At 37.5% G+C, this 72,089-nt stretch overlaps 1 protein-coding gene and 3 long non-coding RNA genes across 4 annotated transcripts; all 4 read left to right on the top strand.

Moving 5' to 3' along the window:
• The first annotated feature begins 14,462 nt into the window (after positions 1 to 14,462).
• On the top strand, positions 14,463 to 27,305 carry LOC142179558 (uncharacterized). The gene is made up of 2 exons (XR_012708059.1): positions 14,463 to 15,170; positions 18,580 to 27,305. It is a non-coding gene; the product is annotated as an uncharacterized LOC142179558 (long non-coding RNA).
• Positions 27,306 to 36,232: 8,927 nt separating this feature from the next.
• LOC107789401 (uncharacterized) lies at positions 36,233 to 54,387 on the top strand. Its single transcript, XR_001648835.2, has 4 exons — positions 36,233 to 36,740; positions 51,229 to 52,517; positions 52,644 to 53,562; positions 53,728 to 54,387. It is a non-coding gene; the product is annotated as an uncharacterized LOC107789401 (long non-coding RNA).
• Positions 54,388 to 57,888: 3,501 nt separating this feature from the next.
• LOC107789400 (MACPF domain-containing protein NSL1) lies at positions 57,889 to 64,730 on the top strand. The gene is made up of 7 exons (XM_016611196.2): positions 57,889 to 58,385; positions 59,759 to 59,997; positions 60,771 to 60,975; positions 61,975 to 62,058; positions 62,177 to 62,360; positions 63,433 to 63,599; positions 63,851 to 64,730. Exons 1-7 carry the CDS (start codon positions 58,113 to 58,115, stop codon positions 64,538 to 64,540), a joined length of 1,842 nt encoding a protein of 613 aa, XP_016466682.1. The 5' UTR covers positions 57,889 to 58,112; the 3' UTR covers positions 64,541 to 64,730.
• A 1,245-nt stretch (positions 64,731 to 65,975) lies between these two features.
• LOC142175351 (uncharacterized) lies at positions 65,976 to 68,622 on the top strand. Its single transcript, XR_012704359.1, has 2 exons — positions 65,976 to 66,115; positions 66,819 to 68,622. It is a non-coding gene; the product is annotated as an uncharacterized LOC142175351 (long non-coding RNA).
• The last annotated feature ends 3,467 nt before the right edge of the window (positions 68,623 to 72,089 follow it).

The raw sequence follows: 72,089 nt of genomic DNA, 5'->3' as shown, positions 1-72,089 counted from the left end.
AATTGTCGATGATGGGATTGTGAAAGTGGGAGAGTTCCATTTGCCCGCCGATTTCATAATCCTTGATTGTGCAGTTGACAAAGAGATCCCTATCATCTTGGCAAGACCATTTTTTGCTACAGGAAGAGCACTGATGGATTCAGAACGAAATGAGATCAAGTTCTGTGTGAATGATGAAGAGGTCACGTTCCAAGCAAGCAAGGGTATGAAACTTCCGCATGAATATGAAAGAATCTTGGTGATTGATGTTGTCGCTGAGGTGGAAGATGTAGTTGAAATGAAAATGGAAGAACAATGCCTTGGTGAGGTGTTGGCGGATATTTTGGTAAATTTCGATGGTAAAGATATGAAGGGGTACATGGAATCAGTAAATGCATTGGAAGGGCTTGGGTCCTACACTTATGCTCCAAAGAAACTCTCTCTCGACTTAGAGAATAGAGTCACTCCTCCCGCAAAGCCTTCAATTATTGAGCCGCTACAACTAGAGCTCAAACCACTTCCACCGCACTTGAGGTATAAATTTCGTGGCTCTAATGACACTCTACCGGTAATCATTTCTTCTTTGTTGAATGATGTGGAGGTAGAACAACAGTTGAATGTCTTGAGGGAGCATAGGCAAGCTATTGGGTGGACAATAGCGGACATCCGGGAGATTCCCGCCGGAATTTGCAAACACAAGATACAATTGGAGAATGAGAGTAAACCAAGTGTAGAGCATCAACGAAGGCAAAACCCTTCCATGCAGGAGGTTGTAAAGAAAGAAATCATCAAGTTGTTGGATGTCGGGGTAGTCTACCCCATTGACGATAGTTCTTGGGTGAGTCCGATGCAATGTGTGCCTAAAAAGGGAGGCATGACTGTGATTGAAAAAGACAAAAATGAGCCCATCCCAACAAGAACAGTGACTGGATGGAGGGTTTGTATGGATTACTGGAAGCTAAACAATGCTACGTGCAAGGACCATTTCCCTATGCCTTTTATTGATCAAATGCTTGATCTGCTAGCGAGAAGATCATTCTACTGCTTCTTGGATGGATATTCCAGCTACAACCAAATCAATATTGCATTGGAAGATTAGGAAAAGACAACATTCACTTGTCTATATAGGATTTTTGCATTTAGCCGGATGCCATTTGGGCTATGCAACGCTCCGGCTACTTTCCAAAGGTGCATGATGTCAGTCTTCTCAGACATGGTGGAAGATTTCTTAGAGGTATTCATGGACGATTTCTCTGTCGTGGGTGATTACTTTGAGCATTATTTTGACAACCTTAGACAAGTGCTCAAAAGATGTGAAGAAACTAACCTTGTGCTAAATTGGGAGGAATGCTACTTCATGGTGGACGAGGGCATTTTTTTAGGCCACAAAATTTCCAAACAAGGAATAGAGGTTGACCGAGCAAAGATCGAAATCATTTCCAAGCTTCCTCCACCTACTTGTGTTAAAGGTGTCCAAAGTTTTTTGGGGCATGCCGGTTTCTATAGGTGTTTCATCAATGACTTCTCCAAAATTGCAAATCCCATGTGCAAACTCCTTGAGAAAGATACAAAGTTCATATTTGATGAGAAGTGCCTAAAAGCCTTTGAGGAATTGAAAGAAAAGCTTACCACGGCACCTATTATTGTCACACCCAATTGGTCTATTCCATTCGAACTCATATGTGACACTAGTGGTGTAGTTATTGAGGCGGTGCTTGGCCAACGTCATAACAAAATTCTTCACCCTGTCTATTATGCAAGCAAGACACTCAATGGTGCTCAAATGAATTATACTGTGACTGAGCAAGAACTTCTTGCCATTGTCTATGCTTTTGAAAAATTTTGGGCTTATTTGTTGGGGTCCAAAGTGATAGTATACACCAACCATGTTGATCTTCGCTATCTTATGGCGAAGAAGGATGCCAAACCAAGATTGATTCAGTGGGTCCTTTTGTTGCAGGAGTTTGACTTTGAAGTCAAGGATCAGAAAGGGACGGAAAATTAAGTTGCGAATCACCTATCTAGGCTTGAAGAGGCAGGGAGACCAAAAGAAGACCTTGAAATCAATGATGTTTTTCCAGATGAACACATATTGGCATTGTCTAACACATTTGCTCCTTGGTATGCTGACATCGCTAACTTTTTGGTTAGTGACCTTGTTCCCGATGGATTGGAAGCTTATCAAAAGAAAAGTTCTTGCGGGAGTGGAGACATTACTATTGGGAGGAACCCTTTTTGTTACGTAATTGTGCTGACAACATTATCCGGTGGTCTATTACGAAAGACGAGGTAATATAAATCCTCAAGGCATGCCATGATTCGCCGGTTGGGGGTCATCATGGAGGAAATCAGACGGCGGCAAAAGTGCTTGAATGTGGCTACTATTGGCCAACGATCTACCAAGATGCAAATCAAATGGTCAAGGCATGTAACCAATGTCAAAGACAAGGGTCAATATCTAAAATACATGAGATGCCAATGAATTTTGTATTAGAAGTTGAGATCTCTGATGTGTGGGGGATAGACTTTATGGGCCCCTTCGTGAGCTTGTATCGCATGACCTACATCTTGGTGGCTGTGGACTATGTCTCTAAATGGGTCGAGGCAATCTCCTTACCGAACAATGATGCAAGGAGTGTGACCACATTTTTGAAGAAGAACATATTAACACAGTTTGGTACTCCAAGGGCCATCTTGAGTGATAGTGGGTCTTATTTCTACAACAAGGCCTTCGCCGGGCTGCTTGAAAATATGGTGTAAAGCACAAGGTGGCCACACCCTATCATCCTCAGTTGAGTGGTCAGGTTGAAGTTTCAAACAGAGAAATCAAAAACATCCTAGCGAAAACTGTCAATGCAAACAGGACCGACTGGTCAAGGAAGCTAGATGATGCGTTGTGGGCATATCGCACAACATTTAAGACCCCCCATAGGAACTTCACCGTACAAGTTGGTTTTTGGAAAATCTTGTCACTTGCCAGTGGAACTTGAACACAAAGCCATGTGGGCTTTGAATAAGCTAAATCTTGACTGGGCCGAGGTTGCTAACCTGAGGATGACATAACTCAATGAGATGGAAGAATTTTGTCTCCATGCCTATGAGAGTGCAGCCATGTACAAAGAGAGGATGAAGTTTGTCCATGATAAAAAGATCTTGAAGTGGGAGTTCAATTCTGGTGACTTGGTCTTACTCTTCAATTCAAGACTCAAGTTATTTCCGGGTAAACTCAAGTCCAAATGGTCTAGCCCATTCAAAGTTGTGATTGTGTCTCTCTATGATTCTACTGAATTAGAGTCTGAGGATGAGACTCGAACTTTCAAGGTGAATGGACAACGAGTCAAGCATTACCTTGGTACTGCAGGAGAAAGGCATTTGATAGAACAATTTGCTCTAAGGGATAGTCCAACAGCAGCTCCCACCAAGGAATAATCCAAAACGAGTCAACTGCGTCATGCCGCAATGTTAAATCAAGCGCTTCTTGGGAGGCAGCCCATGTGTGGTAAAATATTATGAAGAGGGTCCTAGTGCTAAAAACATTGAAGGAAAGAGAGGTCCAGATTGAGCGACAACTATGCGGTCGCACAATGATTATGCGAACCGCAAAGTCATCGCAGACTCAGGCAGAAAATTTGGCTAATTTAGTTGTCAACTATGCGGTAGGTTTGTCATTTATGCAGCCCGCATATCTACTTTGCAATCGCATTTTGCATCGCAAAGTGTATCTAGGCTGCCCAATCATAAGTCCACCGCATAACACTTATGCGATCGCATATTGTGTTATGCAATGAACTTAAGCGCTGCATATCTCCCAAGTATAAACCCTAACCCACTCTCTGCACACACTCACGTTTGAATAAAAACAAGAAAAACAAAGAAAAGAAAAGAAAAGAAAAAGAGAAGAAGAGAACGCTAAAATCTGTTAAGGGGAAAGGATCAAAACAAACTCACAATCTTTCTCATTTCAATTTTCGAATCCTCGAGTTTCAGGTATGGCTTCTGGTTTCTCTTCTCTTCTCTTTACTCTCATTCTTCCTTCTTGTTCTCCCTCTTGTGAATCTAACCTAACTCGAAAGCCATGAATATCTGAAGTTGTTTGCTTGTAAATGATTAAATTGGGCTAAATTTGTGACTATCATGATAGTATAGTATGTGCATTTGATCTTCTTTGGTGAGGAGTGAATTAAGGAATTTTGTGTGTTAGTGTTGATGAACCAAAGAGGGGGAAGTTTGAGTACCCCTCTCTCTCTCTTGTGAAATTAAAACAATGGGCTTTAGATTTCTAAATGGGTGGCAATAGGAAACCCACGTGATTTGGGGAAGGCATAATTTTTGTGAGGAATATGACTTTTGCGGTCTGCACAATCATCGCATATGACCACTAACTTGCCCTAAGGAAGCACAGTTTATGCGATTGCTTTTGCGATCGCAAACACTCTATATGGTTCGCATATGTGTCGCAGAGTGAGGCAGAACATCAGGCTTTATAGCCTTCCAATATGCGGTCATTTTGTGATTGTATAACCACTTATGCAGTTGGTTTTGCGATCGCATAGCTGCTAATGCATTTCTGTTTCTGCACATATGCGATGGGTATGCGGCCCGCATACTTGATATGCGATCGCATAACCCATCGCATAGTGGGCTCATCTTTTTTGTTCTTTTTCTTTTGTCTTTGATGAATTTCCCTGAGCTATTTCACTCACTCCTACAATGTTTCATCAATAGGAATGGCACCAAAGAAGTCCAATCCAACGCAATCAACGCCCAATCGAAGAAAAAAAAAGGCTACAAATTCTAGCCAACAAGCAACACAAGACAAATGTCAGCGGGCTCATGCACTCCGCATTACTATGGAGCACTCCTCCCAGTCTAAAGAGGAGCAGTCACAGAGTGACCTCGGACCTACTGTTGATCTACAGGCTGAGGCACGAAGGAATCTAGGGGAGGATCTTAACCTCCGGTTTGAGGTCAAGGGCTCTCTAGATCTATACAAAGTCGGGCTTTCAAAGAGGAAAATTCTCGAGAAAAAGCAATTGAGTTTAAATGGACTATCGGAGCATTGCCCTCACATACTCAAGAACATCAAGCAGAGGAAGTAGGAGTTCTTCACTGAGGTCCCGGATGAATACAATGAGACAATTGTGACGGAGTTTTATGCTTCATATGGTGCCTCAAGGAGTGCTTCACAGAATCGCAACAAGATCTTTGCAAAGTCTATCCTAGTGTGAGGGGTTCAAGTTAGTAGTGGTGTTGAGACAATCAATGAACAGTATTTCGAGAATTGGCGGTCAGGCACAACTGAATATGATGCTAAGGTCTCCAACAAACACAATGAGCATGCATGGGTTGCCTCCATCATAGCAAAGGGAACACCGACCTGGATTGACCCTAAACACAAGATTTACAAGGAGGATCTCACAAGGGAGGGTCGATACTGGCTTAGCTTTGTTACATCCCGTCTGATGTCGTCCAGAAATGAAACTGATATCAACATTGAGAAATCACTCCTCATTGCATGTATCATGACAGGCATCAAGATTGATGTGGGGGAGATCATATTCCAAGAGCTAGGAAACAGAGCCGACCAGAAACAAACCTCACTTACTTTCCCCTACTTGATCACTGCTCTCTGCCAAGCTGAAAGTCTACCTCATCTGCTTAGGCATGACAAAATGGAGAAGTCTCTTAAAGACATCGACATCATGAGAATTAGTGACACAGTAGCAAAGGAAACTGCAACTCAGTCAGAGACTCACATTCCTCCTCCAGCAAATATAGCAACATCAGAGGTCCCAGCACTGCTGGACACCTTTCAGGCCCTAACTACCTCCACAGCCCTTTACTACACAGGCCCAGGTCCCTTTACCAACTCTGTCCAAGCTGGGTCTACTTGCTCAGCATGCTAATGCTAAGGTAGACCGGCTAATCAAGGAAATTCCCAACCTCATCCGGCAAGCATTGACCCCTATCCAATCCTCAGTGACTGTTCTTCAACAGCAATATCAAACTTATGAGGATCGCCTCAAGCACGTTGAAGCGCATCTTGAGAAGATTGAGCGGGGTGATGTTGGAGGTATGCTTCAGCTCTGGAAAGATGTGAATGATTTGAAAGCTGAGCTGCAGAAGATGCAGAGTCTAGAGTTTGACGTGACACCCTTCCTCCCGAAGGAAGGCGAGCAGGGCGCTGACACTTCTGTCTCAGGAACGGATATTGATTTCACGACCCTGATGACAGCCCCAGAGGCACAGCATGTTGAAACCTCAAAGGCTCAAGCTCCTCATGCTCACATTGATGTTCCTTCAAATGAGGAATCTGGAGATACTGAGGAGTCTGATGAGGGGGAGCCAAGAGATGAGGAGATGGATGAAGAGGCACTGGGTGAGGATACTGAGGGTCATCAAGACAAGGGTAAATAGGTTGATGTCTTTACAAGGGTAGAGGATGAAGAGAAAGCAGCTGTGCAGATAGCAATTGTACATTCTCTAGCAGATATGGTCGCCAAGGCACATCCCTCGACCATTCAACCATCACCAGGCAATGCTAGCAGCTCCCAGGCTCCAGATCCAGCCTCACAACAGGTGGAGCTTCCTGCTATACTCTCACAACAGTTGGATCCTCTTGCTCCAGCCATGGAGGAGACCACTTAGTCCGAGGTTCCACAAGATGTAGTTTCACTACTAGCAGTCGATCCCATAGCTGCCTCAGATCCTTCAGTTTCCCCGAGCGCCTAGCACGCCCCAGGGAGTCCCTGAGCTTTCTTTTTCTTTACATATGCATTGGGGACAATGCATGATCTTTGGTTGGGGGTGGGGTAGTTATGATTATAATCTTGTATCCATGTTTTGTGGAAATATTTTGTTGTACCCCATATTTGTATATAAAACTCTTGTAGTTTAGCAATGAATTCCCTTTGGTTTTTCTTCACCGGGTTCTTTTCCAAGGGTGTAATAGTAGAACCACAGCAGTAGCATAAAATATTTTGACTTATTTGGTGTTGACTGTGTAGCTTCAAGCATGTGCTAAATATTGTAAATATATGATACCCTTCATTCTTTTGAATCTAAAAACAAAACAAAAAATAATATGTTGGTTAGTCATTCTTGTGAATTTGAGGCTCGCTCTTTGACTTTGTGCTTATTCAGAATCTTACATATTTTGAGATGAAAGTGTTGAGTTGTCTTGTGTCACTTGAGGGCTGAAACTATATTGAGTTGAACAATTCATGTGTTGTGAGTGAGTGAGTATTTGTATGAATAATGCACATGTCTAACTTGTGATGTCTAGAACTTTCCCGATTTGTTTCTTAGTGTGACTCTCAGGTTAATGATTGGATGTTGAAATTATCTTAGGCTCTCTTTGTGACTACTAGCCAGTTTTGCCTAAATTGACCTCCCTGGTACATTAATTACCCTCGTTACCCCCCTTTGAGCCTTTAACCTTTCATTGGATACCACATTACAAACCTTTATCCCTTTTGTGAAGTAATTCCTTCTTTTGAACTCATCCCTCCTTGAACGTGTGAGATTGAGGCTAAAAGCCTAAGTTGGGGGTGCCGTTATAAAGTGGAAATTGGCAAGGTTTGCTAATATGTGTATAAAAAAAAAGCAATAACCTCAAAGTTGCGTATATAACAAAATACAAGCTCCAAAAAGAAAAGAAAAAAAAAAGAGAAAAAAAGTGGAGTCTTGTAGAACTTGAAGGAATACTTTGAGGTGGTTCTAGGTCGGTAACCCGAGGTAAATAGGGGCTATGTAGTAAAAGAGCATAATGTATGTAGAGTTCAAGGAGGTTATAGCCACTACATTCCTAAATATTCATCTAACCCGTCCCGAAGCCTACATTATAACCCGTAAAAAGTCCTTAGTGATTTATGGTCAATCATTCTTGAGATAGCGGCAAAGTTAAAATAAGGTGAAGCATATGGACTGATACTTGTAGCACGTAGCTTTCGTTCTGAGTGTTAGAGTGTTTTGATTGCATCCTCTCTCTTTCTCTCTATCTCTATATCTCTATATCTATATCTATATATATATATGAGTGGGGATTTTATTTGTTGTGAGTGCTCATGAATTGTAAGACTTAGCAGAAGATAGGTTCTTGAAGTAGAACACAAGTGCACTTAACTGTGAATAGCATTTTATCATTTTTGTCGAGGCTCTAAGTTCACGAATTGATTAGACGAATGGTTGAATGATAAGTTGTCTTCCAGGAAGGGTAAATAAATGGGGTTACATACTTGTTAGTTGTTAGTCAAAACCATCTATAATCATTACTGTTTTGTGGAATGTCGGAAATAAAAGTAGTATAGAATAGGATAACTTTGTTTTAGTTGCTTGAGGACAAACAAGAGTTTAAGTTGGGGGGTGCTGATGTGCCGTAGAATTTTGGCACAATTGATACCAATTGCTTAGATTTTAACTCGTCTTTTAATGCATTTTTAGTTAATTCTGATCAAGTTTGGTTGTTTTGTAGTGCATGAGCTTGAAGACCCAAAAATATGGAAAAGAAGTCAAAAGGTCGCAAAAGAATGGATATGTTGCATGTATGCGGTCGCATAATTCACATGCGGACTGCATAATTCAAATGGTGATCGCAAACAGGGACAGACTTATTGGCCAAATGAAGAAGAAAATATGTGGTCCATTATGCGGTTGCATAACACATATGCGAGCCGTATAATGGTCGCATAACTCCAGTAGAAGAAAGTTTTCACCAGTATATGCGATGGCATATGCAGTCGCAAAACACACATGCAGACCTTATAATTGGTATGCGACCGAAGCAAGAACTGGGAGCTTAGCAAGTATGCGATGAAATGAAGAATATGCAGACCTCATAATTGGTCTGCGGCCATTGTGCGATCGCATAAGCTACCTGAAGAGGTATTTTTGTCCCATTTTGGCCACGACTTTTGGTCTACTATAAAGAGAATAACTAGGTTTTTTGTAGGTCATTCAAGTCTGAAACAAGGTCCTACTTAGAGAGCATTGAATACTCCATTTATTTGGAAGGTTGTGAAGAAGGAATCTTGCACTTTTGTAAGCTTAATGGCTTTATTAAATATTTTGTTCTTGTATTTTAGTATGAGTAGCTAGTTTTAAATACTAAGGTTATGGACCCTAGATGGGTGTAATGTTAATGGGTATTTAACATTGAATATATATATATATATATAATGGTTGGTTGATATTTATTCAATTCTTGTTCTTTATTTATGGTTGGTGGTTGCAAATATTAATCTATTCTATTTTACTCTTTCTTTACTAGGAAAAGTGAGTTAGGGTTTGTTAGAATTGAATATCAAGAACTCAAGAATTTAAATCTTGTTTAATAGAATCGCTTAGGAATAAGTGGGTTCTACTTGGCATAAAGTGGTTGTTCTTAAATTGCAACTCTTTTATATTTGGAAAAATCATAAAGAGAAAATACTACCTAACCATTGGAAAATATTGGGTAGTCATTTAGAAATCATTTACATATCAAAGGACCTTCCATTAGAAATATATCATATTAACACTGATAGCATTCCATTGACAGGGACACAACCTTGGTTTCCTTAATCAAATCATTTACATTCTCATATCAAAATTAGTTACCTCTTTAATTCACAATCATATCATTCTCTTGTTACGTTAACGGAATAGAATTACGACCTAAGTCAAGTTCCACACTACTAAAGTAACCTCTTCACACCATATTCCCTGTGGGATTCGACCCCAACTGTCACGACCCTAAACCCGAACCCGATCGTGATGGCGCCTCTCGTGAAGACAAGGCCAGACAATTAAACCCAATTCACTTTTTAAATAGTTAAATATCACAAAATTAGTCTAAAACATGATATAGCAATACTAAGTAGTGGATAATGTCACTAAAGTACGGAAGTACAACCCAACACAGCCCTAACCGGGGTGTCACTAGTCATAAGTATCTATAATTCATAATACAAGTCTGCTAACTCTATAAGCTAGTACAGATGTTTGAAAAGAGATAGAGATGATAAGGGAATAGAGACACGGGGCTGCGAACGTCAACAACTACTTCGTAATCTCCGGAAGCCCGCTTGAAGCTGGAGGTATCAGCACTCAAGAGTGGTACCAACAATGCCTGAATCTGCACACAAGGGTACAGGGAGTAAAGTGAGTACTCCAACTCAGTGAGTAACAAATGTAAATAAAGACTGAAGGCAAGAAATCACGTAAAGCATATCAAGATGTTGTATGGAAGCAGTTCAAAAACCAGTAAGAAAGCAGTGAAGCTGTAAAATCTCTTTAAACATCTTAGCTCAGTTTAAACTTCTTTGAAAATGGCTTTTTCAACAGTACGCAAATGAATGCTAAATAGTTAGTGCAGATAAGCACAGAAATCCGCCACTCGGGCACAAATATCATAGTTTAACAGGTAAATGACATGTAAATATGAAAGATAAACACATAAAGGTTCGCCCCTCGAGCTCAATATCAACAACTCTGCCCCTCGGGCAAATATCTCAGAATAATATCTGCCCCTCAGACAATCACATAGAACAGTACCAGCCCCTCGGTCAATCACATAGAACAATAACATCCCCTTGGGCTATCACATAGAACAATATCAGCCCCTCGGGCTATATTTCACATCACAATAGGTAGTCGCGCTCAATGAGGGTGTACAGACTCCGGGAGGGGCCCCTTACGGCCCAAGCGCAATATTAAGTCATCTTGTGGCATCAAATCTAGGCCCTCGGCCTCATATCAGTTAATCCACCTCATGGCGTATATATCTCAGGCCCTCGGCCTCATAAACAATATCAACAAGCCACCTATATCTCAGGCCCTCGGTCGTAAATCAGTATCAGTGTTTCCTCACAACTAGTCCCTCAGCCTTACAGTCAAAAATACTCACAAGCCCCTCGGGCATTAGTAAAACAGTATTACTCAGCCCAAAACATCATTTAAAATATCATTTAAGTCTAAAAACGGAGTAAAAATGGCTGAGTAGTAAAATAGTGGAAAATAACATGACTGAGTTCAATTAGTAAGTCAAAACATTGAGGAAATAGTAATAAAATCCCCGAAGGGTTCAAATAGTTGGCACGAAGCCCAAATATGACAATCAGCCCAAATTATGATGATAACATATAAGTTTCAGTCAAATGCGAGGTAAAATCATCAATCGGGACGGACCAAGTCACAATCCCCAATAGTACACGACCCCACGCTCGTCATCAAGCGTGTGCCTCACCTCAATATAGCACGATGATGTGCAATCCAGGGTTTTAAACCCTCAGAGCATCATTTACAATCATTACTCACCTCAAACCGGCTAAATCTCTAACTCGCGATGCCTTTGCCCATCAAATCGGCCACCACGCGCGTCGAATCTATCCAAAATCAGAACGAATACGTCACAATATGCTAAGGTAACAAAGCCCAAGGGAAAACAATCGAATTACCACAAAATTTCAGAAATTGGTCAAACCCGACTCCCGGGCTCACATCTCAAAATCGGGTAAAATTTACATTTTCAGAATCCTCATACCCTCACGAGTCTAACCATACCAAAATTATTCAATTCAGGTACCATTTGGTCCTTCAAATCATCATTTCATATATTTGGAGGATTCCACAATTTTTCTTCCAAAATACCATCCCAAATCACGAATTAAATGATGAATTCAATGATAGATTCATGTATTCTAGCCAAATCTGAGTTAGAATCACTTACCCCGATGAATTTCTTAAAAAACCTTCGAAAAATCGCCAAAATCCAAACTCTCTAGGTCAAAATATCAAATTAAACCCAAAACCTCATATTTATAGAGTACCCCACAGATTTCCACCTCCACGGACCGCACAAAATCGACCGCGGTCTGCACAAAACCAGTGCGATCCGCACAAAAACGACCGCGGTCGTACAGGCTTTCCTTTGCAGTGATAAGCTTTAGTATTTTGGCCATAACTTTCGCTACAAATGTCCAAATTATAATATCTTTACTTTTCTGGACACTAGACACGAAGGGCTATAACTTTTGTTTTTGAATCATCTCAAAATTATTTGTAGATCAAAAGATATGAGCTTCTGAAGTAGGACCAGTGAAACATTCCCCACCGCAGCCGCACAGCATTTTGTGCGGTCCGCGCAGCACCTACCGCGGCCGCACTTCATTTTGTGCGGTCCGTACAGCACATACCGCGGCCACACTTCTTTCTGTGCGGACCGCGCGGGTGGGTTTCGAGGCCTGCAACCCTTCTGGACCTGCTACAACTATGATTTTTGGCCTAAAACATCCCGGAACCTACCTGCAACTCCCGAAACTTCAAATCAATTGTACCAACACATCCCATGACACCGTTCAAACTTGTTCAAAACTTTGGAACGCTCACAACAACATCAAATCACCAATTTAACACATGATTCAAGTCTGAGAACTCCAAGAACTCTTAAATTATGCTTTCGATCAAAAAGTCTATCAAATCTCCTCCGAATGACCTGAAATTTTGCACACACATCCCAAATGATACAACGAAGCTACTGCAACTCTCAGAATTCCATTCCGACCTCTATATCAAAATGTCACCTATCAACCGGGAAAATGCCGAAATCTCAATTTCTCCAATTCAAGCCTAAATCTTCTCTACAACTCCAAAACTCATTCCGATCGCGCTCCTAAGTCACAAATCACCTAACGGAGCTAACCAAATCATAAAAATCCGATCCTTGGTTATATACAAACAAGTCAAATACTGGTCAAACCTTTCAAATTTCAAGCTTCCGAACTGGGAACTGTTCTTCCAAGTTTATTCCGATTATCCTGAAAACCAAAACCAACAATTTACATAAGTCATATTGCATCACATGGGGCAAGTCATGTCCGAGAACTGGCAAGCGAAATGCAGAAGCTCAAAACAACCGGTCGGGTCGTTACATCCTCCCCCACATAAACATACGTTCGTCCTCGAACGTGCCCAGAGTTGTTCCAAATGCTAACCAATCATTGAATAACCTTACCATGCATATACTCGGGGGTGATCCCATGTCACCCTATCTCATATAGGTCTGATAACACAATGCAACTAAAATTTCACAATCCAACCTAGCCCATAAACCTTAGAACCACATTTCCACTCCTGAAATCATTCACATCAGAATCTCACATCTATTTTCAGAATAAGCCCGAACAAGTTGTAATCACCCACCGGCTTACTACCAAGTTGTCTCATATATCTGAGTTTTCTTCTGATTTATCTTCAACTTGGCAATTCCTCTTGCTTTAGCACTACAACTCCTCAACCCAGACTTACCATACGAGACCCAAGCATAAAACTACGCTGTCTAAGGCTCATAAGCCGCTGAATACTCCCTTAACTACTCCCAAAAGCACCACATTCAAATACTTTACTCCGAAGAACTTCCTACGAATATAAATCCGTTAACTTTACCTTCCTGATACTAATACATAGAACTCCATAATTAATATAGAACACCACAAATATTGACATCCCCCAAATGAAAACTCAGTCTCTAACCACATATACAACTTTAAAATACCTCATTGTTACATGTAAAATCCTGAACACATTAGAACCATTTCCACGAGTCATTCACTCTATTCAAACTGCAATTAGTCTGATCAAATGAACCGAACAACCCGTGCCTCATTGGCACTCTGACACCGTAGAATGTAACCTCATCCCAATACAACCAAGCAACTTCCTGCTCTATGCACCGAGCATTCTTGCCAACAACAACTCAAGGCATCTCGTAATTCTCACACACCTATGAAGCATAATATAACCTTCGTCAAAATTTTCCTTTACTCGAGCCATCCTGGGTCTTAACCTCCGTAGGCCACAACTGATTCACCCGAACGTCTCAAACCGGAACCAACATAGCACATAACCGTGCAATCGCTTAATCAATAACCTGTAGACATGTGATTTTTGACCCTCCCCATTATTTTATATTTTAGCATGTAAATATTTAATTTAGGCATAATATAGCTATTTCAACTCATTTTGACTCTTTTACTTTATTTTCTCTTAGAAATAATAATTAAAAAAATACTTTCCATTATTAGTTAATTTTAGTTTATCTTAACTTTGATAAAATTGAAAAAAAAATTAGACAAAAGAAAATGTCACATGGGTTTAAATTAAGATATACGTAGTATAAGTGGTTAATACGTAGTATTTTTGCTTTTCTCAAAAACTTTTTGTTACTGTGCAAAGTTTATGTGTTATTTTCTTTTAATTTAATTAACTAGTTATATTTTGATATTTCAAAATTTTCTCCTACCAAGTTCAAGAAACAAAGGTCCCGTTAGTTTTTTTTTATTTATTTATGTTCTTTTTCTTTAACAAACTTTTGGAACCTCACGTTATTTATTTATTTTTAAGAAAAAGCATACACAGTACACATTCTTGTAAATTCACTCTAATATTTGACCACCCCCATTCATTATCTCACCACTTGCACACTCCATTCAATTCAATGACTTCACACTCGCACCCCATTCAATTCAATGCCCTCAAACTCACACTCCATTCTTTCACATTATAGTGCACATTCACGATTTAAAAATGACACCCACCAATTTTTGTTTGACACTTTTTCAACGCATGAGCCCACACAAATCATCTTTTCCAACATAATCAAAATCCATCTGATATATATATAATCTACTTACATTTGGAAAGAGGGGAGGATATCATATTTGAGACTCATTCCCTTCCAAAAAAAAGAGCAACGACGCTCTCTAAAGAATGACAAAAAATAGTGTATATCCCCTTCCATCATCTTCTTTCGGCTCTTCTTCAATCTTGATTAGATAGCACTTTTTTTATTTCATTTACACCTAGACTCACTCATACAAAACTTCACAAACACACAACAAATACATTTAAAAAAATCTGGGTGCCATTACCATCACAAGGGGACCTTTTCCTCACATCTCTGTTTGAATCTGTAAGACTAAAGCAGCTACTCCTTCTTCAGCCGTTGTTTCCCCTCCCAAATGCCACCATGAAATCCTCCTATCTTCCACCATATCCAGCTAAAAATAAATAGCAAAAACGCAGCAGCTCCAAGAGCTGAGTTCGGGGTCGGCGTCGAGCTTCTCTGTTTGGGTCTCGGTCGTGATCTGTTTGTGCGAGAGCTTACCAGTTCGTTACCCCTTATGTATTGAAGATTATATTTCAACTATTAAAAGGTCTGTTTCAATCACTTTCTTCCCTTCTCATGTTTTCATGTTCGTGACTAGTTCGGCATATTTGCAAGCGAATTGATTTAACAAGTTATATCATGCTTCATTAGTCATTTATTTTGTTGGATGCTATAAGCTGTTGGCTCTAATATAAGTTCATGTAGGCTTAATTTGTTGAGTTTGAATTACTGTTAATTAGCGTTATATCCTGTTAGTTTATCTTATTTGGAGAATTTTTTTTTAATTATTTTTATATAGTTTGTGTGTTGTTTATGTGAGCAGTGAAAACTTCATTGTTAAAAGGCAAGAACTCATCGAACAGTTAGACCATTAGTTATTCTAGCTTCATATTCTGAGGGCATGACATTCGGTGCATAATCATGGGAGACATTCTGTGTAAAGTTTGTTATTGCTAAATGGTTGTTAAGTAATATTTTTCAGTTGGTCTTTTGTTATGATAGTATACATTGGAAACGAACTAAAAGTAGGCAAAAAATGGATATTGTCTTACAACAATTTATAAAATTGGATTTGCATGGAAAGTGTTTTCGTTACTGGTTTTGGTTTTTGCTTTATGAAAGCATAAATATTGAATGATGATTGGATAATAATAATACTAATGATTATTAGCTTTACAAGTATATATATGAGAAAATTTTGGAAAATATATACTACTTTTGGATGGAACGTTTAAGAAGCTACAGTCATAGTTTTTTTTTATTATTTAGTACATAGAATATAATTTTCAATCATAATCGGTGGCCCTCGCTTAATTAATATTTTTATCCTTAGAAATTGAGGTGCGTCATTTAGCGAATTTTTCATGGCCCTCGCAAAGTTGAAAGTGCATAGCGGCTTTAGGCGCGTTATTTTAATAATTTACCTTCCTAAACTCGGGTGCGCATTTATGTGACCCAAATCCAAATCTCAACAACGTTAGATAAAATGTGTTGCGAACTGCGGGTGCATTTATGTAGCGTGGCTTACGATGTATTTTAAATAATTTTGAATTTTTCCCGAAATATTAAAAGCGGCTAAAACAATAGCACCTTTTGCTTTTGCTTTTGCTTTTGACTATTATACTCCATGTCAGGTGTTGTTGTGGTCCTATACACATAATGCTTTCATTTCACCTTGTAATATTTGTAATATGATTTGCAGATCAGTACAAAGTATTTTTTTATTTATTTTTATTCATTGATTGCTCCTACTTTTGAAAGTGGGTCTCTGTTTTTAGTTTTGATTTTTTTTTTAGAATAAAAAAGAAGAAAGCAAATTTATAGTACTAACATTTATATCGTTTCATTGTGTTAATTAAAACACCGAATAATGCCTTATTTTCTTAGTGCCTAACTATTTTAAGATATGGTACAATTGTTGAATCATATTAGAGCCGTGTTTCTTTTTTGTTTGTTTGTTACATGTCCTTTTCGTGGTATAATATAACATACTTCATTCCGTGTGCACAACTTTTGATTACCCGAAAATTTAGGCAATTCTTTCCTTATTTTAGAATAATATTTTGTATTAGGATTGAATTGGTCCTAACGACAACAATGAAAAGGCGATTTAATATATTATTTTGATTATGTATACGTTCGCGTAACATAATTACGAATTCCGTTCTAAAAAAATTAAATCGAGGTATGCGTTCGCGCAACTTCGATCAAAATTTTCTTTAATAATTAATAAAGCGTTAATTAGTTGTGGACACGTTCACGTGACATGATTTTTAACGCGCCAAAATAAAAGAGTATACGTACGCGTAACTCAATTCTTTGATTACGAATAACTCAAGTAATTTAAAAGCGGTAAAAAGATAATCGCACATAGTTCTTAAAAATGAGTAGTTAAATAATTTAAGCCAAGTATAAATTGCTAAGCGACCGTGCTAGAACCACGTAATCCGGGAGTGCCTAACACCTTCCCTCGGGTTAGCAGAATTCCTTATTCAGAATATCTGGTTCGCAGACTTCAAAAGAAAAGTAAAACTTCCTCGACTAGGGATTTTAAACCGATGACTTGGGACACCATAAAATTATCCCAAGTGGCAACTCTGAAAATAAATAAAATAATCTCATTTCGAATAATGTCACTTAGATTGGAAAAACTCCTCATATACCCCTCGGGTATGTACAAAGGAGGTGTGACATCCCCCACTTGGCTCGAAGCCATAGATCAACACACACTCAATAACTCATAACGATTATACTCTATTGATGACATGATACCGTAGTGAGATTAAACTCAAATCTTTTATAAGCTTGTGAAAACACATATCATCTAGAATTTTAAATCTTCTGCAAATCTTGCATTCCACTCTCGCAACAGTTACACCCACTCTCTAAGTGACCCAATTTAAATTGCAACACATATCCTTCACTCGCAAATGAGATCTTCTAACAGACACATAAGGATCGTACAACCTCAGAACATTTCGCAGGAGACAACCCACGTGCTTTGCCTATAACTAACATTTTTGTATACCTTCCACCGTCATAAACTGTACGCAGTAACTTAGTCTTTCTAAGTCTAAACTCATACCGCAACATGAAATTTAATTCACTCACAACTGAGAAACATGATAAGATCTTTCACACTCCAATAACTCGGAGCTATACCTCGAATCAAGATGGAATCAAAGTACCTAATAGTTCTTATATCCTCTAGCAGACCTTCCCGTCGCTTCCAAATCATGTGGATACATCTTGCAGTACCAACATACTCATCACATAGTTATCCAGCCATCACTTCCACTAATAGGGACAATACCGAACATATATGTTCAAAAATACTTGCTCACACAATCAGCACCTCGGTGTTCAAGCTATAGGCAAAGATCCGGCCTCAAGTCCTCCAGACTTGCCCAACATCAATGCACAGAGATCACATCTCGACCCTCGATTAGGGAATCACAAGCCATCGAGGCACATCTGATACTGAGCGTTCATGCACGCATACGAACGCGTGGAAGGAACTCAAAGAGTTACATTTCAAGCTAAATCAAGGACGCATGATAAGAATTCAAGAATGTGAAGTTTTCCTAAAGGTTCTGCAGCCTCTCAAGGATAAATACAAATGTCTCTGTACCGATCCGCGAGACTTTACTATACCTGCTCATGACTCGTGAGACCTATGTAACCTAGCCTTTGATGCCAACTTGTCACGACCCTAACTCGAACCCGATCGTGATGGTACTTCTCGTGAAGACAAGGCCAGCCAATTAAACCCAATTCACTTTTTAAATAGTTAAATATCACAAAATTAGTCTAAAATATGATATAGCAATACTAAGTAGCGGATAATGTCAATAAAGTATGGAAGTACAACCCAACACAGCCCTAACCGGGGTGTCACTAGTCATGAGCGTCTATAATTCATAATACAAGTCTGCTAACTCTATAAGCTAGTACAGGTGTTTGAAAAGAGATAAAGATGATAAGGGAGTAGAGACACGGGGCTGGGGACGTCAAAAGCCACCTCGTAATCTCCGGAAGCCCGCCTGAAGCTGGAGGTATCAACACTCGGGAGTGGTACCAACAACGCCTGAATTTGCACATAGTGGTGCAGGGAGTAAAGTGAGTACTCCAATTCAGTGAGTAACAAATGTAAATAAAGACTGAAGGCAAGAAATCACGTAAAGCATATCAAGATGTTGTATGGAAGCAGTTCAAAAACCAGTAAGAAAGTAGTGAAGCTGTAAAATCTCTTTAAACATCTTAGCTCAGTTTAAACTTCTTTGAAAATGGCTTTTTCAAAAGTATGCAAATGAATGCAAAACAGTTAGTGCAGATAAGCACAGAAATCCGCCACTCGGGCACAAATATCATAGTTTTACAGGTAAATGACAGGTAAATATGAAAGATAAACACATAAAGGTTTGCCCCTCGAGCTCAATGTCAACAACTCTGCCCCTCGGGAAAATATCTCAGAGCAATACCAGCCCCTCAGGCAATCACATAGAACAGTCTAGCCCCTCGGGCAATCACACAGAACAATACCAGCCCCTCGGGCTATCACATAGAACAATATCAGCCCCTCGGGCTATATCTCACATCACAATGCATACCCGCGCTCAGTAGGAGTGTACAGACTCCGGGAGGGGCCCGTTACGGCCCAAGCACAATATCAAGCCATCTCGTGGCATCAAATCTAGGCCCTCGGCCTCATATCAGTCAAGCCACCTTGTGGCGTATATATCTCAGGCCCTCGGCCTCATAAACAATATCAATAAGCCACTTATATCTCAGGCCCTCGGCCTTAAATCAGTATCAGTGTTTCCACACAACTAGGCCCTCGGCCTTACTCAGTCAAAAATAATCACAAGCCCCTCGGGCATTAGTAAAACAGTATTTCTCAGCCCAAAACATCATTTAAAATATCATTTAAGTTTCAAAACGGAGTAAAAATGGCTGAGTAGTAAAATAGTGGAAAATAACATGACTGAGTTCAATTAGTAAGTCAAAACAGTGAGGAAATAGTAATAAAAATCCCCGAAGGGTTTAAATAGTTGGCACGAAGCCCAAATATAGCAATCAGCCCAAATCATGATGATAACATATAAGTTTCAGTCAAATGCGTAGTAAAATCATCAATCGGGACGGACCAAGTCACAATCCCCAATAATACACGACCCCACGCTCGTCATCAAGCGTGTGCCTTACCTCAATATAGCACGACGATGTGCAATCCGAGGTTTTAAACCCTCAGAGCATTATTTATAATCATTACTCACCTCGAACCGGCTAAATCTCTAACTCGTGACTCCTTTGCCCATCAAATCGGCTTCCACGCGTGTCGAATTTATCCAAAATCAGAACGAATACGTCACAATATGCTAAGGGAACAAAGCCCAAGCGAAAACAATCGAATTACCACAAAATTCCAGAAATTGGTCAAACTCGACCCCCGGACTCACATCTCGAAATCGGGTAAAATTTACATTTTCAGAATCCTCATACCCTCACGAGTCTAACCATACCAAAATTATCCAATTCCGGTACTATTTGGTCCTTCAAATCATCATTTTATATTTTTTGAGGATTCCACAATTTTTCTTCCCAAATTCCATCCCAAATCACGAAATAAATGATGAATTCAATGATAGATTCATGTATTCTACCCAAATCTGAGTTAAAATCACTTACCCCGATGAATTTCTTGAAAAAACTTCAAAAATTCGAGCTCTCTAGGTCAAAATATTAAATAAACCCAAAACCTCGTATTTATAGAGTACCCCACAGATTTGCACCTCCGCGGACCGCACAAAATCGACCGCGGTCTGCACAAAACCAGTGCAGTCCTCACAAAAACGACCGCGGCTGCACAGTCTTTTCTCTGCAGTGATAAGCTTTAGTATTTTGGCCATAACTTTCGCTATAGATGTCCAAATTATGATATAATTAACTTTCTGAAAACTAGACACAAAGAGCTACAACTTTTGATTTAGAATCATCTCAAAAATTCCTTGTAGATCAAAAGATATGAGCTTCCAAAGTAGGACCAGTGAAACGTTCCCCACCGCGGCCGCACCGCATTTTGTGCGGTCCGCACAGCACCTTCCGCGTCCGCACTTCATTTTGTGCGGTCCGCACAGCACATACCGCGGCCGCACTTCTTTTTGAGCGGACCGCACGGGTGGGTTTGAGGCCTGCAACCCTTCTGGACCTGCTACAACTATGATTTTTGGCCTAAAACTACCCGGAACTTCAAATCAATTGTACCAACACATCTCATGATACCGTTCAAACTTGTTCAAAACTTCAAAACGCTCACAACAACATCAAATCACCAATTTAACACATGATTCAAGCTTGAGAACTCCAAAAACTCTTAAATTATGCTTTCGATCAAAAAGTCTATCAAATCTCGTCCGAATGACCTGAAATTTTGCACACACATCCCAAATGATACAACGATGCTACTGCATGCTCTCGGAATTCCATTCCGACCTCTATATCAAAATCTCACCTATCAATCGGGAAAATACTGAAATCTCAATTTTGCCAATTCAAGCCTAAATCTTCTCTACAACTCCAAAACTCATTCCGATCGCGCTCCTAAGTCACAAATCACCTAACGGAGCTAACCAAATCATAAAAATTCCGATCCTAGGTTATATACAAACAAGTCAAATACTGGTCAAACCTTTCAAATTTCAAGCTTCCGAACTGGGAACTGTTCTTCCAATTTTATTCCAATTATCCTGAAAACCAAAACCAACAATTTACATAAGTCATATTGCATCACACGGGGTAAGTCATGCCCGAGAACTGGCAAGCGAAATGCAAAAGCTCAAAACAACCGGTCGGGTCGTTACATCCTCCCCCACTCAAACATACGTTCGTCCTCGAACGTGCCTAGAGTTGTTCCAAATGCCAACCAATCATTGAATAACCTTACCATGCATATACTCGGGGGTGATCCTACGTCACTCTATCTCATATAGGTCCGATAACACAATGCAACTAAAATTTCACAATCCAACCTAGCCCATAAACCTTAGAACCACATTTCCACTCCTGAAATCATTCACATCAAAATCTCACATCTATTTTCAGAATAAGCCCGAACAAGTTGTAATCACCCACCGGCTTACTACCAAGTTGTCCCATATATCCGAGTTTCCTTCTGATTTATCTTCAACTTGGCAATTCCTCTTGTTGTAGCACTACAATTCCTCAACCCAGACTTACCATACGAGACCCAAGCATAAAACTACGCTGTCTAAGGCTCATAAGCCGTTGAATACTCCCTTAACTACTCCCAAAAGCACCACATTCAAATACTTTACTCCGAAGAACATCCTACGAATCTAAATCCGTTAACTTTACCTTCCTGATACTAATACATAGAACCCCATAATTAATATAGAACACCACAAATCTTGATATCCCCCAAATGAAAAATCAGTCTCTAACCACATATACAACTTTAAAATACCTCATTGTTACATGTAAAATCCTGAACACATTAGAACCATTTCCACGAGTCGTTCACTCTATTCAAACTACAATTAGTCTGATCAAATAAACCGAACAACCCGTGCCTCATTGGCACTCTGACACCGTAGAATGTAACCTCATCCCAATACAACCAAGCAACTTCCTGCTCTATGCACCGAGCATTCTTGCCAACAACAACTCAAGGCATCTCGTAATTCTCACACACCTATGAAGCATAATATAACCTTCGTCAAAATTTTCCTTTACTCGAGCCATCCTGGGTCTTAACCTCCGTAGGCCACAACTGATTCACCCGAACGTCTCAAACCGGAACCAACATAGCACATAACCGTGCAATCGCTTAATCAATAACAGACTCCCCTGTAGACATGTGATTTTTTACCCTCCCCAATATTTTATATTTTAGCATGTAAATATTTAATTTAGGCATAATATAGCTATTTCAACTCATTTTGACTCTTTTACTTTATTTTCTCTTAGAAATAATAATTAAAAAAAATACTTTCCATTATTAGTTAATTTTAGTTTATCTTAACTTTGATAAAATTAAAAAAAATAGACAAAAGAAAATGTCACATGGGTTTAAATTAAGATGTACGTAGTATAAGTGGTTAATACGTAGTATTTTTGATTTTCTCAAAAGCTTTTCGTTACTGTGCAAAGTTTATGTGTTATTTTCTTTTAATTTAATTAACTAGTTATATTTTGATATTTCAAACTCCTACCAAGTTCAAGAAACAAAGGTCCCGTTAGTTTTTTTTTATTTATGTTCTTTTTCTTTAACAAACTTTTGGAACCTCACGTTATTTATTTATTTTTAAGAAAAACAATACACAATACACATTCTTGCAAATTCACTCTAATATTTGACCACCCTCATTCATTATCTCACCACTTGCACACTCCATTCAATTCAATGACTTCACACTCACACCCCATTCAATTCAATGCCCTCAAACACACACTCCATTCTTTCACATTATAGTGCACACTTACGATTTAAAAATGACACCCACCAATTTTTGTTTGACACTTTTTCAATGCATGAACCCACAAAAATCTTCTTTTCCAACATAATCAAAATCCATCTGCACACATTATATATATAATCCACTTACATTTGGAAAGAGAGGAGGATATCAGATTTGAGACCCATTCCCTTCCAAAAAAAGAGCAACGACGCTCTCTGAAGAATGACCAAAAATAGTGTTTATCCCCTTCCATCATCTTCTTTCGGCACTTCTTCATTCTTGATTAGATAGCACTTTTTTTATTTCATTTACACCTAGACTTACTCATACAAAACTTCACAAACACACAACAAATACATTTAAAAAAATCTGGGTGCCATTACCATCACAAGGGGGCCTTTTCCTCACATCTCTGTTTGGATCTGTAAGACTAAAGCAGCTACTCCTTCTTCAGTCGTTGTTTCCCATACCAAATGCCACCATGAAATCCTCCTATCTTCCACCATATCCAGCTAAAAATAAATAGCAAAAACGCAGCAGCTCCAAGAGCTAAGTTCGGGGTCGGCGTCGAGCTTCTCTGTTTGGGTCTCGGTCGTGGTCTGTTTGTGCGAGAGCTTACCAGTTCGTTACCCCTTATGTATTGAAGATTATATTTCAACTATTAAAAGGTCTGTTTCAATCACTTTCTTCCCTTCTCATGTTTTCATGTTCGTGACTAGTTCGGTATATTTGCAAGCGAATTGATTTAACAAGTTATATCATGCTTCATTAGTCATTTATTTTGTTAGATGCTATAAGTTGTTGGCTCTAATATAAGTTCATGTAGGCTTAATTTGTTGAGTTTGAATTACTGTTAATTAGCGTTATATCCTGTTAGTTTATCTTATTTGGAGAATTTTTTTTTTAATTATTTTTATATAGTTTGTGTGTTGTTTATGTGAGCAGTGAAGACTTCATTGTTAAAAGGCAAGAACTCATCGAACAGTTAGACCATTAGTTATTCTAGCTTCATATTCTGAGGGCATGACATTCGGTGCATAATCATGGGAGACATTCTGTATAAAGTTTGCTATTGCTAAATGGTTGTTAAGTAATATTTTTCAGTTGGTCTTTTGTTATGATAGTATACATTGGAAACGAACTAAAAGTAGGCAAAAAATGGATATTGTCTTACAACAATTTATAAAATTGGATTTGCATGGAAAGTGTTTTCGTTACTGGTTTTGGTTTTTGCTTTATGAAAGCATAAATATTGAATGATGATTGGATAATAATAATACTAATGATTATTAGCTTTACAAGTATATATATGAGAAAATTTTGGAAAATATATACTACTTGTGGATGAAACGTTTAAGAAGCTACAGTCATAGATTTTTTTTATTATTTAGTACATAGAATATAATTTTCAATCATAATCTGTGGACCTCGCTTAATTAATATTTTTATCCTTAGAAATTGAGGCGCGTCATTTAGCGAATTTTTCATGGCCCTCGCAAAGTTGAAAGTGCGTAGTGGCTTTAGGCGCGTTATTTTAATAATTTACCTTCCTAAACTCGGGTGCGCATTTATCTGACCCAAATCCAAATATCAAAAATGTTAGATAAAATGTGTTGCGAACTGTGGGTGCATTTATGTAGCATGGCTTACGATGTGTTTTAAATAATTTTGAATTTTTTCCAAAATATTAAAAGCGGCTAAAACAATAGCACCTTTTGCTTTTGACTATTATACTCCATGTCAGGTGTTGTTGTGGTCTTATACACATAATGCTTTCATTTCACCTTATAATATTTGTAATATGATTTGCAGATCAGTACAAAGTATTTTATTTATTTATTTTTATTCATTGATTGCTCTTACTTTTGAAAGTGGGTTTCTGTTTTTAGTTTTGATTTTTTTTTTTAGAATAAAAAAGAAGAAAGCAAATTTATAGTACTAACATTTATATCGTTTTATTGTGTTAGTTAAAACACTGAATAATGTTTTATTTTCTTAGTGCCTAACCATTTTATGATATGGTACAATTTTTGAATCATATTAGAGCCGTGTTTCTTTTTTGTTTGTTTGTTACTTGTCCTTTTCGTGGTATAATATAACATACTTCATTCCGTGTGCACAACTTTTGATTACCCGGAAATTTAGGCAATTCTTTCCTTATTTTAGAATAGTATTTTGTATTAGGATTGAATTGGTCATAACGACAACAATGAAAAGGCGATTTAATATATTATTGTGATTATGTATACGTTCGCGTAACATAATTACATATTCCGTTCTAAAAAATTTAAATCGAGGTATGCGTTCGCGCAACTTCGATCAACATTTTCTTTAATAATTAATAAATCATTAATTAATAGTGGACACGTTCACGTGACATGATTTTTAACGCGCCAAAATAAAAGAGTATACGTACGCGTAACTCAATTCTTTGATTACGAATAATTCAAGTAATTTAAAAGCGATAAAAAGATAATCGCACATAGGTCTTAAAAATGAGTAGTTAAACAATTTAAGCCAAATATAAATTGCTAAGCGACCGTACTAGAACCACAGAATCCGGGGGTGCCTAACACCTTCCCTCGGGTTAATAGAATTCCTTATTCAGAATTTCTGGTTCGCAGACTTCAAAAGGAAAGTCAAACTTCCTCGACTCGGGATTTTAAATCGGTGACTTGGGACACCATAAAATTACCCCAAGTGGCGACTCTGAAAATAAATAAAATAATCTCATTTCGAATAATGTCACTTAAATTGGAAAAACTCCCCATATACCCCTCGGGTGTGTAAAAAGGAGGTGTGACAGCTCTGGCGACTCTGCTGGGGATAAGAACCCAGAATTTCTGGTTCAGGGTTCAAGAATTTGAGCTTAGAATAATTGTTATATTTGGCTTTATTTATTATCTGGTTTATTAACATGTTTGGGCTTAATGTGCTAAATGTTGTTTTTTACCGCTTTGATATTATCTGAACTGTATATATATAAACTGTTACGAAACCTTCTTCTTTCTGAGTCTTCTGAATTTATGGTGCACACGTGCGCGTGGCCCACTTTTCTGTTAGTAGTCATACCAAGTAGAATGAGGTTGGGTCAAGTAACTAGACCGGGTAGACTTTCGTGCTCCCGGTACGTTGTCCCCGCTTCGGCTCGAGCTGTCCGCTCGGGTAAGCCAGGTCTAGAACAATAAACCCAGGTTTTAAACCTAGTATAACAAAGCCTCATGTCGGATCCCTAGTAAGAATGCTTGTTGCATCACGTGCATTTGACTTTGGGGACTCAACACAGGGGTTGGGTCCATCAAGGACAGATGCACCCAAAATAACAGACCATCTTGATGCATCCTATGTGCTACATGTTGCATTTATTCAAGGGTAAAAGGGTCATTTGGCGGACCAATGATAGTAGAGGGCAAATGAAAAATGAAAAAATAAAAGAGAAAAAAAAAAGAAAGAAAAGAGAGAGTGAAGTGTGGAGATAAAGCAAGTTGGGCCCAATTATGTTGTTAAAAAAAGAGCTTGAAATTTCAGGAAAAAAAAAAGATTTTGCATTTTTTCATCATTTTCCGAAAATCAGAAAATCAAAAAAAAAAAATCCAAAAAGATTTTGCATGTTTCATCATTTTTCAAGAAAAAGCAAAAGATAAATATGTTATCTCTAAATTAGTTGTTTTTTTAATTATCGCTCGTATCCAATCTACCCGAACTACGCATACATGATTCTCGTCTTTTGGGGCGGGATACGTAGGCAACCCACATAGGGTCCGGTCTTCCTAGTAAATCTTAGGTTATTGGCTTTGCGGGGTCTTAGCCAAATTTTGCACTTCTGGCCACCTTTTGGCCAAATAAGCCATTTTGCAAAAATAGCCTCAATCATGTCTTGCATGTGTCCAGTAGGGAGTGTTATTGTCTCACATAGTGTTGGTTTAAAGTTTTCTCATACAGGTGTGGATTTATTTATCGAAATTTGAGCATGACAGACACCCCGTGACCATCTAGTCAAGATCGCTCAGTCAGGAGTTGCTTAAGGAGATTTATTTTATTTTTATGTTTTGAGTCTGTTCTTCATTTTATGTCGTCTTTTACTTTCTAGGTTTTGTACAGTAATGTCAAGTCTTTTGTTATTGTATTTTCTGCTTTATATTTGAAAAAATGTGTTGTAACTCAAAAATCCAAAAAAAAAAGAGATGTTGCATTTTATATTTCCGTTATAAGTTTTCTTTAGATTACTAATTCTAGAAATGGAAAAAGAAGAATTTTTTTTTTTGAGGTTGTTCTTCCTTTAGGCAATTAATATCTAGGACTTAAAATGAGTTGTTTTTATGTTTCCTTTAAGTATATTAGGACCAAAATTCAAAAAAAAAAGAGAATTTTCTTTTAGTACTTCTTTAAAAGCTTTCTTTAAGGTGTGAATTCCAAAATCCAAAAAGATTTTCTTTTGAGGTGTTTCTTTGGAAATTAGTGAAAAATAAAAAAAAAATTCTTTTTTTTTCATTAGAACTTTAGGATATTGTACATAGAAGAAGAAAAAAAGACAACATACTTTATCTTTGGTTTATTTTCAGAGTTTCTCTTTTAGGCAATCAAAATTGAAATCCAAAAATATTGCTTGTTTCGAAATCTTGCGTCAAGATATCAAATGAAAATTCAAAATATTTTTATGTGGTTTATTCTTTAGATTTTCTTCCTAAAAATAAATAAATAATAATCAAAAAATATTTTTCTCTTTTAGGATATTTCCTTAATAGAGTATTTGTTTCAAAAGAATAAATAAACAAAAAAAACATTCCCGTTAAGCTTGAGTTTAGAATAGATCATAGAACGTAAAGTCTAGAAAATAAAAAAATAAAAAATAAAAAAGAAGGGGGATTTGCTGCTTTTATTTCTCTTTTCTCTTCTGAGTAGTCGTTAAGGTAAAAAAAGAAAAAAGGAGAATGTCAGTTTGTTTACTTTATTCCCGTTCTTTCAGAACTACGCAAAGATCTGATTCATGCGGCGTCATGATACGTAGGCAACCTACATAGGGTTCGATCGAATCATTTTATTTTTTTACTATTAAAAGAAAAAAGGGTGAAATTATGGGATGTGAGAAATGAGAGGAAAGAAAAGAGTGATAATTATAAAAACAAAGAGGAAGGAAAATGATCAAGCAAGTTCTAGAAAAGCAAAAAAAGGGAGGTTGAAATGAACAAATTGGGATGATGTCAAGTGACCTTATGACCCTCGAAGTCATTCTAGAACCGTTAATTGTGGCTAGGTGCATTGCACGCAATGTGATATTTTTGTTGTTAAATGCCCTAACACTAACGTGATGGCCTCATTTTGTTATATTTATAGCAGAAGGGTGGTTGGTTTGTGATTTTTAAAGTGATAACTCTTCTCTACAACACAAAGTCAAAAGGCAATGGCAGACAACAACAGAACTGAGTTGGTTGATACCGGTGCCCGAAAGCAGTTGGTTGAACAAGACAATGGGTTGGTTGAATAGGTAAAGATGTTAAGACAACACATGGCGGACATGTACCAGGCTTGGATGACTGGGAAGGCACCACCCCCGCCATCACCTAGCTTCCTAGATGCTGCCCTTACCCAAACTTCGAACACAATGCCAGATGATCCTCCATACTCTCCAGATCTACCCGCTTATCACAGCTTTCCCAACCACCCTAGTAGCTCCATCACTCGTCCTCCAACTATCTTTTTCTAAAAGTGACCTCCTGTCATATCCACTATTCCCAACAATGAATATCCACTCAAAGCTCATAACTAAAACTACCCCGTAGAGGTTGCCTACAAGGTTCCTGACTCATACAAGAAGAGCCCTCGGGATAAGCTTCATGTTGAAAATGAAAGGTTCACAGGAAGAGAAGGGAAAGATGGGATACCCAGGAGGATGAAAGGCATAGAACAATCCTTGAAGAACAAACAAGGAAGGGAAGACCAGGGTAGCATGGCTTACAAAGAACTGTCTGTGTCCCCTGACGTTCGCCTGCCCACGGGGTTCAAAGTGCCAAAATTTAACTTGTATGATGGGTGTGGAGATCCGGTAGCCCACCTAAGGGACTATTGCAGTGAAATGAGAAGAGTTGGAGAGAAAGATGACCTGTTGATGGCATATTTCAATAAGAGCCTGACTGGAGCAGCTTTGGAGTGGCATATTCGTCAAGATGTTGGTAAGTGACCTACATTGGGTGACATGGCTCAAGATTTTATTCGATACTTTCTATACAGATCAGGCGTTACCCCAGACCGCTCCTCCCTATCTAGAATGGAAAAGAATCCGGAGGAAAGCTTTAGAGAATTTGGACTCATATGGAGGGAGCAAGTTGCTCGAGTCAATACCCCGATTGGTGAAGAATAAATGGTTGAGCTTTTCCTAAAAGCCTAGGGGCCCACCTACTTCAGTCATTTGATCCCGGCCTTGGGAAAGCCTTTCAATGATGTGTTAAAAATGAGGGAGCTAGTATATGAGGGAATCAAGTCAGGCAAAATCATGAGTTGTTCGAAAGACATTCAGAACATCCCAATAAGCTTGGGTGGAAGAAAGAGAAACAGAAAAGATGATCTGATGGGCTTTCCCGATCAACACTTCCATTCTCGACATTGTCCCCATGGATATCCTTGTGCACCAGATGACCCTCCCCAATGCTACTTCTCTCCACAGAACTCCCAAAGTTGCACATCACTTTCCCAGTACCCAGCTCCACAAAATGCCTATCTACCCCCACGAGCTTAGTGAAAACCCCCTGGATCAGGTTTTCGGCTCAATCAAGCCTTTAAGAACGAGAGGTTATAGAAGAAGAAAACATTCACTCCATTGGGAGTGTCATATGCCAGTCTGTTCCAGAGGCTAAGGAAATTGGACATGTTGAAGCCGACCTAGATAAAAATGTCAAACCCTCTTCCAAAGAAGTTTGATTTTTCTCAAAGGTGCACCGATTGCTCAGATGCCCTAGGGCATGACATAGAGAAGTGTTGGAATCTGAAGAATGCAATTCAGAAGCTTATTGATATAGGCAACATTGTCGTGCAAAGTCCAGATGCAGTAGACACTAGCCAAAGTCCATCACTTGTGCATAATGAGACACATATGGTGGGTATGATTTGTCTTGAAAAGGAATATGAGAATTCTTCTAAGGTCCTCGGAGGTCCACGTGCTGTGAAACTTTCAACGCTATCAGATGTTGATCCTAAGAACGAGCAGGCAAAAGGAACCCAAAAGCAATTTGTTAAGAACAATGTGATGGAGACTTGTGAAGGTCCTAGTATTGTTGATGCAGAAGTCAGTGGCTAAGATATTGAGTTTGGTGATTGGAAAGATGCTCCATCTCTTGGTTAACCAGAGAGGAGTCTTGGTGGTTTGTTTTGTTGTCATTTCTGTTGTCCGGGTTACTGTAGGGTTGTAATTCGGATATTGTCTTATGATTCAAACCGTTCTATCATTTTATTTTGTCTAGTTCTTTAGTTGTAGTTTCTCATTAAGTGTTATCTAGGTTTGTTCTAGGGTTGTACCCCAGTATATTTTGCTTGTTTTGTTGTTCAAACCCTTTCACCGTCTGTCTAATACAATTCTCTATTTTTTTACTATTTCTAATCATTTTTGTTTAGTTCTCTTCTCCTTTTATAGTTCGTTTCATGTTGGTCCTAGTGACATGACATGCACGCATAATTCTCATCCTAATCTTTAAAAGTCAATTTAGTTAGGAAGCAATGAAACAATTTTGAAGATGATAGTGACATTTGAGGGAAATAAGTAAAGGCATTGTGAGATCACTTCAAGCCCGAATTGTGTGAAACTGGGGCAGATAGAACATAGAGAAACCCTATTGAAACGCAACATGCTGCATCAGGGTGAAGATAACGACAAGTTTGCCCCAAATTTGTAGGGGGTCATTCGTGGTAATGAAAGTGAGAGTGTTGTCCAATGGTGCTTTGTATGTAACAAATGTAGAAGGCGAATGTGTGGATATGGTTATCATGTCTGGCGCAATCAAAAGATGTTCCGAATGCTTTCCTTGGTTTGTTTAATTGTGTTGTTTGTACTTGGCATGTTTTGGAGATTGGAATGATGAAGGCATTTTGTTCTGCTATTTAAACACTTTATCCTTTGTTACCTCTTTGAGCCTTATTTATTTTTCTTTCATACCCCTCTTTTGGAATCAGTAGTAAAGATCAGAGACGCAAGCGTGAAAGATAAGTAAAGGAAAAAAAGAAGGAAAGGAAAAAAAGGAAGAAAAAGAAAGAAAAAAAGAAAAAAACAAAATAACAAAAAGAGAAAAAAAGAAAGGAGAGAAAGAGGAAGAAAAAGGAAAGAAAAATCACAACAACAAAGTGATTGATATGACATGAACTACGTTCGACCTGATTCCTTTTAAGGATACGTAGGCAGCCTCAAGGTTTGGTCCCATCAAAATAAAAATCCAAAAGTCCCCAAGCAAAGAAACTGGGGCAGAATTGTGATTGCTGTATGAAATCTGATATCAAAAGTTGTAATTTTAAACCCATGTCGAACTGTTTTGTGCCTTTGATACCCTTTCTTTCTAACCCCACCCAAAAGCCCGCATTATAGTCCAAAAAAAGACCTTCCGATCAGTCTTCGAGAGATACCAAGTCGAGCAAATATAGGTGATTCATATCAGGGGCAACACTCTGGTCCAAGAAGGAAAAATAATGAAAATAAGAGAGTCTTATCGGTGAAAAGCCTCACAGGCACCGTAAGGCAATGGGAGTTGAGAGAAATAAAAATGAGAGAGTCTTATTGGTGAAAACCTTCACAGGCACCTTGAGGCGACTGAAAGTTGAGAGAAAGAATCAAATGAAAGAGGCTTGATGGTGAAAACCCTTTGGGCGCTACAAGTCGAATAAGGATTGTAAATCAGATTGGATAACCGGAGCATTGAAGCCCATTTTCACGGCTTAGAGGGTACAACAATAGTTGAACATCATACTTGCTTGACAGAATAGGCCACAGGTGCATGTCATGGTCGTTAGAGTTGGTATCCAATCTGATAGGCTTCTCCTTTGTAGTTTTCTTGTTAGGAATCATCTATTTCCCTTGTCCTTTACTCTATTTCTTTTGTCGTGTTTACTTCCTTTTTCTGAGTCTGTTTGGTTAAAACAAGTGAGAAATGACTTCAAAATTTGTCACCAGCTTTCCAAGTGCACAAAATGAGATCTGGCTAGCACATCAAAACGTCATAAGTCAGGAAAAAACAACAAGCGCACTAAACTGGTAACAATCAACATGCTTTGGGATCCTTATGAAATACAAAGCTTTGGTACATATCAGTCCCGGGACAATGCAACAAATGGAGGGTGTTAAGGATCAAAGGTATCTTTTGTGGTAAGATTGACAAAAGTGGTTAACCAGTGGCAAGCGAGGTCTTCTAAGCAGAAATCAAAGTTATCATGGCAAGGGAGGGAGCAGTAGACCTCAAGGCCAGGGCCAGTGGTTTAAGTCAAGGAAAAACAGCATATACACTGAGTTGGTAACAATCAACATGCGTTGGGATCCATGTGAAATACAAAAAAAAGGTGGTAAACCAGTGACAAGCAAGATCTTCCATGCAGAAATCAAAGCTATCATGGCAAGCGATGGAGCAATAGACCTCAAGACCAAGGCCAGTGATTTAAATCAGGAAAGAACAACGTGTGCATTGAAGTTGGCAATAATCAATATACCGTGGGTATCATGTGAAACACAAAGGTTTGGTAGATTTTGGTTCATAAGCAATGCAACAGATAGAAGGTATTGGGTCTGAATGGATCAGAGGTATTTTCTATGATAAGGGTAACCGAGAAAGTGGTCAGTCAATAAACAGGCAAGGTCTTTCAAGTTGAAACCAAAGTTATCATGGGAAGTGAAGGAGCAATCGCGCTCAAAGTCAATGCCACAAACCAACCATCATATTTATAAACTCACAAGTTTTCTTTGTTTGAAACAGGGACGAAAATTGTGTCCAAATCAAAGCTTGGAAGTTTGAATTTTTTTTCAAGTGTCATGCCAAAAAATTTTCAGCACAAAGGCGGTTTGAGAAAGGGAAAGGAAAATTTATTCGATCTGTAGGAACCCTCCATGAGGAAAATCATGGTTCAGAGGCAAGAAATTTTGTTCGTTATGCAGAAATCCTCCAGAAAGAAAACATGGCTTAGGTAAGTTCATTCTCGGCTCTTCAGGACCCTCCTGGATAATGGGATTTAGTTTTAAGTGTTCAGGACCCTCCTAGACAATGGGATTTAGTTCTAAGACCTTCATAGAAAATAAGATTTAGCGTAAGTTTTACCTTTAGGAAATAGGATTTAGCTTTGAAGTTGTCACTCTTAAGGTAAGGTTTATTTTGAAATTCTTAGGACCCTCCTGGAAAATGGGACCTACTTTAAAATTCAAAACAATCATGAGTAGTAAAATCTAGCATAAATGTATCACAAGGAATATAAGATGGTTTTAAAGTTCGCATGTTGGAGATAGGATTAAATTAGCAATTTTCAGGATCCTCCTGAATAATGGGGCCTAGCTTTAAGATTGTTGTTAGATAACAAAATGTAGCGGAAATAATACCTTTAGAAGATATAATTTAGATTAAAAATTATCGTTTAATTAAGAGTTGTCAGGACCCTCCTGAATAACGGGACCTAGTTTTAAGATTGCCATTAGATAACGAAATTTAGCGTAAGTTCTGTTATATGGTAATATAATTCAGCCGTAAAGAAATGTCACTCTTAGGATAAAACTTGACTTTTGATTTTCAGGACCCTCCTGGATAATGGGGAATAGTTTAAGACCCTCTTAGATAACAAGATTTAGCGGAAGTCACACCTTTAGAAAATATAACTTAGATTTAAAATTGTCGTAGTTAAGAGTTGTCAGGACCCCCTGGATAATGGGACCTAGCTTTCAAATTCTTAGTAATATTTGGTAATATGATTCAGTTTAACACTCACATATGCGCCCAGCTACCAAACTGGGCAGAAAATTTTCTTTGTTTTGTCTATTTTTGTTGAAATCAGGGACCCGCTTGGAGAACAGGGAGAAGCAGTTCAATTTCAGCAATCAGGAGCCCACCTAGAGAACAAGGGAATACATTTCAATTTCAGCAATCAGGCGCCCACCTGGAGAGCAAGAGAATACAATTCAAGTTTCAGCAATCAGGCGCCCACCTGGAGAGCAAGGGAGTACAGTTCAAGTTTCAGCTTTCAAGTTCTTAGTAATATTTGGTAATATGATTCAGTTTAACACTCACATATGCACCCAGCTACCAAACTGGGGCAGAATTTTTTCTTTGTATTGTCTATTTTTGTTGAAATCAAGGACCCGCTGGGAGAACAGGGAGAAGCAGTTCAAGTTCAGCAATCAGGAGCCCACCTGGAGAATAAGGGAATACATTTCAAGTTCAGAAATCGGGCGCCCACCTAGAGAGAAAGGGAATACATTTCAAGTTCAGCAATCAGGCGCCCACCTGGAGAGCAAGGGAATACATTCAAGTTCAGCAATCAGGCGCCCACCTAGAGAGCAAGGGAATACAATTCAAGTTCATGCAATCAGGCGCCCACCTGGAGAGCAAGGGAGTACATTCAAGTTTAGCAGTCAGGAGCCCACCTGGAGAGCAGGGGAATACAGTTCAACTTCAGCAGTCAGGCGTCCACCTGGAGAAAGGGAAATCATCTCAAAGTACAATTCGAGTTCAGCAATCAGGCATCCACCTGGAGAAAGGAAAAGCATCTCAGATTACAATTCAAGTCAGCAACAAAAGGAGCTCGCGGCAAAAATGTGAGTCAACAGTTAGAGGTGATCAACAGAAGTTAGTCACAATAAAGAAAAAAGGAGAAGGGCAAGAAGTTAATCCAAATGCAGAAGTTGATGGAAGATGTGAACTGCTTAAGACATGGTGGAAGTCACAAACACTACATGTCCGGTCTTGATCCAAAAAGCTAAAGAAGAATGAGCTAGCACATGCAGGTAACAAGCGTCAAGGTTCAAATCTAAAGTATGCATGAAGAACCATTCAAGACTCAAGATCAAGCTTCTGAAGACTTATAGATAGGAATCTTGTAACTCGTAGTTGAAAAGGCTTAGTTAGTCTTTATCATTTGATTTTTGATGTAATAACAGGAACCGCGGACCGGAACCTCTACGACACCTCAATCGGCTCTCCACCTCGGTACTCCATCACCTCATTCACCTCTGAACTACACGTGACCTGATTCCTTTATAGCCAAGGATATGTAGGTAGCTCAGATACCAGGGCTCGGTCACATTCCCCTTTTCTCTTAGTTTTAGTCCCTCCAAATAAAGGTCGGGTCAAAAAACCTGTCTAGTCATTCTTTGTCTGAAAACTCTTCGCGTTTCCAGTCAAAGAGGGGCAGCTATAGACATGTGATTTTTGACCCTCCCCAATATTTTTATATTTTAGCATGTAAATATTTAATTTAGGCATAATATAGCTATTTCAACTCATTTTGACTCTTTTACTTTATTTTCTCTTAGAAATAATAATTAAAAAAAATACTTTCCATTATTAGTTAATTTTAGTTTATCTTAACTTTGATAAAATTAAAAAAAATAGACAAAAGAAAATGTCACATGGGTTTAAATTAAGATGTACGTAGTATAAGTGGTTAATACGTAGTATTTTTGATTTTCTCAAAAGCTTTTCGTTACTGTGCAAAGTTTATGTGTTATTTTCTTTTAATTTAATTAACTAGTTATATTTTGATATTTCAAACTCCTACCAAGTTCAAGAAACAAAGGACCCGTTAGTTTTTTTTTATTTATGTTCTTTTTCTTTAACAAACTTTTGGAACCTCACGTTATTTATTTATTTTTAAGAAAAAGCATACACAATACACATTCTTGCAAATTCACTCTAATATTTGACCACCCCCATTCATTATCTCACCACTTGCACACTCCATTCAATTCAATGTCTTCACACTCACACCCCATTCAATTCAATGCCCTCAAACACACACTCCATTCTTTCACATTATAGTGCACACTTACGATTTAAAAATGACACCCACCAATTTTTGTTTGACACTTTTTCAATGCATGAGCCCACAAAAATCTTCTTTTCCAACATAATCAAAATCCATCTGCACACATTATATATATAATCCACTTACATTTGGAAAGAGAGGAGGATATCAGATTTGAGACCCATTCCCTTCCAAAAAAAGAGCAACGACGCTCTCTGAAGAATGACAAAAAATAGTGCCGATCCCCTCCCATCATCTTCTTTCGACTCTTATTCAATCTTGATTAGATAGCACTTTCTTTATTTCATTTACACCTAGACTCACTCATACAAAGCTTCACAAACACACAACAAATACATTTAAAAAAATCTGGGTGCCATTACCATCACAAGGGGACCTTTTCCTCACATCTCTGTTTGGATCTGTAAGCCTAAAGCAGCTACTCCTTCTTCAGCCATTTTTTTCCCTCCCAAATGCCACCATGAAATCCTCTTATCTTCTACCATATCCAGCTAAAAATAAATAGCAAAAACACAGCAGCTCTGAGAGCTGAGTTCGGGGTCGGCGTCGAGCTTCTCTGTTTGGGTCTCAGTCGTGGTCTGTTTGTGCGAGGGCTTAGCAGTTCGTTACCCCTTATGTATTGAAGATTATATTTCAACTATTAAAAGGTCTGTTTCAATCACTTTCTTCCCTTCTCATGTTTTCATGTTCGTGACTAGTTCGGCATATTTGCAAGCGAATTGATTTAACAAGTTATATCATGCTTCATTAGTCATTTATTTTGTTGGATGCTATAAGTTGTTGGCTCTAATATAAGTTCATGTAGGTTTAATTTGTTGAGTTTGAATTACTGTTAATTAGCGTTATATCCTGTTAGTTTATCTTATTTGGAGAATTTTTTTTTTAATTATTTTTATATAGTTTGTGTGTTGTTTATGTGAGCAGTGAAGACTTCATTGTTAAAAGGCAAGAACTCATCGAACAGTTAGACCATTAGTTATTCTAGCTTCATATTCTGAGGGCATGACATTGGGTGCATAATCATGGGAGACATTTTGTGTAAAGTTTGATATTGCTAAATGGTTGTTAAGTAATGTTTTTCAGTTGGTCTTTTGTTATGATAGTATACATTGGAAACGAACTAAAAGTAGGCAAAAAATGGATATTGTCTTACAACAATTTATAAAATTGGATTTGCATGGAAAGTGTTTTCGTTACTGGTTTTGGTTTTTGCTTTATGAAAGCATAAATATTGAATGATGATTGGATAATAATAATACTAATGATTTTTAGCTTTACAAGGATATAAATGAGAAAATTTTGAAAAATATATGTTACTTGTGGATGGAACGTTTAAGAAGCTACAATCATAGATTTTTTTTTATTATTTAGTACATAGAATATAATTTTCAATCATAATCTGTGGCCCTCGCTTAATTAATATTTTTATCCTTAGAAATTGAGGCGCGTCATTTAGCGAATTTTTCATGGCCCTCGCAAAGTTGAAAGTGCGTAGTGGTTTTAGGCGCGTTATATTAATAATTTACCTTCCTAAACTCGGGTGTGCATTTATGTGACCCAAATCCAAATCTCAACAACGTTAGATAAAATATGTTGCGAACCGCGGGTGCATTTATGTATCGTGGCTTACGATGTATTTTAAATAATTTTGAATTTTTTCCAAAATATTAAAAGCGACTAAAACAATAGAACCTTTTGCTTTTGCTTTTGGCTATTATACTCCATGTGAGGTGTTGTTGTGGTCCTATACACATAATGCTTTCATTTCACCTTATAATATTTATAATATGATTTGCAGATCAGTACAAAGTATTTTTTTTATTTATTTTTATTCATTGATTGCTCCTACTTTTGAAAGTGGGTCTCTGTTTTTAGTTTTGATTTTTTTTTTAGAATAAAAAAGAAGAAAGCAAATTTATAGTACTAACATTTATATCATTTTATTTTAGTTAAAACACCGAATAATGCCTTATTTTCTTAGTGCCTAACCATTTTATGATATGGTACAATTGTTGAATCATATTAGAGCCGTGTTTCTTTTTTGTTTGTTTGTTACATGTCCTTTTCGTGGTATAATATAACATACTTCATTCCGTGTGCACAACTTTTGATTACCCGAAAATTTAGGCAATTCTTTCCTTATTTTAGAATAATATTTTGTATTAGGATTGAATTGGTCCTAACGACAACAATGAAAAGGCGATTTAATATATTATTTTGATTATGTATACGTTCGCGTAACATAATTACGAATTCCGTTCTAAAAAATTTAAATCGAGGTATGCGTTCGTGCAACTTCGATCAAAATTTTCTTTAATAATTAATAAAGCGTTAATTAATTGTAGACACGTTCACGTGACATGATTTTTAATGCGCCAAAATAAAAGAGTATACGTACGCGTAACTCAATTCTTTGATTACGAATAATTCAAGTAATTTAAAAGCGGTAAAAATATAATCGCACATAGGTCTTAAAAATGAGTAGTTAAATAATTTAAGCCAAGTATAAATTGCTAAGCGACCGTTCTAGAACCACGTAATCCGGGGGTGCCTAACACCTTCCCTCGGGTTAACAGAATTCTTTATTCAGAATATCTGGTTTGCAGACTTCAAAAGGAAAGTAAACCTTCCTCGACTCGGGATTTTAAACTGGTGACTTGGGACACCATAAAATGATCCTAAGTGGCGACTCTGAAAATAAATAAAATAATCTCATTTCGAATAATGTCACTTAAATTGGAAAAACTCCTCATATACCCCTCGGGTGTGTAAAAATGGGGTGTGACATCCTCCACTTGGCTCGAAGCCATAGATCAACACACACTCAATAACTCATAACGATTATACTCTATTGATGACATGATACCGTAGTGAGATTAAACTCAAATCTTTTATAAGCTTGTGAAAACACATATCATCTAGAATTTTAACTCTTCTGCAAATCTCGCATTCCACTCTCGCAACAGTTACACCCACTCTCTAAGTGACCCAATTTAAATTGCAACACATATTTTTCACTCGCAAATGAGATCTTCTAACAGACAACCTCAGAACATTTCGCAGGAGACAACCCATGTGCTTTACCTCTAACTAACATTTCTGTATACCTTCCACCGTCATAAACTGTACGCAGTCACTTAGTCTTACTGAGTCTGAACTCATACCGCAACATGAAATTTACTTCACTCACAACTGAGAAACATGAAAAGATCCTTCACACTCCAATAACTCGGAGCTATACCTCGAATCAAGATGGAATCAAAGCACCTAATAGTTCTTCTATCCTCTAGCAGACCTTCTCGTCGCTTCCAAATCATGTGGATACATCTCACAGTACCAACATACTCATCACATAGTTATCCAGCCGTCACTTCCACTAATAGGGACAATACCGAACATGTATGTTCAAAAATACTTGCTCACACAATCAGCACCTCGGTGCTCAAGCTATAGGCAAAGATCCGGCCTCAAGTCCTCCAGACTTGCCCAACATCAATGCACAAAGATCACATCTCGACCCTCAATTAGGGAATCACAAGACATCGAGGCACATCTGATACTGAGCGCTCATGCGCGTATACGAACGCGTGGAAGGAACTCAAAGAGTTACATTTCAAGCTAAATCAAGAACGCACGATAAGAATTCAAGAATGTGAAGTTTTCCTAAAGGTTCTGCAGCCTCTCAAGGATAAATACAAACGTCTCTTTATCGATCCGCGAGACTCTACTATACCTGCTCATGACTCATGAGACCTATGTAACCTAGGCTTTGATGCCAACTTGTCACGACCCTAAACCCGAACCCGATCGTGATAGCACCTCTCGTGAAGACAAGGCCAGCCAATTAAACCCAATTCACTTTTTAAACAGTTAAATATCACAAAATCAGTCTAAAATATGATATAGTAATACTAAGTAGCGGATAATGTTAATAAAGTATGGAAGTACAACCCAACACAGCCCTAACCGGGGTGTCACTAGTTATGAGCATCTATAATTCATAATACAAGTCTGCTAACTCTATAAGCTAGTACAGATGTTTGAAAAGAGATAGAGATGATAAGGGAGTAGACACACGGGGCTAGGGACGTCAAAAGCTACCTCGTAATCTCCGGAAGCCCGCCTGAAGCTGGAGGTATCAGCACTCGGGAGTGGTACCAACAACACTTGAATCTACACACAAGGGTGCAGGGAGTAAAGTGAGTACTTCAATTCAGTGAGTAACAAATGTAAATAAAGACTGAAGGCAAGAAATCACGTAAAGCATATCAAGATGTTGTATGGAAGCAGTTCAAAAACCAGTAAGAAAGTAGTGAAGCTGTAAAATCTCTTTAAACATCTTAGCTCAGTTTAAACTTCTTTGAAAATGGCTTTTTCAACAGTAGGCAAATGAATGCAAAACAGTTAGTGCAGATAAGCACAGAAATCCGCCACTCGGGCACAAATATCATAGTTTAACAGGTAAATGACAGGTAAATATGAAAGATAAACACATAAAGGTTCGCCCCTCAAGCTTAATGTCAACAACTCTGCCCATTGGGCAAATATCTCAGAACAATATCAGCCCATCGGGCAATAACATAGAACAGTATCAACCCCTCGGGCAATCACACAGAACAATACCAGCCCCTCGGGCTATCACATAGAACAATATCAGCCCCTCGGGCTATATCTCACATCACAATGTGTACCAGCACTCAGTGGGAGTATACAGACTCCAGGAGGGGCCCCTTACGGCCTAAGCACAATATCAAGTCATCTCGTGGCATCAAATCTAGGCCATCGGCCTCATATCAGTCAAGCCACCTTGTGGCGTATATATCTCAGGCCCTCGGCCTCATAAACAATATCAACAAGCCACTTATATCGCAGGCCCTCGGCCTTAAATCAGTATCAGTGTTTCCTCACAACTAGGCCCTCGGCCTTACTCAGTCAAAAATACTCACAAGCCCCTCGGGCATTAGTAAAACAGTATTTCTCAGCCTAAAACATCATTTAAAATATCATTTAAGTCTCAAAACGGAGTAAAAATGGTTGAGTAGTAAAATAGTGGAAAATAACATGACTGAGTTCAATTAGTAAGTCAAAACAGAGAGAAAATAGTAATAAAAATCCACGAAGGGTTCAAATAGTTGGCACGAAGCCCAAATATGGCAATCAGCCCAAATCATGATGATAACATATAAGTTTCAGTCAAATGCGCAGTAAAATCATCAATCGGGACGGACCAAGTCACAATCCCCAATAGTACACGACCCCACGCTCGTCATCAAGCGTGTGTTTTACCTCAATATAGCACGACGATGTGCAATCCGGGGATTTAAACCCTCAGAGCATCATTTATAATCATTACTCACCTCGAACCGGCTAAATCTCTAACTCGCGACGCCTTTGCCCATCAAATCGGCCTCCACACGTGTCGAATTTATCCAAAATCAGAACGAATACGTCACAATATGCTAAGGGAACAAAGCTCAAGCGAAAACAATCGAATTACCACAAAATTCCAGAAATTGGTTAAACTCGACCCCCGGGCTCACATCTCGGAATCGGGTAAAATTTATATTTTCATAATCCCCATACCCTCACGAGTCTAACCATACCAAAATTATCCAATTCCGGTACCATTTGGTTCTTCAAATCATCATTTTATATTTTTTGAGGATTCCACACTTTTGCTTCCCAAATTCCATCACAAATCACGAATTAAATGATGAATTCAATGATAGATTCATGTATTCTAGCCAAATCTGAGTTAGAATCACTTACCCCGATGAATTTCTTGAAAAACCTTCGAAAATTCGCCAAAATTCGAGCTCTCTAGGTCAAAATATCAAATAAACCCAAAATCTCGTATTTATAGAGTACCCCATAGATTTGCACCTCCGCGGTCCGCACAAAAACTACCGCGGCCGCATAGGCTTTTCTCTACAGTGATAAGCTTTAGTGTTTTGGCCATAAATTTCGCTAGAGATGTCCAAATTATGATATTTTTACCTTTCTGAAAACTAGACACGAAGGGCTACAACTTTTGTTTTTGAATCATCTCACAATTCCATGTAGATCAAAAGATATGAGCTTCCGAAGTTGGATCAGTGAAACGTTCTCCACCGCGGCCGCACAGCATTTTGTGCGGTCCGCACAGCACCTACCGCGTCCGCACTTCATTTTGTGCGGTCCGCACAGCACATACTGCGGCCGCACTTCTTTTTGTGCGGACCGCGCGGGTGGGTTTCGAGGCCTGCAACCCTTCTGGACCTGCTACAACTATGATTTTTGGCCTAAAACTACTCGGAACTTCAAATTAATTGTACCAACACATCTCATGATACCATTCAGACTTGTTCAAAACTTCGAAATGCTCACAACAACATCAAATCACCAATTTAACATATGATTCAAGCCTGAGAACTCCAAGAACTCTTAAATTATGCTTTCGATCAAAAAGTCTATCAAATCTCGTCCGAATGACCTGAAATTTTGCACACACATCCCAAATGATATAACGATGCTACTGCATGCTCTCGGAATACCATTCCGACCTCTATATCAAAATCTCACCTATCAACCGGGAAAATGCCGAAATCTCAATTTCGCCAATTCAAGCCTAAATCTTCTCTACAACTCCAAAACCCATTCTGATCGCGCTCCTAAGTTAAAAATCACCTAACGGAGCTAACCAAATCATAAAAATTCCAATCCGAGGTCATATACAAACAAGTCAAATACTGGTCAAACCTTTCAAATTTCAAGCTTTCGAACTGGGAATTGTCCTTCCTAGTTTATTCTGATTATCCTGAAAATCAAAACCAATGATTTACATAAGTCATATTGCATCACACGGGGCAAGTCATACCCGAGAACTGGCGAGCGAAATGCAAAAGCTCAAAACGACCGGTCAGGTCGTTACATCCTCCCCCATTTAAATATATATTCGTCCTCGAACGTGCCCAGAGTTATTCCAAATGCCAACCAAACGTTGAATAACCTTACCATGCATATACCCGGGGGTGATCCCACGTCACCCTGTCTTATATAGGTTCGATAACACAATGCAACTAAAATTTCACAATCCAACCCAACCCATAAACCTTAGAACCACATTTCCACTCCTGTAATTATTCACAAGATCAGAATCTCACATCTATTTTCAGAATAAGCTCGAACAAGCTGTAATCACCCATACTTGCAATCTCAGGTGCAATCACTTGATATATCACATAACTCAAACACTCGTAGTGATAACTTTTAATTACAGCAGTTGCACACAATACCCGAATACCGATAGAAAACTCTTATCAACTAAAGCCTCACCCCAACACTTTCATATACTGTCAATGATCACTAAAACGCGCGGTAAGCCATAACCATTTCCCAAATCAACCATTCAAGAAGCCACTTCTCCTTTGGCAAATACCATAGCAAATTTCTAAGCCGAAGCTCGATATTATCCTTCCAATATGCTGAAATCGAACCCGTTCGTATTCATTAATGATCCCAATGATCTCTTTTAATCCAACACACTACTCTGGTGACATGACACATCAGTACAGGCCTAATCCACATCTTGCATAATACGTGCACCAATAAGCAATAGTCTGAACATACCTCCAATCATGAAAACGACTCAAATGAAAGATATGTACCTCCAGCTCACTGGTACCACCACAACGCAAGGCTGAGAACCCGTCTCACATCATAGAAATAGAACACACGAATCTAACCCGCAAGGTCATACCTCCACATAACTTCGCTACGATGTGCGATCCTATCCAACACTCTACATGAACCACTTTAAATCACTATGCTCGAAATCGACAACCATGCACAATTTGATGTCTGGAACCAAAGCAATCATTACACCTACAGTAAAACAATTAACACACACCACACACACCCGATAGGACATAACCGATATGTCATTCACCGAGCAATACCCAATCACTCTTCCCGCTTGACTTCCACTATGAAACCCCAATAGAACCGCACCATATGTACCTATAACCAACAAATCATAACACCTCGCAACACAGAAAGGTAAATCATAGGTCTCCCCAGATTACTAATAAACTCAATAACAGACGAATCAACACATCTCTCAATAATACAGTTCGGAGCCAACCAAACTGACTCAAGTTAGAACACGCATCCATATTGTCCTGCCAACGAACTCCTTATCAAGGAAGTCCTGAAGTTGTTCCTTCTACCCCTATAACTCTGTCGGTGCCATACGATACACGGTGCCCGACATCAAATCAATACCGAAATCAACAACCTTGCCCGGCGGCATGCCCGGCCACAAGAAACACATCCGAAAAGTCCCTCACCACCGAAACTGAATCAGTGGTAGAAGCCTCTGCACTAACATCTATCATGAAAGCCCACATAAGAAAGACAATTCTTCCCAGTCGTCCGTTGGGTCTTCAAAATATAAAACCACTCCACTAGGACATAATCCGTTGAATCTTGCCACTTAATCCGTGGTATCTCCGGCATAGCCAACAGCGCCGCCTTATCGTAATATTCCAAAACGACACAACATGGAGACAACCAATCTGAACTCAATATCACATCCAAAATCTAACATACCAAGTAACAAAAGATCCACTCGGGTCTCCAAACCCCGATAATCTCTAAACAGTGCTGATACCCACGACTCACAACTACAATATAGCCTAAATATGAGAACTTCCCGTCTCCAAATCCATATGGCACATGAATAAACACACCTGATCCCAATTCCGCCATCTGAATGCATACCACACCTCAAATACCCAATCATTCCACGAAAGATACTCTAAAATTCCCTTGTGCCATCAAGCAAACTCGAATATCAGCAGTCGATCTAACAAGAAAGTGCCGCAATATTACCGAAGTACCATCAACTTAATCTCATTGCCTTTTCTGAAACATATACCCTCGTCAAATCACTCCAATTAGCAATACCATTTCCTTAATCATCTGAAGATAATTCCTCTAATCATCTGAAACTACCTGTGCTGCCTAAGAATTTTATGACCTTCCTTTCAGATCTGAAACGAAACCTCACACATGCAATTCTCAATCATTTACAACATGCGGCATAACCCATACCATTCTAGGATAACCATGAGAACTTCATATCCTTTCCGAACCGCAAGCAACTATGCATTCCACTAGCCAAGAACTTCCCCATTCCATTTGCACAACACTAACTCATCAGGACTGATTCCTTCTAACTCAACCGAGCTACACATGCCACCAAAACCCAAGAGCATTGCTGCAAAATATCTGTAGGAACTCATTACCCCGTACACACCCAAGGAACCTTACCATACCGATCCGGCTTACTACCAAGTTGTCCCATATATCCGAGTTTCCTTCTGATTTATTTTCAACTTGGCATTCCTTCTTGCTATAGCACTACAACTCCTCAACCCAGACTTACCACACGAGACCCAAGCATAAAACCACGTTGTCTAAGGCTCATAAGCCGCTGAGTACTCCCTTAACTACTCCCAAAAGCACCGCATTCAAATACTTTACTCCGAAGAACTTCCTACGAATCTAAATCCGTTACATTTACCTTCCCGACACTAATACATAGAACCCCATAATTAATATAGAACACCACAAGTCTTTACATCCCCCAAATGAAAACTCAGTCTCTAACCACATATACAACTTTAAAATACCTCATTGTTACATGAAAAATCCTAAACACATTAGAACCATTCCCACGAGTCATTCACTCTATTCAAACTACAATTAGTCTGATCAAATGAACCGAATAACCCGTGCCTCATTGGCACTTTGACACCGCAGAATGTATCCTCATCCCAATACAACCAAGCAACTTCCTGCTCTATGCACCGAGCATTCTTGCCAACAATAACTCAAGGCATCCCGTGATTCCCACACACCTATGAAGCATAATATAACCTTCGTCAAAATTTTCCTTTACCCTAGCCATCCTCGATCTCAACCTCCGTAGGCCATAACTGATTCACCCGAACGTCTCAAACCGGAACCAACATAGCACATAACCATGCAATCGCTTAATCAATAGCAGACTCCCCCACTTGGCTCAAAGCCATAGATCAACACACACTCAATAACTCATAACGATTATACTCTATTGATGACATGATACCGTAGTGAGATTAAACTCAAATCTTTTATAAGCTTGTGAAAACACATATCATCTAGAATTTTAACTCTTCTGCAAATCTCGCATTCCACTCTCGCAACAGTTACACCCACTCTCTAAGTGACCCAATTTAAATTGCAACACATATCCTTCACTCGCAAATGAGATCTTCTAACAGACACATAAGGATCGTACAACCTCAGAACATTTCGCAGGAGACAACCCACGTGTTTTACCTCTAACTAACATTTATGTATACCTTCCACCGTCATAAACTGTACGCAGTCACTTAGTCTTCCTGAGTCTGAACTCATACCGCAACATGAAATTTACTTCACTCACAACTGAGAAACATGAAAAGATCCTTCACACTCCAATAACTCGGAGCTATACCTCGAATCAAGATGGAATCAAAGCACCTAATAGTTTTTCTATCCTCTAGCAGACCTTCTCGTCGCTTCCAAATCATGTGGATACATCTCGCAGTACCAACATACTCATCACATAGTTATCCAGCCGTCACTTCCACTAATAGGGACAATACCGAACATATATGTTCAAAAATACTTGCTCACACAATCAACACCTCGGTGCTCAAGCTATAAGCAAAGATCCGGCCTCAAGTCCTCCAGACTTGCCCAACATCAATGCACAGAGATCACATCTCGACCCTCGATTAGGGAATCACAAGCCATCGAGGCACATATGATACTGAGCGCTCATGCACGCATACGAACGCGTGGAAGGAATTCAAAGAGTTACATTTCAAGCTAAATCAAGAACGCACGATAATAATTCAAGAATGTGAAGTTTTCCTAAAGGTTCTGCAGCCTCTCAAGGATAAATACAAACGTCTCTGTACCGATCTGCGAGACTCTGCTATACCTGCTCATGACTCGTGAGACCTATGTAACCTAGGTTTGATGCCAACTTGTCACGATCCTAAACCCGAACCCGATCGTGATGGCACCTCTCGTGAAGACAAGGCCAGCCAATTAAACCCAATTCACTTTTTAAACAGTTAAATATCACAAAATCAGTCTAAAATATGATATAGCAATACTAAGTAGCGGATAATGTCAATAAAGTATGGAAGTACAACCCAACACAGCCCTAACCGGGGTGTCACTAGTCATGAGCATCTATAATTCATAATACAAGTCTGCTAACTCTATAAGCTAGTACAGATGTTTGAAAAGAGATAGAGATGATAAGGGAGTAGAGACACGGGGCTAGGGACGTTAAAAGCTACCTCGTAATCTCTGGAAGCCCGCCTGAAGCTGGAGATATCAACACTCGTGAGTGCTACCAACAATGCATGAATCTACACACAGGGGTGCAGGGAGTAAAGTGAGTACTCCAATTCAGTGAGTAACAAATGTAAATAAAGACTGAAGGTAAGAAATCACGTAAAGCATATCAAGATGTTGTATGGAAGTAGTTCAAAAACCAATAAGAAAGCAGTGAAGCTGTAAAATCTCTTTAAACATCTTAGCTCAGTTTAAACTTCTTTGAAAATGGTTTTTTCAACAGTACGCAAATGAATGCAAAACAGTTAGTGCAGATAAGCACAAAAATCCGCCACTCAGGCACAAATATCATAGTTTAACAGGTAAATATGAAAGATAAACACATAAAGGTTCGCCCCTCGGGCTCAATGTCAACAACTCTGCCCCTCGGGCAAATATCTCAGAACAATACCAGCCCCTCGGGCAATCACATAGAATCGTACCAGCCCCTCGGGCAATCACATAGAACAATACCAGCCCCTCGGGCTATCACATAGAAGAATATTAACCCCTCGGGCTATATCTCACATCACAATGGGTACCCGTGCTCACTGGGGGTGTACAACCTTCGGGAGGGGCCCCTTACGGCCCAAGCGCAATATCAAACCATCTCGTGGCATCAAATCTAGGCCCTCGGACTCATACCAGTCAAGCCACCTCGTGGCGTATATATCTAAGGCCCTCGGCGTCATAAACAATATCAACAAGCCACCTATATCTCAGGCCCTCGGCCTTAAATTAGTATCAATGTTTCCTCACAACTAGGCCCTCGGCCTTCCTCAATCAAAAATACTCACAAGCCCCTCAGGCATTAGTAAAATAGTATTTCTCAGCCCAAAACATCATTTAAAATATAATTTAAGTCTCAAAACAGAGTAAAAATGGCTGAGTAGTAAAACAGTGAAAAATAACATGATTGAGTTCAATTAGTAAGTCAAAACAGTGAGGAAATAGTAATAAAAATCCCCGAAGGGTTCAAATAGTTAGCACGAAGCCCAAATATGGAAATCAACCCAAATCATGATGATAACATATAAGTTTCAGTCAAATGCACGGTAAAATCATCAATCGGGACGGACCAAGTCACAATCCCCAATAGTACACGACCTACGCTCGTCATCAAGTGTGTGACTCACCTCAATATAGCACGACGATGTGCAATCCGGGGTTTCAACTCGCGATTCCTTTGCCCATCAAATCAGCCTCCACGCGCATCGAATCTATCCAAAATCAGAACAAATACATCACAATATGCTAAGGGAACAAAGCCCAAGCAAAAACAATCGAATTACCACAAAATTCCAAAAATTGGTCAAACCCGACCCTCGGGCTAACATCTCGGAATCGAGTAAAATTTACATTTTCAGAATCCTCATACTCTCACGAGTCTAACCATACCAAAATTATCCAATTCCGGTACCATTTGGTCCTTCAAATCATCATTTTATAATTTTGGAGGATTCCACAATTTTTCTTCCCAAATTCCATCCCAAATCACGAATTAAATGATGAATTCAATGATAGATTCATGTATTCTACCCAAATCTAAGTTAGAATCACTTACCTCGATGAATTTCTTGAAAAACCTTCGAAAAATTGCCCAAATTCGAGCTTTCTAGGTCAAAATATCAAATAAAACCCAAAACCTCGTATTTATAGAGTACCCCACAGATTTGCACCTCCGCGGACCGCACAAAATCGACCGCGGTCTGCACAAAACCAGTGCAGTCCTCACAAAAACGACCGCCGCCGCACAGGCTTTCCTCTGCAGTGATAATCTTTAGTATTTTGGCCATAACCTTCGCTACAGATGTCCAAATTATGATATCTTTACCTTTCTAGACACTAGACACGAAGGGCTACAACTTTCGTTTTTAAATTATCTCAAATTTCTTGTAGATCAAAAGATATGAGCTTCCGAAGTAGGGCCACTGAAACGTTCCCCACCGTGGCCGTACAGCATTTTGTGCGGTCCGCCCAGCACCTACCGCGGCCGTACTTCTTTTTGTGCGGACCGCGCAGGTGGGTTTCGAGTCCTGCAACCCTTCTGGACCTGCTACAACTATGATTTTTGGCCTAAAACTACCTGGAACTTCAAATCAATTGTACCAACACATCTCATGATACCGTTCAAACTTGTTCAAAACTTCGAAACGCTCACAACAACATCAAATCACTAATTTAACATATGATTCAAGCCTCAGAACTCCAAGAACTCTTAAATTATGCTTTTGATCAAAAAGTCTATCAAATCTCGTCCGAATGACCTGAAATTTTGCACACACATCCCAAATGATACAACAAAGCTACTGCTTGCTCTCAGAATTCCATTCCGACCTCTATATCAAAATCTCACCTATCAACCGGGAAAATGCCGAAATCTCAATTTCGCCAATTCAAGCCTAAATATTCTCTACAAATCCAAAACTCATTCCGATCGCGCTCCTAAGTCACAAATCACCTAACAGAGTTAACCAAATTATAAAAATTCCGATCCGAGGTCATATACAAACAAGTCAAATACTGGTCAAACCTTTCAAATTTTAAGCTTCCGAACTGGGAACTGTTCTTTCAAGTTTATTCCGATTATCCTGAAAAACCAAAACCAACGATTTACATACGTCTGCATCACACGGGGCAACTCATGCTCGAGAACTGGTGAGCAAAATACAAAAGCTCAAAACGACCGGTCGGGTCGTTACATCAACCTTGTAGGGTTATAATATTTGGCATTGACCGTCTTACACTATTTAATTAAAGTGTAATTTGAGCGTATCAGTTATTCCTGCCCCTGTACTACTATATATTAGTTATTATACCCCCCATTATACTATTCAACCCTTTCTATCCATGCCGTTAGTGTTATAGATAAAATTACCCTCTCATTAACGGACCTAACCGAAATGGACACGTGGCTCAATCTTAAGACACCCAGCCCTTTTTTTTTTAATTATCGTTTGGTTAACAATTTTTACACTCGATTTTAACCCAAGTGTGACCCGATCAATAACCCTTTAACGAGATCATTTAAATAGATTCTTTCAGCCCTTTTATCTCATTACACCTAAATCTAAGAGATCGTTTCTTCTTCTTACTCCATCCATCTGCCGATTCTTGTATCTCCTATTGTGTAAAGGTATTAAAATTCCACCAAAACTTAGGATTCACTGTTGTTAGCCTATAATTTTTGTAGTAATGTGTCTTAAGTTAGCGTTTATTTTATATCGATTTCAGGGTTTCCTGATTTTATCATTTTTAGTTAGGGATTCGTGTATGGGTTGATTTGTATATTGTTTTTACTGCAATTTCTAATTATTCTAATGCAACTTTTGGCTTTTTCTTTATGTGCCAAATTTTGACTTAACTGCATATGGGGTAATATTACTCACTAGTGGTCCTGAATGTGGGGTAGTCCAATTATTTTAGTAATTTTGTATTTCTTTTATACATTCATTATTTTGGTTGATGTGTTGGTCCCATTTTTCTATTTTCTTTGGGTGATTTAGGGTTTGGAGATGATTTTATGGCTATGGTGGTTTAGGTTAAGTGAACTTTATTGTTTTTATTTGTTTTTCTTTATTTTATTATTCTTATATGGTATTGTTTAATGCATGGATCAATAATGAGTTAATTTAGTTTAGTTTGTGTCGGTCTTCTTAGCTCAACTTTTTAATAATTTGTTATGATCTAATCTTTCTTTATGTTATTTAATTTCAGATCAACAAAATGGTTAATCTGGACATAATATTCAACTAGGGAATAGAGTAGAGAGCCACAAATGAAGTATGCTAAGAACCTGTTGCACACTTGGACAAGTTACGACTCTGACCATCTTTCATAAAAAGACATTGTAGATGAGTTTTGCAATAAATTAGGGTTTATTGGTATTCAACAGCTTATAGTTTCTGCCCCTTCTGGTAGCTACTATGAAGTTGAAGGGGATAATGGCATTAGGTGCATGTTAGAAATGGTTGGTACTGATTATAATGTTATTAATTAGTTTGTTGTTGAGGAATGTGAGATTTCAGTCCAAGTACCTAATATTACTCAATATGATAAGGTTGTAGTACCTGATTTTGAGGTTGCTACTGACTGTAGCTCAACTGATGGTGAGGATAGTGATGAGTATGATTCTGAAGAATTAGATACTATTGCAACTCAAAGAAACATGAGCATTATTGATCAGCTCCTTGATTATAAGGAACTAGACAAGAGTATGACCTTCAAGGACATCTCTGAAGCTAGGGAGTGTATAAAACTCTATGATATGGCAAATAAGAAAGATATAGTTCTTAAAAAAAGTGATAAAATACGGCTTAGGTATGAGTGTCAAATTGGCTGCCCATTGTTTGTTTAATCTCTAAAGATGGGAACTGTCCAGGGGTAAGAATCAATACCTTAAACCCACATCATGACTTCTATGTTGCGTATGATAATAGTATTGTTGACTACTGTACTATTGCATATTATTTTAAGAAGAAGTTACAAAATAATCCAAAATATAAAGTGAAAGAGATGAGGCTGACCTGAAAGATGCATTTGAGATGAATGTTAGTCATGGAAAATGCAAGAGGGAAAAAGCATTGATTCTTAATAAACTGCAAGGAAGCATTAAAGATGAGTATTATAAGCTAGAGGCATATGCCAATGAGTTGAAGATCAGTAATCCTGGTAGTGATATTGTTATTAACTTGTCAAAAGATGCACTAGCTGAAGGTAATAGGAAATTTTTAAGAATGTATATATGTTTCAATGCACGGAAGATGGGTTTTAAGGCTTGTTTGAGGCATTTCATTGGATTGGAGGGAATATTTCTTAAGGAAAAAGCTAAAGGATAGCTTCTAGTTGTTGTTGGTCAAGACTCAATGAACCATTTTTATCCTATAGCATGGGCTGTAGTGGACAAAGAAACAAAGAGGACTTGGGACTGGTTTTTGGGATTGCTAAAAAGGTCATTGGACCTACAGAATGGAGAAGGATACACTTTCATCTCAGACATGCAAAAGGTACTTTTCAACTGTTTATTTCAGTAAACTTTCTATTTTTTCAATGTCTACTTTTCCATACTTCATTTCAGTTGTTTTCTGTTCTTTTATAAACTTTTTCTTTTATGTTTGGTTCATGACTTGTAGGGTCTGATTGAGGCAATGAGAACAACACTTCTTGAAGCTAATCATAGATATTTTGTTAGACACATTGAGGCTAACTGGTGTAAGAGATGGAGATCTAGGGAGATGAAGAAGCTTTTATAGTGGTGTGCATGGAGCACTTATGAGGATTATTTTCAAGATCAATTAAAGAATATGGGGGATATGGATGAAGATGTTGTAAGGCATTTGCTACATTATCCTGCTCAGTCATGGTGTAGAGCTTATTTTGACATTGTGTGCAAGAATATGGCAGTGGACAATAATTTCACAGAGTCATTCAATGCATGGATCTTGGATGCAAGGTATAAACCAATAATCAAAATGTTGGAAGACATTAGTGTTAAGGTGATGACCTTATTGAGAGAACATGAAGATCAAGTGAAGTCATGGACTCATGACTTCAGTCCACAAAGCATGAAATTGTATGCTGATTACTTGAAGATTGCTCACATATGTATGGTTCACTTTAATGGAGATGTTGGTTATGAGATTAGAGAAGGAGTAGATGAACATACTGTCAAAATAGAAGTGAAGCAATGCAGTTGTAGGCAATGGCAACTCTCAGGAATACCATGTCCTCACACAATCAAAGCAGTGATATACAAGAGGAATGATCCTTTTGGAGCAAATGTATTGGTGGTATAGCAAAGAAGCTGCTCAAAAGACTTATTCACATAAGTTGCAGCTTGTTGGGGGTGAGAAATTCTGGAAAATAGACTCATCACAGGCCATGGAACCACCATACTTAGTGAAATTAGCTGGCATGCCTAAACTGAAGAGAAATATGCAAAAAGATGAGGCAAGCAAGAGACAAGGTGAATGGTCTGCTTCAAGGAAAAGGAGAACCATGAACTGCAGTTGCTGTGGAGAACGAAATCATAATGCAAGAGGGTGTACAAAGGTGATTTGTTACTCTTATTAGTCGTTAACAGTAGACTTTCTATTATCTAACAATTTGTTACTTATTTATGACAATCATCTAGTGCATAATCTAAAGGAAAGCAGACAATAAAAAGGGAAAGTATTGTAGATTATGAATACATTGATGAAGAAATACCATTATCAGGTCCCAATAATCGCAAAATAGTCAAGCCTCCAGCAGTCCACTCGTGTTCATTCCTACCCCAACTGTTTTTGGTAGCATTTCATCTCTCCTAGATGTTACTAGTAGGAGACTTTTACCTCCACAATTTGCATATGAAGAAGACTCTGCTATAAGGTCAAAAATTATTTTAGAGACAAGGACAAGGCTTCAAGTGAGACAAGAACCAACTCTTCCATCTGTGATAAGATTTATCCCCTTAAGAAGTGGCTCAACTGGTGTGGGTGATCCTTCAAATCTGCCCTACTTACCAAGAGTACTCACATGGAAGGGAAAAGAGGTTGTAACTAGCAACCAACTGGAGATGTAAGCTCAGAAAAAAATTAGAAAATTGCAGGCAAGAAAGGGAAATAAGAGTACTATGTTGGAGTAATGGGAAGTAGGTTTTAGAATAATAGTTTGAGACTTAGTTTTTTGTCAAAATAATTTGGTTGGTGATGTAATTTACTGCTTATGCCATTACATTTACTACTACTCTTTTTTTGCTAGGTTGGTGATGGCAGTTGGATGCCATAGTATGACTTAGGTGGTAACTTCTTTTAGGGTTATAATATGGCATCCGTATGTCAATTTAATGTACCTTAACAATTAACATTTTAAATTAATGGCAATAGTTATTTAATACGCTTGTTATGTCGTTTTAATATCATGTTATATGTATCAACCTGTTTATGTGAATCTTAGCTATTGAACAAACCCAGAATTGGATGTTTTTTATCTAGTTGGATACTCAGATTTGGATGCTTTAATAGATGAGAATCTTCAAACAAATGCAATAGCAATACATTTATTAGCTACTGTAATAGCTTCACCAGATACTCTATTGCGTTCCTATGTTGAATGCTTAGGTTTTACATTACAAATCAACTGCATTTCCTTATATAACATGCCTCGTCCCAACCTTTTTTTTCCTCCTCGAGATAGCTCGTAAAACTTGTGCTAGTACACAAATGTAGTCTCAAGTAATAATTACAAAGTCAAAACGCTTAAGTAATAGTTGTTGTCGTTGTAATACAAGGCAAGAAACTATGATAAGCAACTACATTTTTTCATGCCACTGCCTACAGATTTAGAGAAGAGTTTAAGAGGTATAAAAATATTTAATTTCATCTTTCACCCAACAAAATAACATATAATACATTGCTCTAAATATCCCAACCTAACTTAACTTCATAATACAAAATACCACAATACTAGATATCATTTAATTCATCAAACAAGCTGCAATTAAGGTACCAAATAGGACCCATGATATCAAAATAACTAATTCATTTTCTTGGAATTGGTCCTTTCTAATGATTTGTAGCCTCCATTTCTTCAACTTTATTCCTCAATAAGTCCCTTTCGAGATAAGCCGCATCCAACATCGACTTCAACATGCTTGTTTCGGTCTCTCCAACTTCAATTATGGCCTCCATTGCTTCAACTTTTTTTTTTAATTTTAATCTTTCAACCTTAACTACATCCAATTGCGACTTCAACTTGCAAATAACAGTCACAACTCTATCCGATAATACTTCATCAACCCATTCGAAATAACCAAAGGAAGTTTTCTGGAAAAATAATTCAAATGATTTCAATCTAGAAAAGAACTGAACAATCACAATATGATAATTATATAAATTAACAACATCAGGTTTAGGACATTTGTAGTTTCTCCGATCAGTGTTGCAAGGAGTGTAAGCCGTAAAGTAGTGCACAATCATACCGCATAAACACCCCCTCTTCGAACCAACTTCTTGAGACGAACAACTATCTTGTGACATTGTTGAAATTAAATGACAGATTTACAGGAACAACAATGAGAAAATTAAATGATCTTCTTGCAATAACAGATGGAGCAAAACAAGAAGAAACCAACTACAAATTTATTGGTGATAATCGGAGGAGGAGGCAAAAGAATTAAGAGATACCATGAATCCTAAGATTTGGGAATGGAGTAAGAAGAAAGAACGGGTCTCTTAATTTGGGTGTAAAATGAGAGAAAAGGGCTTAAGCCTTTCTATTTGAATGAACCCGTTAATGGTTATGGATCGGGTTAAAATCGGGTGTAAAAATGAGTAATCAAGCGATAATTAAAAAAAGAAAGAAAAAGGGTTGGGTGTCTTAAGATTGAGCCACGTGTCCGTTTCAGCTGGGTCCGTTAATGAAAGGGTAATTTTATCTATAACATTAACGTCAGGGATAGAAAGGGTTTAATAGTATAATGGGGGTACAAATAACTAATAAATAATAGTAGCGAAGTAGAAATAGCCCTTTTCCGATGATAAAATTTAGTTTCTTATTTAGTCACTAGTTTTTGAAGCCCGGGACCAAACTCAAGATATAAAAGTAAAACTTTCATTTCACTTCTTTAATATTTTAACTTTCATTTTGAGGAATTTTTTTACTTCAAATCACATGCGGAGCCAAAATTTAAAGTTTATGAATTGTAAATCTTAATTTAAAGTTATTTAGTTCTAAATTAATAATATAGATATTTAGTGAACTTTTAAGACAAATACAGAATTTGAATCAAAACATTACTAAATCCGCCAAACTTATTTTGTGTTTAGAAAATTAAATAAAGTTAACCAAACTAGAGATTTTAAAGATAACCTGATCATGACTGATAATACTGACTTAAATTAAAAATATAGATATTTAGTGAACTTTTAAGAAAAATAAAGAATTTGAACCAAAACGTTACCGGATCCAACCAAACTTATTTTGTGTTTAGAAAATTAATTAAAATTAACCACACGAGAGATTTTGAAGATAACTCGATCATGACAGATAACACTATCTTTTTAAACATATATGAGCTCATTAAAGTTTAAATATGAAGTAAAAGAAATGCCTAAATATAAATAAAAGAATTTTCAGAAATTCTCAAATTTTATAATACAAATAAAAAGTAAAAGAAAGGCCTACATGTACAAAACTATAATAAGCAACAAATGAAAAGGAGAAAGAGATCGACAAGAAACAAGAATCTAGCGAAAAAATTACTATTTTTCAGGTTAATAGATAAGATCAATAGAAGAAAGTAACAGGGAAAATAAAGTGTAGTGGATAAGGCTGCTCCTTCCTTATCAAGGTTTTCGAGTTCGAGCCCGGGTATGAAAAAATTCTTGGTAGAAAGAGCTTCCTCCAAATGAGCCTTACACGACGCGAATTCGAATTAATCGGGCTCTATTATAAATATCGGACACCGAATAAAAAATCGAAAAACAAAAAAAAAATAAGATAGGGCAACGTTTAAGAAGTAAACCGTAAAACAAAAAAAATAAGGTCAAGACCTAAAAGTAATTAATTAAAAAGTTTATATTTTATGGAAAACTTTTGTGAGGACTACAAAAGTCCTTGATTGTCCCTAATTATATACAGTAAATGTAACCACAACTGTCATTTGTACCGTGACTTGACTCTGCTTCTCCACTTACGTGATAACAGGAGAAGTCATTGCCAGTATTCCCTAATATTCATTACAAAACAAACAAATACTTGGTCAAAAAATTCTTTTACAATAATGCAACAAAAAGAATATACATGACATTCTTTTAGTCCATTATGAAAAGATGTACGTTTTTATGTATTTGAGTACTCTCCGATCTACTTCTAATATTTTCATTGTTACTAATATTCTCTTATATAATTAACAATATATATTGATAATTACTAGATTTTAATGATATTTTCGATATGCTATATGTTAACGTGTCAAAAAATTTCCCCCTGAAACCCTCAACTCAATTAAACATCATCATATAAATTAAAATGAAAAGTAACGAGAATGAATAAAGAATAATTTATATAAAAGATATTATAATTAAAAATTAAAATTTTCTTTAAAGTGTGTGAAAACGAGTAATTGGCATGTTAAACAAAGAACAAAATGATTAAGCTACCCGCTATGTCAGTAGGGCCCAGCCGCCGCTGATCCCCTAGCTCCCTTTCACATTTGTCAAAGAATTTACCGAAACCATCTTCTGTCAGTCAAAGTCAAACTTCCACTACTTCGAACACGCCATAATTTACCCACCACCGCCAAGAAAAAGCTGGCTTTGCCGTCAGCCCTGACTTTTCTCCAATATTTAAACTCAATAAAATGACAAAATTACCCCTCCATTCAACAACCCACCCACTCCAGCTAGGTCCCTTTTGTCATTACACACAAGAAAACAAAAAAGACAAAAAAAGGAAGAAAAGAAAGAGACTAGCTTTCTTGTTTCTCCAGCTCAAAGTCTGTAATAGCACTCAAAAAGGCAAGACTCATATGAAGAAGAGAATTACTGTAATAAAAATTAGCAGATTCTGATACCCTTTTAGGAAATTCGAATTGGGTTTGGATTTTCTTGGCCAAAAAAATGGCGTTTAATCCTGGTAGTAGAATGGACCCACAAGCGGCAGCAGAAAAAGCCGTCTCAGTGATCGGGTTCGGTTATGATTTGACGAGTGATATCCGGTTGACGGCGTGTAAACCCGGTCCAAGCGGGTCGGGTTTGATAGAGGTTGATCAGAAGTCGACCAAGGACCTAGTGGTGCCAGGTGGGGTGGTGGTTTCAAAGGTTTCGACTTCAATCAAGTGCGATAAAGGTGAACGAACTAGGTTTCGCTCTGATGCTCTCTCTTTTAGTCAGGTAAGTTTCTTTTTTTCAGCTTTTTTCTCGGCATGTCTTTTTATATTTATTTTTTCTCTAACCGTTTAATATCGGTCTATTGGTATGGATGCTATTTATTTTTTCTCTAACCGTTTAATATCGGTCTAAGGGATTTGGGTAATTGAATTTTTGCGGCTGCTGTTCATTTGCTGGAAAACAGTAAAATTGACAATGAAGAGCTTGTACTTTTTAATCAGTTCATTTAATGGTTTGCCTGAAATTTCATTTCTAGGTTTGCTTCAAAATGGGAAAAAATTGAATCTTTTTGTGAATTTCGTCCTATCTAGTTGAGTTGGGAAGGTTAAATTTAATTTTCCTCGATGATTGGCTTATGCATACAGAAAGAAAAAGTGTCATTTGTGTTGCTATTTCAAGTCTCATACTTGATGAAAAAGTAATGTAGGTACTAGGGAAATTCTGGTCAATTAGTCACAATTTGGATAGAGGCGTTGAGCTATATACTACTGGATAAAGTTTTGCCTGGTTTGCGGAGTTGCATGTGAAGGTATCTGGTCTGATTTGGCCATTAAATAGGACTTCTTGAAGTATTGGTTATTGTATGACAACTAAGTACATCAATCTCTTTGGCTTCCGGAACTTTGCCAATCCTTTTACTGCTGGATAAAATACCTTTGGCAGCTAATCAGCTTGATAGTAGGATAATAGCATCTAAACGCGCAAATGCTGTAGCAGGGCCAGTCAACTTGTTTGGATACATAAACTGCTTGAGTATGGGGTTATAGACATTCTCATTGTGTAGTTACATCGTGACGTTCCTTCTAGGATTAGATTCAATTTTTAAATATTGGATTTTTGCGTTATCTAAATCTTCATCCTCTGTCACTTGTAGTTACTTATCGTTCAACGAAAGACTGGTTAAGGATCCATTGATATTCATCTAATCCAATTAGAATGCTTAAGGAAAGTATTGAAAATTGTACATACTCTTTCTATTTCTAACAATTGGGGAGATTCGTCATCAGTGGGAATCCAGCAGTAATAAATCGAATATAGAAATTGGATTTGTTAAGTGAGAAGCTCATGTTTTATCTATGCTGATTGCGGAGTGCTTTCCCCTTTTTTTTTTCCTTTTAAATAATTTAAGAGATATCTTCCCTTTTCCTACGGTGGATTGTTAGTTCTTTTCTGCATTGTCTATGAGCTATCATCATGCTTTCTATCTAATAACTGTTTGGTAAAATGATTTTTTGGTGCCTATTAGATTAGTGTTGAAACTTGTTCGCAGAACTCAATGAAGTATGTGTTTTTTTGATTATTCAATCTAATGTTTTCTACTTCGATGTGTATTTATGACTAATCTCTCGGCCCTATCGTCTGCTCATTGCATTCAGATGTCAGAACAATTGAATCAGGAGTTATCTTTGTCTGGTAAGATACCTTCTGGTTTGTTTAATGCAATGTTTGGTCATAAGGGATGCTGGCAAAAGGATGCAGCTTCGACAAAGCTTCTTGCCTTTGATGGTTGGTTTATTACCTTGTACAATATTGAGTTAGTGAGATCCCATCTAACACTATCTGAGCAAGTGAAGCAAGATGTGCCTTCTTCGTGGGATCCTTCTGCGCTTGCAGAGTAAGACCTTTCGCTCAATTGTTATTTGAATAACTATTTTGTTGTCCATCAGGATAGTATAAATACAAATCTGTGTACGTTCAAAATCTCAAGGAAATCTGGTACATGCTCCTCTATGAGATTGGATGTAGGATGAATTGGATTCGGAAAGTTCTGAACTAGCACGCCTGCAAGTTTTTCATACAAAAACATTTTTCCTGTATTGTAATTATGCGTTAAGTGTTTGAGTGGAAACTAAGGAAAGGAAGGAAAAGAATAGAAGATCAAAAGGATGGATATGGGGAGGGAGGGAGGGAAGGAGGGAGGGAGAGTTTCTTTTGTTTGGTGAACTGCAATAGGATATTATGAGAGGAATGTTTTTGTTTCTTGGTTTGATTTCTTTCCTCTCCTCCTATGTAAGTCGAAGAAGGAGAAGATTCTATCCTATCTGTTTCTGTCCAAAACCACCGGCAATGCTTTCTGCCTTTTCTATCCAGCAGAAGTAGCGAATTTATGAGGGAATGGAAAAAGAATGACCTATGAACTGTAGGAGAGTCATTATGGCCCTGAAATTTGGACTCAGAAACAGCAGTGTTTTTGTTATCTTAAGACAGTTGTTGAATTTTTTTTATTTTTAGTGCATTTGATTTTGATTTTATCTCCTTCACTCTGACCTTCTGTCCCTTCTCTTGGTTCATGATGGAACACAACTTGCTATTGACTTTGCTTTTGTAAACTAATATTGAAAATGGTAGAAAATTATTAACTGTGAGGCCGATAACATGATTTTTCAGGTTCATCGAAAAATATGGCACCCATATTGTTGTCGGGGTAAAGATGGGAGGCAAGGATGTAATTCACATAAAGCAGCTGCAGAATTCAACTCTTCAGCCAATGGAGGTGCAGAAATTACTTAAGCAATTAGCTGATGAGAAATTTTCAGAAGACGTAAATGGATGCCAGATGCGAAACTCTGTTAAATCTTCTGAAAAACCAAAGGTATCACATAACTTATATTATATTCGATAGTTCAACTCCCTTTTATGTTTGCTGTCTAGATTCTTTAACATTTCATTTTATTTTACCATACAATTGTGGAAGAAATTGTTTAAGGCCTGACTACGAGTATACACTCAAACTTAGATATTCTGGAATGCTTGTTGAGTTGAGGATGTGTTTTGCCTGCAAAACTAATTCTGTCACTTCCAAAATATTTAGGAGGATAGTTAACCCATTTTACTGATGAAACGTTGATTGATGTGCTTTATGGCTGTTCACGCCATGTACTAGGGTACTACATAAGCGATAATTCAAATATATTAACTTCTATAGATGCATATATATTGAGAATGAAGCTGGCACTGAAGCAATAAGATTCTGGCTAATATTACTTATGCTGCTTGTTAGTTCTCTTTGATGGGCTTTCTGAGTGTTTAACTGCCTTTGATCCAATTAGTTTAAGCTAGTCTGCTTACTTCTAAGATTGCGAATGCTATTTCACAGGCTAATTCATCTTAATAGATTTATTAATATGATTTGAAATTTACTGAAATGCTAAAATGAGCTACTGTAAACTTAATTTTAAAATCATATTTTTTAACGATAATACGTCATGGTCGGAATAATGCCAAGTAATACAATGTAATGCTAAATCAGAATCTTGTAGAAACATTTATTTGCTACTAGTTAATCTTTTCAAGAGGGTGTAATACAGAAAGCTGGACAAGCAAAATGATGTTGAGGGATCAAAATGTACTGTTTGTTAATATAACTGAACCACTAAGTCCAGAAGCCCCAAAATTGTGAAGGAACAAAGTTATGTATGGGTTAGTCAAACAGACTTAAAAGGTAAATAATGTCATGCCCATGGATTTCTCCAAGAAAAGTAAGCAAAATGGATGACATTATGGTCATAGTAAAACTTTATTACATATATGTTTACATTGATTAAACAAAATAAATCATCTGACAGCAGTTTCAATTTTTGACATATGGCAGGATGAAAAATCCATATTCTCAGATCCTCATCTACCATTTGCAAACTCAATAAGACCATCTATTATGTCTCACTCGAAAGCTGATGTAAGATTGTTTTGTTCCCTCTTAAATGAATAATTGTTTTGTTCCCTCTTAAATGAATCACTATTTGCTCTGATGATAAGCTTTTTGTAAAGGATTTGGATTTGAATTCTTTATGCAGGATCTACTAAGCATTCATATCCGTCGCGGAGGTCTTGATTTTGGTCAAAGGCATAGCCAGTGGCTTCCTACTGTATCACAGTCCCCCAATGTCATATCAATGTCTTTTGTGCCTATTGCTTCACTTTTGAGTGGTGTAAGGGGCAGTGGATTTCTAAGCCATGCAATTAATCTTTACCTGCGATGTGAGTATGTCTATTTCTCAATCAATGCTTTATTATAGCGGTGGAAATGGTGCTCTTGGTTGTGTGTGCCTGAGTTTTTGGCTATTCCTGTGAATAGAATGAGTATCCAAATATCAACGAGATCTAGCTGATTCTATTCTCCCTTGACCTACATAACCAACCCCAGCACCACAGACTAAAGGATTGGAAATATGAGAAGGAAATAATATGCAGAGCGGGAGAGCTGAAATCTTGTCGTTAGAGATCAGCTCTAAGCCTTAGTTTACCTGATGAAGACAGATTGATAAATCACTTGCCAGTGGTCTTTTACTTTGAGTTCTTCCCTCTTATGTATTTGGATTATTGAGCAGCGTTTCAGCCCTATAATATATATATAGAGGGTAAATGAGCCTTAAGGAACCCTAATTTGCTTTAAAAGATTAACTATTGAATATTGTAGTGAAAAACAAACTAATGAATGATGGAATTTTAACGGAATCAGATAGATATTGAGGATTCATATATGATATAACTAACACCAGCTAGTTTGATATTAAGTTATAGGTATTGCTATAATGTTGTATTTCATTATTATAAGAATGCTCTGGACTATGAATAGGCTGTGTGCGTTAGTTTATTGAATAGTAGAAGCGTCACTGAATTGATAGGAAGAGAAAATCTGAGGAGGAGCGCCTCATGTTCCGGACTACTAACAAATTTACACACATGCACTCTTTTATCGAAAATGGGTCAAGCATTTTGGGGAATGATTATTATGATGTGTCATGTGTGTATCTCAATTTCCGCCACCAGCTTCTGCTGAATGATCTGGGTTATGAATTCTACCATTTGTTGCTTGACCTTTGCACGGGAGCAGAGCAGTGATTATTACACTCCTATTCGGTGAAGCCTTCCCGCAGTTTAAACGTATAGGACTTCTATAAAAGAATATCTTCCTTGTATGTTTTAGGATGAGCAATTGAATGTTTTCATGTTGTCAATTGCATTTTTATTTTTTTCAGTTTCTTGCATTTAGAGCTACATGACTAAAAACTGCTTCATATCTCTCTGATAGCAAAGATCTTTGATGCAGATAAACCGCCAATCGAGGAACTTGAACAATTTTTAGAATTTCAGTTACCTCGGCAGTGGGCTCCAGCATATAGTGATCTTCCTCTTGGTCATCGTCACAGGAAACAATCCTCTCCATCTTTGCAGTTTACTTTGTTGGGTCCAAGGCTATACGTTAACACTATAAAGGTAAATCTTCATGTGTTAGAATAAGAACATCAAGAAATCTTTTCTTTATCGGATTTTGAAGAGCAACATTTTGAAGTTTTGGTGTTTATCAGCAGAGAGACCTAGTTATAGTAAGAAATTTACCTTTTCTCCCATCACTTGAAAGGGATAAGAAAAATGCAGCAGGAGCAGTTCTTTTTCAGTGCCTTTTAAATGTGCATAGGTTGCAGCTGTGTAATTTTTTTTTTCCTTCTTCTTGCTAATATTTGCAGGTAGACTCTGGAAACAGGCCGGTAACTGGAATTCGGTTATACTTGGAAGGTAAAAGGAGTGATCACCTGGCTATCCATCTTCAACATTTATCAGCACTTCCTCAAAGTATCCAACTAACAGATGATCTTAGCTATGAGCCTGTCGATGAGCCAGTTGAACGGGGATATTTTGAACCGGTCAAGTGGAGCATATTTTCACACATTTGCACTGCTCCCGTTGAATACCGTGGAACACGAATAGATGACTCTGCTTCTATTGTGACCAAGGCCTGGTTTGAGGTGAAGGTTATTGGAATGAAAAAGGTCCTCTTCCTGAGGTTGGGATTCTCGATGGTCGCCTCAGCAAAGATCCGTCGGTCAGAGTGGGAGGGGCCCGCAAGCACATGTCGAAAATCAGGATTGATGTCAATGCTGATCAGCACCCCTTTCAGTACGAAACTAAATCAACCACAGAAGCCAGCTAAGGTGGACCTGAACTCCGCAGTTTATCCTGGCGGTCCACCTTCACCGGCAAGGGCGCCAAAGATGTCGCACTTTGTCGATACAACAGAAATGGTAAGAGGACCTGAGGAGTCACCTGGCTACTGGGTGGTAACTGGTGCAAAGCTATGTGTAGAAGATAGTAGGATAAGAATGAAAGTGAAGTACTCGCTCTTAACCATACTGACAGAAGACTCATTGTTGATATAAGTTGATTGAGATATAGCAAAGTCATGCTTTATCTATCTTCCTCCATAGGACATTGTGTATATTTCTTCATCTGATATTTGGTCAAATATGTAAAATGTACTAGCAAGGTCAAATTGGCCTATTAAAAGTTTGAGTGTGTAAAGAAACTTCAAACTTTTGCTGAAAGAAATGAACACACTTTTTGGATGTACACGTATCGTTAGCAAATGCACTTAGTTATTTCATTTCTCCCTCTGGTCAATTGCTCTCCGGAGTATATTTTTTTTTTCACATAGTACATATTTCGTGCTTGACAATGTTAAAAACGTTTAGTAGTTGCTAAACAAGAGAACATCGTATGATATTTAGCAGGTTGGAATTGTCCCAGTGCATAGTATTCTTTTCAATTTCATGTATCCTTGCACACAAATATCGGGGTAAATTTCATAAATGGTCATATAACTATGACTTTTTTTCAGTAAAGTCATATAGCTTTGTTTTCTTATACAAAAATCATAAAACTTTTACTAAATTACACAAAAATCACAGTGACATAAAAACACAACTTTTTCGATAATATTTTCTTGTTTTATGTTTTTTATTTTTTATTTTATGTCTAATAAATAATAATCCCGTTTAAATAGTAATGACCCAACCTGACCTGATTAAATATCCATATATATAAATTAAATAATACTACAAGTGAATCCTTCAAAACAAGATACTTCTATCTTTTTTCTTTCAAGGTTTAAGTCAAATTAATAGCATTATTATTTCAAGAGCTCTCCAATTATCCATATTTCTTTTTTGTTCATTTTTAGTATTATTTTAATTTATATATGTGTGTATTGGATTGTGTCGGGTTGGGCGATTCTTATTTTAAGAAAAATAAAATAAAATTGACCGGTGGGTCAAAATTAATTGAATTACTAGCCAAAAATTGTATAAAATATGTATATTAAAAAATATATATTTTATTGACTATTATTTTTGGGAGAGGCTAAAAATATATACTCCATTTCTTATTAGGTTATTTTTTATTAGATAGAAAATAAAAATAAAAATATGAAATAAGAAAATACTAGCGGAAAGTTGTGTTTTTCGGTCACTATGATTTTTGTGTGAGTTAATGAAAGTATGATTTTTGTGTGAGAAAATACAGTTATACGCATTTGGTGAAAAAAATCATAGTTATATGATAATTTGTGAAATTTACCCACGAATATCATATCAAATAAGAGTATAACTTTTATATAATGTCCCTATATTTTAATAAGGGTCTATTAATCATTAACAAAATAATAATAATAATAATACATCAGATAGTGTATAAAATAATTGGCCAGTGGCTAATTTCGTAACTCCACCTAAGGTTATTAAACGAAAAAAAAAAAGTTGGGCCAAGCCCATTTATGTAACTATCAGATTTGATCTAGGGAGTAGATAAGAAAAAGAATTAACTTCTTGGTTTCAAGATAGGAAAATTTACAAGGAGGGTGAGCAGACGTTGGCATTACACCAGAAAAGATATCAGTTAATTTAGTTTGAAAAATTGGCACTGTGCGGGAACTTTGGTAGAGAAATCAAAGCAATCAGGTATATTAATATCAATATCCTTTCGTTTGTATGTGCATTTAAGTTGGAGCAAGTGGTCTTTAATAATTAGAGGGTAGGGATTTCGCTGATTGGGAATTGGAAATTTTAAAAGTGCTTAGTCTCAACTTTCAGCAGTTGAACGAAAAACCACTGCCAACTTAAATTGGAAACTTGCTTTACGTGATTTGTATATATAATTGGGATGGTGATTATTATTCATGTATTACAATTATTAGGTAATAATTGGGGGGCAAAATAACTTACTAATTATTATAATAACTAATTAGTTAATGGTTTAATAAAAATTATATGAAATTCCAAGGTTGGAGTAGTCTGTTTTGGAATAAAGTTTCTGCTACTACAATTTTATCTCTTTAATTTAAGATTTAATGGCCACCTAATGATTGGGTAATAAGGAGGAAAGCATATGATTGTGTAATAATGATTTAAGTATTGGGGACTTAAGAATGCATTCTACCGTTGCTGGTTTTAAATTTGGATACTAAGGATTAGCCAATAAATTGTAGTAATAAGATGATTGACAGTGAATAGAATAATGAGGTTAGGTGGATTAAGTAATTAAAATATATTCGGCAAATTGATGATGAAATATAAAACTCAAGAGGATTTAGGTATTCTACATTAGTGATGGATTTAGCCTAAATGAGAAAATTAACATGGGATCGATATTATGTAATTATAGATTGATTGGAGGAATTTATACGAATCGCACGAGATGAAGCATTTTGTATTTCGGCACGAGTACTGTGAGTAGTAATCTTACCACAATTTGTATTTTCATAACTTGCATGACTTACACATGATTTTTAATATATGTTACCGATTATTTTAAGTTGCATGTGGGATAAGTTTTTTACTCAATATGATACTGAAATAGTTATTTGAGACGATTGTCGCACCTCCTTTTTCGCCCGCGCCGCCTGCAAAGGGGCGCGGAAGGGAGTTTTTTTCCAATTAAAGGACAATCGAATCGGGATTTATTTATTTATTGCACAATCGCCATTTGGAAGATTTATGGTGTCCCAAGTCACCGGTTGAATCCCGAATCGAGAAAAAGAATGACTCTGTTTAACAGTCTGCGCACCAGAAATCCGGATAAGGAATTCTGTTAACCCGGGAGAAGGTGTTAGGCATTCCCGAGTTCCGTGGTTCTAGCACGGTCGCTCAACTGTTATATTCGGCTTGATTATCTGATATAATACATGTTGAACATATGTGCGAATTTTGACTTTTAACCGCTTTTATCATTATTATTATTTTTATCGAGAATTGCAACATCGTGAAAATATATCTCGAACCACGTCACATCAATGTACCCGTGGTTATCGACATATCTCGACTCTGTTGAGATTTGGATTTGGGTCACATAAATGTGCACCCGAGTTTAAGAAAATAAATTGTTAAAGGGGCGCTTAAAGCGACTAGCGTATCATTATTTTTTGGGTAAGGTCGTGAAATTTGCTAAACGACCGATCCCGAAGTCTATACAATTATTAACCTTTTATTGAGGGCCCCGCAACTTATATGTTTTATTGGGTGAGGCTCATCTCATTTATTTTAACAGGATAATCCTACAGTGCCTACATTTTTTCTATTAAATTTGTCTCTACAAAATGAAAGAGAAAATGTCCTAATTTATTTACATGCTTACGAGTTGTTATAGTTGGGTTCCGAATATGATTCGTAAAATCTGAAAATGATGCAAGCAGGGCAGTCCGTTGCCAATGCGGGCCTAGGCCCAACGTGTATGGCATAAAACTGGACCTGGGCCATCTTATTCACATGTTACTACCTAGTTACATTATACTAGGCATGTTCACAGTTTGTCAAATTAAAAAGAAAAACTTGGCAATCTAATTTTAATCCTAGACCATTTACATGCTGAAATTGACCAATAATATTTAACTAAACAATATTCCTACAAGACTGACTGTTGAATGTTTAAGAATAGTCTAAATCAGCTAACATGCTTTTTGAGATATGATAATCATCCAACAATAATGAATTAACTAGACAGAATTACTACACCATTTATTTATTTATTAGGCAATACATAGATAGTTCGTCCGTTAAGCTATCGTCAGATGTTCCACTATATATATTAAACAGCTACATGATGCTGATTAGAGTAAGCTAAATAATTTATATATACAAATAAAATTCAGAATATAATTAAAATAAATTCAGAACTTCAACTCTTCATTTCGTATTCATGCTTCATGTTTCAGTTTACAGTAACCAGCGTGTCAGTTGTGTACCTGATATTGGAAGCAAAAGAAATGGGAGATCAACAGAAATTCAATAGCATACAACAACAGCAACACCCAGCAACCAGTAACAACCAGCAACGAGAAACCAGTGACAAATTTTAAAATCAAGATAAAAATCCAGAAACACCGATAACAAACAACGGACAGAAGCCAAGGGAATCTTTTCAGATTTGAAAGACTAATTAATGTTTAACCTTTAATTTCTGAATCCGTATATCATAATATTTAGATTGTATATCAGGTGTATACTACTCTCTCTTTTAATTTCCAGAATGTTTTTATTTGTATTTTTGGAAGTCTTAATATTTTCGGAATTTTTTTCTCTCTTCAATATTCAGCTCTCTCTCTTTTTTTCTTTCCTAAGTCTGCTCTATTTATCTTATCATAGACCCCTTAATCAATTAATTAAAAAAAAATACCACTTTCTCTTACCAAACTCACTACTACATAAAAAATACAATTATTACTTATTTAATCAACTTTTCTTGGGCCCCGCAATCCCGCTATGTCTTGTTCCCCATTTTTGATTAAACAAGTGCATTATTCCCCACCATTATGTCTTGTCCCCCACCATGTACTATTTTAATATTATTAAAATATTATTTAATCTTAATGGACAGAGCACTCAAAATAAATAATTGTTCAGAATTTTAATTCCAAAAATACCCCTCTGACCTTACTGAAATTATCATTTTAACCCTGAAAATACTGCAATTTACCAATCTACCCCGTCAGCTATAACCAATTCACCTAATCAATTCTAACCAAAATATAGCACCTATAACTAATTCCTAATCAGATTTTATGAACAAACTCAAACTATATGATGAACAACAAAGAAAACTGGAATTATTTTGACTGAACAATGTTTTTTAAACAACAAATCTATTTTCAGATTCAACAACAATAACAAACAAATATATTCAAAGCATGAGCTCAAATTCAAATTAAACTTAAACAAAATAAATGAACAGATTCAAATCACTAAACTCAAATAATCAATTGATCTTCAAATTAAATCCAATAAAATTACAACAAAGATGCATGATTCAAACTAAATCAAAAAATTAAAAACCAAAACATAAACTCACATTGAATCACTGGATTAAAACGAACTTCAAATAAAGAATGAACACGAATTAAATCTATATTAAACAACAAAGATGACGGATTCAAACGATTTAAACTAACACTCTTCTATATTAAAACTAAATCCTTTTAAATTAATAAAACAAACTGAAAAAATAATTAATTGAACTTCAATTTAAATCTAACAACATTATAATTAAACTAACAATTTTTACATAAATATAAACAAGAAAAATGAAACAAACTGAAGAAAATAAGTAAACGATAAACATGAAATTAATATCGAACATATCTAATTTCAGATCCGAAAATATCAAACAAATTACGGACAAAAATGAAACTTAAACCAACTAACCGGAAATGAACAACGACGAGCTCGAATGGAAACGGACAACTCGAACAAACAACCTCAACATACCGGATCTCGACGAACAATGAAAACCCACCTTTCTTTTAACCTTGACGAACTCAAAACGACAAACGACGACCTCGACGGATTGAAACCGAAGAACGACGAGGCAGCAGCTGATCGTGGAAGCTGTTACTGATTTGCTTGTTATGGAGGCGACGATGGTCGAAGCTGGACGAAGCCATGGTCGAAGTCGGCAGCCATGAAAGCTCGTCGATGCTGGGCAAGGTTATGGGCGACGCTGGACAGAAGCAGCAGCAACAACATCCATGGCGGGCTGTGAAACTCACGAACTGGAGAGTTGCTGGACATCGAAGCAGCAGCGTAAGGTGAAGAAGAAGAAGAAGCAGCAACGTTTGGAGCTTCGACGAGGAAGAAGAAGGCGCAATGCAGCAATCATGGGAGCTCGACGTGACCGGAGGAGCTTGGGCGTTCATGGCTTGGGCTGTGCGATGAAGAAGAAGAAGAAGAAGAAGAAGCCATGAGAACTCGAGCTCGAGCTCGAGGAAGATGGCGACGATGAAGACAGAAAAGGCGAAAAACGAAGGAGATGGTGGTCGTTTGCTTCGTGTGTGTGTGCGTACGTTTGCTATATGTGTGTATGTGTGGTGTGTGTGTGTGGCAACGAAGGAGATGGTGAAGGGGAAGGAGACGGAAGGGCAGGGGGGAGCAGCCATGGCTGCTAGGTTTGGAGGGGTATTTTTTTGGAGAAGAAAAAGAAAAAGAGAGGGGGGGCGGGTAGTTTAGGTCTTGTTTTTTTTTTAGGGTTTTGTCTTTTTTTGTTCAAGAATGAAAAATAGAAAGGGTGGGGTGAGGTTTTGGGTTATGGACTGGGTCGACCCGGTTTGAAATGGACCGGGTCGTAGGGGAAGGTTGGGTATCCTTGGGCTTGTGGTTTAAAATTGAAGAAGAGGCCCAATCCGATTTTCGTCTATTTTTTGTTCTCTTTTCTTTCACTTATTGATAAAACTAAAATGTATGAAATTAAATTATAAAAAATCAAAATTATCTTAAAATACTAATTAACTTCTAATAATAATTATCACCCAAAATTAAACATCAATAAAATAAAATAACACAATTTGGACATTAAATGCTAAAAATGTAAAAGATGCCTATTTTTTGTAATTTTTTTCATTTTAAAAAACAAACTTAATTACTCCTAATTGTAGAATTACATATTAAATGCAAATGTGACATATTTTTTTATATTTTTATTAATTTAACAAATAAACATGCATAGACAAAATATAAATAATTATCCAAAAATGCCACGAAAATTCAAAAATTGCACACAAAGGAAAATTATTTTTATTTTGAATTTTTTGGGAGTAATTCTCATATAGGGCAAAAATCACGTGCTCACAACGATTACCGTTGTTTTAAATATTCTTGTTGTCACTAGATATGTTCTACCGTTACTTGATTTTACTATTATTGAGATGAAAATACATGATTTGATAAGAACCAAAATGCCCTATATTGTTTTAAAATATTTTTCTATGAGTATATACGGATACAGAAACAAGTATAAATGGGAGTAGACTTTGAAGGATCCCGTAGCTAACAGCGGGTTCGTTAGACCTGGTGCACCTTGTATTTATCGATTACATAGTACAGTTATAGCCCTCGATAGTGGGAAGGTAGAACTAGCATACCGTTACCAATTTCCCTCGAGTAGGGACTACCGTTATATTTGACTTCTTGCGAAGAAGTCCACAGTTATACCGATTACATGATCCGTTCATTAAAACCTCCCAAATTTGAATATTGATATTATACAGTGGTTACCGAGTTTATTACTGAATTATTAATCGTATTATACGACAAGAAAAGCATGATGAGGCTGAAATGTGACGACCCGAAGGGTCATCACCGTAGTTCTTTCTTGTTCCGCGCTTTCGAGGCCTTGAAAACCTCGCTTTTAGTTGCCTCGATTGGCGTGCGTAGTTCGGGCACGTAGCCGAAAAGTTTTTATGTTAGAATATGTGAATTATGTGAAACATTTGATGAATTTATGTATTAATATGCATAATGTTGACTTCGGTCAACATTTTGGATAAACGGACCCGGACCTGTGATTCGACGGTCCCGGAGGGTCCGTAGAAAAATATGGGACTTTGGCGTGTGCCCGGAATCAAATTCTGAGGTCCCAAGCCCGAGAAATGAATTTTTGAAAGAAATT

Source organism: Nicotiana tabacum, chromosome 3 (genome assembly GCF_000715075.1).
Source record: "Nicotiana tabacum cultivar K326 chromosome 3, ASM71507v2, whole genome shotgun sequence".
Lineage (NCBI taxonomy): Eukaryota > Viridiplantae > Streptophyta > Magnoliopsida > Solanales > Solanaceae > Nicotiana > Nicotiana tabacum.
The sequence above is the reverse complement of the archived record's forward strand: the minus strand, read 5'-3'. Positions and strand labels throughout refer to the sequence as shown.

What these genes read in the sequence shown, in the direction of transcription:
- LOC107789400 (XM_016611196.2), top strand. Translation starts at nt 58,113, where the DNA reads ATGGCGTTTAATCCTGGTAGTAGAATGGACCCACAAGCGGCAGCAGAA. An exon ending in TGTCTCACTCGAAAGCTGAT is followed by an intron (nt 62,059 to 62,176) that starts GTAAGATTGTTT and finishes TTCTTTATGCAG; the next exon opens with GATCTACTAAGCATTCATAT. An exon ending in TATACGTTAACACTATAAAG is followed by an intron (nt 63,600 to 63,850) that starts GTAAATCTTCAT and finishes TAATATTTGCAG; the next exon opens with GTAGACTCTGGAAACAGGCC.